The following is a 72,089-nucleotide window of genomic DNA, read 5'->3' as shown; positions in this document are numbered from 1 at the left end:
TCACCAATATGGGTTTTAGGGTTCAAAATGCCTCAAAAGGGTAGATCTAGGATGAACAAGCAACATGGGTCTATAAAGCTAACAGATCTGAGCTCCTGGAGCTCAATCTTGTCCAGATCTAGAGACCAAACAACTTATTACGAACCCTTAAGCATACACAATCTTGGAAATGGCCCAAAAAGGGCTCTAATGGAGCTATAAGGGACAATAAGCTTAAAAACAGAGAGGAAACGAGCTATACCTTAGGGGAAACGTTGGAATGACACAGAGATGCTTGGCCTCCTTCTCCTCTTCTTGATCCCCTCTTCTTTTCCTCAAAACTTCAAGAATAACACCAAAAACACTTCAAACTCACAAGGAAACACGGCTACAACAAGTCACAGGACTCTGAGGGTGAATGGGGGCGAGGTTGGGGCGGATATGTCCTTTAAATAGGGTGCAAACCCCTGAAACTTAGGGTTTCATCCAACAGCTGTGACTCGCCGAGTCCAGGATATGGACTCGCCGAGTCGACAACTTAAACGTGTCCCGGGTCCCGCATCTACTCGGCGAGTCGGACTTGTGACTCGCCGAGTCCAAGGCTACAATAAGAGAAATACTCAAATAAGATTTACGTACCAGGAACCAGGTGCTACAAAATTTTTATTTAACTATTTAAATAAAATAAATTATAAAAAGATACAAGTTGCTAAAGCTGGAGTTACGAGCATTTGAAGCTGAAATATTCAAATGATTAAATGGGGACCACATGTGTTACTCTCCTTCTCTTTCATCTCGCCAAGAGACTAGCGAGCCAATCTTAACGAAACGGACGTGCTTAGTGCATGGTTAGGGAACGGTAGAAATGGCGAGCAACTCCCTTAGCCTTAAGATCAATTTGTTTGATATGGAAACCACACTTCATGAAGAATGTTAAAGACCTTTAAGGAGAGGCATGATTCACTTACGTGCTTGACGTACTTCCTACTTTTGTAAAATCTACATAATCAATTTATAAGGTAAAATTACTTATGAAAAAACAATTTTAAATAGTACGAAACTCACTTTAATATTATCACTACACTTACATCACGCCATTATAAAATACTCACCACTCCACATCATTATGACCTTATTTTTTTTAATTATTTAATCAAAAAATATTTTTTTTAATTAATTAAGTGTTTATAGAGAGATAAAAAGAGAAAAAAAACATGATTAGAAAAAAGGGGTGGCGTATAGACCACATTTCACAATGGATGGTACCATACGAGGATGGTGTGCACACTACCACACATCATCACTTTGCCACTTCATTGCCATGCCAAGGGCATGATAAGTATACCAAGAGGCCTTATAGAGAATAAACCTCCATGTGAACATCATCATGTGACCAATTTTGTTGATTTGTACTTGTCTTTGTGAGTTCCCGCATCATCTTTTTACCAATATATTTGCTTGGGAGATGGTAACCCAAAAATTCACTAGTTGACTTGAAGCTCTTTTTCCTAAATTGTCCAATGGATCGTAATTTCTCCTTTTATAATACTTTTTAGAAGCCAAAAAATGGTTGGTTGACCGTTGACCCTTGAATTTCACTTGTGTAGGTTGAGTGTGAATTTAAGGCTCCCCTTTATTTCAAGTGTGCATTTATGATCAGATTCAAAAGAAACCCACAGTTCTTGTTCTAAACTTTCATACCAGAATTCCAGAATGATGAAAGAGTAGTTATGGTGGCAGTGAGGAAAGGGCAATAAAATCTTCCTCTTTTATTGGGTTTTTGTATTGGTGATGATATTTTGGTCAATCAATGTTAAGAACCCCTTTTCATCATTCTGGTAATAACCCTAAGGATAAAGAAAATCTATTTTTGGCTCTCATATTGGGTCTCTATCAACAGTTCAAATTTAATTTAATTCATATGTATTTATTAATTTAATTTTGGATTAAAGTTGGTTACAATCTTAAATTTCGGTAGAGTCCATTTAGTATTGGGCCTTGGTGGGCCCAATGGGTTTTGGGGTTATTTATGGACTAGTTAGTGGACTACCTTTAGATCTAGAGAATGAGGGTTGGGACTTAGATCCTAATTTGAGATCATTGTAGATATGGCTCAGAGGTAGAGGCTGGTGCGTAACGGCGACATTTGTAGGAGCCATTCATCATTCGAGATGAGTCTTCTCACTATACGTTACCTAGAATGGTATTATATGTTGACCAGAGGGTCTTATGTGTTATGTATGAGATTATGTGCTATATGTTATATGTATGTTGTATGATGTTATAGACCGGGTCGGAGGGTCCAACGAGCTATGACCGGACCAGAGGGTCCAAAGAGCTACGGGACTGGAGGGTCCCGCTGAGACACATCGACCGTAGGGTTGTATTATAGACTCAAGTGGCATATGTGTTGTATGCGGTATTTTGGGGAACTCACTAAGCTTCGTGCTTACCGTGTTATGTGTTACTTGTTTCAGGTTCTTATCAGGATCGCGGGAAGGCGGCGGCTCGATTGTACACACCAGAGAAAAGAGTCACGAATGGGGATCCTGGATTTTGATAATGTTTTGAAAACTTTGTTGACTATTAAATGGTAGTTATTTAAAATGACATGTGTTTTATGAAATTAAAACTAAAAAATTTGTTTGAAAATTTACGGTGTTACAGTACCGGCTGGATCTGCCAGCCGAGCTTAGTCAGATCCACAGCACTTTCCACGTCTCTCAGCTGCGGAAGTGCCTAGTGGACGATACGGCGGTGGTACCCTTGGAGGACATTCAGGTTGATGGCAGCCTGAATTACATCGAGCGGCCTGTGGCGATCCCTGACCGGAAGTCGAAGGATCTGAGGAACAAGAGAGTAGAGCTCGTGAAGGTGCAGTGGCAGCACCGGAAGGGGTCAGAGTGGACTTGGGATCCGGTGAGTGAGATGATGGAGCACTACCCTGAGCTGTTTCAGGATCGAGCGGCAGACTTCGAGGACGAAGTCTAAAATAAGTAGGGGAGATTTGTAGCACCTGGTTCTTGGTATGTGTTCTGTAATTAATCTTCTTTATTTTTTTTGCACTTTTGGCCCTGGACTCGGCGAGTCAAAGGACTGACTCGCCGAGTAGAAGCGGGATGAGGCGCGAGATTTAAGTGGCGGACTCGGCGAGTCGAGTCCCGGACTCGGCGAGTAGCCGCTGTTTGGACAAAACCCTAATCCAGGGGTTTACACCCTATTTAAACGACCTAATGCAACCTCCTTTTCCCTTTATGCTCCCAAACACTCCTCATAGCAAACCCTAGCCGTTTTTGTGAAGATCTAAGGCTTTTTGAGTGATTCTTGTGAGTTTTGGTCTCAAGGAAGAAGGAAGAGCATAGAAGGATCAAGAGGGGACTGAAGGATTCGAGTTTGGTTCATCATTTACAGTCTTTGGAAGGTATAAAGTCTGAACCTAGCTCATTCTTTTGGTTAGATCCCTCTTTGGGGTGATTTAGGGCTTTTATGAGCATTTTTGGTGGCCAACCATGTTTGCAAACATGGTTGGGGGTTTGGGCTTCTGTAGTATGTCATTTTATGAGCCACAAGTCAGATCTAGGTTGCTTTTTGCACCAAGGAAGGCCCCATGCAACAAAAGAACCATTCTAGAGCCTTTTAAGCTCTAATGTCCCATGCATGCACGTAAAGTTTGTAACTTTACATGCTAGATCGAGTTTAGGGGCCTGGATCTATCACTTGGTTAAGTGTTGTACATCAGAAATCAAGGTTCTTAGTAAGGAATATGTTAGACTCAGTGAGTCCATTCCTGGACTCGGCGAGTCTAAGAGTTTTGGTCCCATATCAGTGAAGGTTGTAAGGACCAGTTGAGTGTGGATGGTTTTTAGGGAGTCCTGGGGAGTGACCCAACGTTCTGGACTAAGCCAAAGTATTATGGGAATTCATGGTACTCGACGAGTGCATGAACGGACTCGGCGAGTCCAAGGCAATCTTCAAATATTTAATATATATCCCAAGGCAATTTTTTTCTTTATAGAATCTTTCATCTCAAATTCCTTCTTCAGTCATGTATTCAACTGCTCTAGAAAGCTCTTTGGGAGTTCTAAGTGTATTCAAATAATCAAGATATATGGAAATCATAACAAAATTGGAACCAAATACTTATATAAAAATGCATGGCTAGATAGAACAACTTGTATAGCCTTACTTCAACAAATATTCACCAAGGCGATTGCACCTCATTTGACATTGTTTTGATCCATATAAAGATATTTCTCGATTTGATTAAATAGTGCTCTCGGGATTGGGTCTTACATGATACATGTTTCTATTACAGGGAGTTTCATGTAATGGTCGATTTTGGTATCAAGAGAGACGTCGTATGAGTATGTTGTATTAAGCACTATCATAGTCACATACTAAAATAGCGGACACAACGGTTTCATTTGAAATAACGGTTTCCGTGGTGCAATCGTTGAATTCTTTATATAATTAGTAGAAAATTAAATATATAGTTATAGAGAAAACTTAACATATTATATGTAAATAAGCTACAATTTTAAAGTACAATGTTATATCTGGCACTATGTAGATGGTTTCACTTTTAGACAAGGCTAAGATTTTACCCGTTAAACTGTTAGGAAATACTCCGTATCCGTCCCATATTAATAGTCCATGTTTCATTTTTCGTTAAACTACCATGAAATTAAATGCAACTACCATGAAATTAAATGCAACAAAAGGGTACGACTGTCATTTCATCTAATAAAGTTGGTGATAATTAATATTTTCTTAATCTGTTTGTTTTTTGTCTGTGAACAATATTTTTGAGACAGAGAGAGTATAATCTTATCCATTTCCAACTAGATGGTTCAAAATTGTCACATCTAAGTTCTAACACAACCGTAATGCATTTGGCACAACAACTTTGTTATTTATTGATCATTTACAAAAATATTATGAATTATCTTTGATTTCTCGAGAATATAAATGCTTGTTTGTCGAATATTGTGTCATATTAAATTCATATTTTGTAAAAAGCTTTGGCCACATACAATTGCATATGCAACGGGGAATAGACTTGGTCACAAACCACTTATTTTGGTCAAGATAAAGACAATTAGCCAATGACCACACCCAATAATACAAGTCTTTCATTGACTTCATTCATTCCAAATTCTGTCTAATTCAAGTGGATAAGATGCTTTGCCTTAACCTTGTATTTTAAGAAACAATGTTTTACATCTGAGTGTCCGATTAAAACAATAATAAAAAAATAGACCAAATGTTGTATGCAATATTAAGGTGTCAGAAAATAATGACAAAACATATACGGGAACTGTGGGGGCTACTTTGTTGACTTCAAAGTCATATGGAGGTCTACTATGAAACTAAATAGAACTCTTAATTATGTACTAACCTGTGATCAAATTGACTGGTAACCTTGAACAATAAGAAAATTTCAATGTAACGTAATTATCCTCTATCGGGCTTGATATATCAACTTTGTTAATCATTTACAAAAATATTCTAATTTGTCATTGATCTCTCGAGAATATAAATGTTTGTTTGTCAATTACTGTGTTTTATTCCGTTTATATTTTATAAGATTTGTGGCCAGATATAACCACTTTTTTGATCAAAAGAACAACAAATTAGCCATAGGACCACACACGACAATATAATTCTGTCATTGACTTCTAACTCTTGCATGGCTTTTTAAATCAACCAGTTCCTTCATTGTAGCAACTCATCACTTCATCTCTCTACTTCCAATTTAGTTTTCCAATCTCTAAATTTCTTTACGATTGCTAATGGGGAATCCGAGAGGTTTGGGGCTCCATCTCGTTTTCGTATGTGGTTTTCTGTTTGCAGGAGCCACATATACTTGCTTGGGTGATGGAAATACCAGTCTCACTGTTTGCTCTGAGAAAGAGAGACTCGCTCTTCTCAAGTTCAAAGACAGTGTTGAAGATCGTTCTAGAATGTTGTCATCATGGATTGGTAATGACTGTTGCCTGTGGGAAGGAATCCACTGTGACACTGTCACTGGAGATGTGGAAAGCCTTCATCTCATGGGAAATGATGAAGGCTACTTAGTTGGTTATGAGATGATGTCTTCTTTGGCAGAGTTGAGACATCTGAAATCCTTGGATTTGAGTGGGAATGATTTTCAAGGAAGCCGCATCCCAAAGTTCATTGGGTCCTTGAAACAGCTGACCCACCTTAATCTTTCTCAAGCTGGTTTTCAAGGTATTATTCCTCCTCACATTGGAAACCTTTCTAATCTAAAGGTTCTTGATCTCCATTCAGACAGTTATGAGCCGATGGTAGACGACATGACATGGATTTCTGGCCTTTTGTCACTTGAGCATCTTGACTTGAGTCTGGTATATCTTGGCGAAGCACAAAATAGGGACATGCTGTTTTACATGATTCCTTCCTTAAAAGTGTTAAATTTGTGGGGATGTAGACTTTTCGATGTTGATCTTGGTCCTTTTCTTAATTTGAGTAGAATACTTCCCAACATCAAACACCTGGATCTTGGCTTCAATTCTTTCAACGGGCCACTCCCTGGATTTCTTCAAAACATGTCATCAACCTTAACATTCCTGGATCTTTCTAACTTTAATCTTAGTCGGACATGGAACTTTGCTAACTTGCTAAGCAAGATTCCTTCTTTATTAGAGTTGCATTTGTCATCTTGTGGGCTTGATAAAACGCATTTATCTTCCCCTCGTTATAATTTCAGCACACTTTCTAACATCCGACATCTGGTTCTCAGCCAAAATTCGATAGAAGGCCCATTTCCATCTGTTTTCACAAATATGAGTTCCCTAAGAGTCCTTGTCCTCTCAGGAAACATGTTGAATTCATCAGTTCCTATTATACCTAACCTTATAGATCTTGATCTTTCCTTTAACCAGTTAACCGGTCCCATTCCTGCATACCTTGGAAATCTCTCCAAACTTGACCTTTCTTCCAATCAATTGAATGGTTCAATTCCAGAATCCATTGGAAATCTAGCAACTTTAACATATTTGGATCTAAGTTCCAATTGGTTAACTGGTCCCATCCCAACATCTCTAGGAAGACATATATCTTTACAATTCATTGGCATGTCTTCAAATTTGTTAAATGGGACTATTCCAATTTCAATTGGGCAACTTGCCAAACTTCAATATCTTGATTTCTCTAACAACTCTTTAGAAGGAGTAGTTTCTGAAGCCCATTTTGCCAACCTTTCAATATTGAACTACTTGGATACTTCTTCTAACACCAAGTTGAGATACAATATTTCCCGTGACTGGATACCTCCATTCCAATTGGTATCTCTTCTACTTCGTTCTTGCAATATCACAAATAGATTTCCGCATTGGCTTCGAAATCAGAGGAACCTTCATGTGTTGGATTTGTCTAATACTACAATTTCAGGACATCTGCCAACATGGTTGCGGAAGATGCCCATCATTGGTTACTTAGATCTCTCCCACAACAAACTCAACGGACCTTTGATAAACCTTCCTAATGGAGAAACTTATGGTCGGAACTATAAATTTCCGATATTATTTCTGGAAAATAACTTTTTCAACGAGTCAATTCCAAGGTCATTGTGCAGAAGGACGGATCTCGAGTATCTCGATCTTTCCAGAAATAGGTTAATCGGTCAGGTTCCCAAGTGTCTTGAGAATCTGCAACATTTGCGTACCATGATACTTAGCTCAAATCAGCTGTCAGGTGTAATTCCAAGTTTTATGGCTCCTAATTCTTTAGAGCGGTTAAAACTGAATGATAACTAATTATTGGTGAACTTCCTCGAGAATTGGGTAATCTACGAGGTTTAAGTATCTTAGATCTGGGTAATAATAAATTGTCTGGAAACATACCAGAATGGTTCGGAGCAACACTTTCATATATGAGAGTTTTGAGGTTACACAAGAACAACTTCACCGGAAGAATTCCCGAGTATTTGTGTAAAGGTTCAAATCTTCAAATTTTGGATGTTGCACACAACAACTTAAAGGGACATATTCCTCGTTGTCTAGGAGAGTTGAATGCCATGGTTAATGATGGCGGATATAGGTACTCTGCTCCTCCCTCTTTCGACTCTGATGAGAATGTTGATCAGGTCATGAAAGGTGTTGATCTTGAATATACAAAAACTTGGGATATGGTTTTTAACATGGACCTTTCGAGCAATCAACTTGTTGGAGAAATACCTGTCGAGCTAACTGCACTTTCCCTGTTGGTGGGTCTCAATTTGTCAAATAATCATCTCAGTGGGGGTATTCCAGACAACATCGGAAATATGACAGAGTTAAATTCTCTTGATTTATCTGGAAACAAGTTGACTGGTGTGATCCCTCCGAGCATGGCAGATTTGACTTTTTTGAGCCATTTGAATTTGTCACACAACAACTTGTCAGGACAAATTCCAACAGGAAGGCAACTGCAGACCCTGATTGATCCATCGATATATGAAGGGAACAAAAATCTCTGTGGACCTCCACTGCCTAATAATTGCTCAAATCCAGGAGAACACCCAACAACAATCAAAAAGAAAAACAAAGCAGCTGAGGAGCAGATCAATGTATGGTTGTTATATGCGGACATAATTTGTGGTTTTGCAACAGGGTTTTGGGGGGTTATTGGAGTTCTGTTGTTGAAGAAACAGTGGTCAAAGAAACTTTTCAAGTTTGCTGAGGATATGATGGAAAATATATACGTTGTAGTCATGGTAAGAGTTGCCAAGATCAAGAGAGGAAGAGATGCCGCATAGATCCTTGGGAATCAATGGTTGTTTTGGTTTCTAATATTGATATTTTGCTTTTTATACTAGTATTTGGATTTTGTGTTTGTAATATGGATGTTGTTTAAAGGTGTCAGTTTTGAAAATATTTGTTGGATTTGTTATTTTATACAAGATCAAGTAGCCAGTTTTATTTGATTACTATTGAAATGAATTTCAAAACCTATGAGTGGCTGGATTTTGACATGAAATGCACTGCTATGTAACTCTCGACCTGCTTCTGCTCTCACAAATACCTGCTGCTGCATTTGTCTCTTTTAATTAACATGGCTCCAAGTAGGATTTAGGTAATGGCTTATTATTATTTTTTTTTAATCTATCTTGGTTTAACCTTGTGTTGTTTTGCTGCTGTATTTGTTGCTTTTCATCTATCAAATATAGTTTTTTTGGAGCTTAAATTCATAGTACATTTCAATGCCATAATTATAAGGAAGATCAATGAAGTGATCAAAATCAGAGGTGTTTGGACACCAACTGACCATCTTGTACACGTTTATTAAAAAATGACCACATATTTTGCAAAACAAGTGATTGTCAAATGACGTTTACGAAAATATTCTGCACAATAACTTTTTTTGTGATTTTTTTAAAATATTTTATAAATATGCAAATTTTTTTGCAAAAATAGATTGCAAATTTTTAGTCCGGCTATTCATAGGACTGTTGTGCAAATCCGTTTTTGCGATATAAATGTGTAACTTTTTTTTTTTTAATATTTTAGTGATTAGCATAATTCGAAGCATATTAATCTAGTATTCCACTATTTAAAATTTTCTTATTTTAGTATTCAAAATTTCCCAAACATTTAGACACCTTTAATGTGGTTATCTTAACAATTATTGAGGTTTAATAAGATGACACAAGCAACGATCATATATATTAGAGGACGTGATTCAAACAAAGTACTTAAGATCTCAAATATTTGAGACACAGCCGTGTGGCTAAAATCTCAAATATTTCAGCTCTTCTCTACCAATATATGCCCTTGATGCAACCATTTATTACGAAAAACCCAAAAACCCCCAAAATTCGGACCCCAGAGAGCCAATGACACCCAAGAGATCCAGGTTTGAAAATAAGACTTCTGAAATGTCAAAACATCAACCCCAAGCATAGTCAAAGGTCAAGCAGCTCACCTGCGACAGAGGGTTCAAGACGAAGATCGAGATAAAAGAAGAGGAAGAAAAACTCTGATGGTTGAAAAAAGTAGTTAAATTTGCAGCTTCTATTCTTTGTAGACTTGTAAATGCTAGAAAGATGGCTTTGATTCATTGATGCACATAGTGATCAAACAAAAGTTGAAACTAGACAGGTGTAGCATTGTGTCTTAAATATTTGTATGCTTTGTGTTGAACGTGGAAACAAGTACTACATTGCTTTGGTGCCATTGTTAAAGTTTTGCGAAAAGAGGCCCACACCCCGGCCAAATAGAACCAGGGTGATTTCTAGAGGCTTACATTGGTTTGGAACTATGACGTTGTACTGCGTCCAACGTGTATGAGAATGGGTCTGAGTCTCTGAGATTGATGCTAATAAAACCATATTGTTAGTTTTTGTCCCATGGAAAAGTATGGAATAAAGGTGGGACAAAGACTCGTTCTTGAACTCGGGTAACTGTAGGTCAACAAACCAACAAGAAATGTTATCAAAATAGTAGCAAACTTCCCCATGAGACTCCCTTTAACAATAGGAAAAATACGATTTCCCGGGGATTATCAAACAAACAAATAGAGGATAAATTTCATACTAATGTAAACAGAAGCGAGGAAACATAGATATGAAAAATTACTATCTCATGATCCATTAAAACTATATCAATGTTGTTTAATTACAACATATTTACGTATGTATGCTGGTATCATAACCGAACAAAACGTCCCTTGAACCTCCATTCATCCGTATATGTGTTAACCTGACTCAACAAATGATATTGCAAACTCATATCAATTACAACAATGGAGATTTAGTAAGACACCTCATTTATACACAACACCCACCAGTTACATAGCGAATTAATGACACAAATAAATAACCAAAAACTCCAACCATAACCCCTTACAGTACATGAAGATCAAAAGTTGCCATTACAACTATACATATTATTCGATATTCACCATCACATCCAAAGCTAAACCATAACTGCAACCAACCAAAGAGTCACATATAATTGAATGATACGTTGCAAAACCAAGACAACCTATACCCGATTATTCCTAGATCAAGCTCATTCATGCACTCAACATGACATAGAAGCTCTCTCTCACTACAAGAAATATACTATTTAGCGGCAACACTATTACCGGCGACAAGGGGCTTTACCGGCGACTTTAGATATTGTCGCCGCTAAAAACCAATGTCGCCGGTAATAGTGTCGCCGCTAAAGGGTTGCCACCCGAATCCGCGCTTTCCCCCTCTGTTATATCTGAACCGTTCAATGAGATATCCAATCCAACGGGTGGGGTGTCTTATCTTGTCTAACCTAATACCGGCGACATATATGTCGCAGCTAAAGGTTAAAAAAAGTCGCCGCTAATAGTTCACTAAAAATGGCGCGGTACCCTTCCCTCCAGTTTATCGCCGCTATTAGTGATTGTCGCCGGTAAAGGATTCCCTGTCGCCGCTATTGCCTCTCGCAGATAAAAAAAAACGCACACAGAAACCCTCCATTCTTCTTCTTTCTGTTTGCTCCCGGTTTCCTTTCGCCATTTGACATTATTCGCCGTTTTTCTCTTCAATTTGCTTGTTCCAAGCAAATTTCTCCTCACATTGTTCCAAGCAAATTTCTCTAGGTGTGGTTAAAGCTTTGGGACCAATTTCTAACTCCATTTCTTGAAGAAAGGTAAGTTGATTTGGTAATTTCATTTTTAATTTGTATGCTAATTTCGATTTGTAGCTTCATTTAGTGATTGAATGGTAATAAATTGTTCATATTCTTGTTTTTGGTGGTAATGTTTTGGATTAGAAGTAAGTTGTTCAATTTCTTGTTTGTGGTGATTGAATGGCAATTAGTTGTATAACTTCAACTTGTAGTTTACCCTTTAGGGACATTTGATGATTATTAAAAGCTGAATTTGATGAGTAAATTGCAATAAATTGTTCAATTTCAGTGATTTTGGTGGTGTTGTTCAGTTTTTCCGGTGAGGGTACTTTCGGGTGAAGACTAGTTTTTTCTGGCTACATATCCGTTGATTTCCGCCACTACAGGTTCTATTATTTCATTTTTTTGTGAATTTTGTATTTATATGTGAAATTATGTGAAAATTAGATTCTATATTTCGTATTTGTTTGAATATATATGAATTTGGTGTATATATGCCAATGTATGTGTGTTTGATGTATATGTGGTATATTAGTATTTGGTAGAAATTATATGTATTTGTTATAAGTAGGATGTTATTGTGTGTATATGAATGTATGTATGTTTGTTGTAAATGTGGTATATGATTGTGAAACTTTTGTATTTGGTATAAATAGGATCTAATTATGTATATATGTGAAATTATGCATATTTGGTTTAAGTAGGATGTTATTTTGTGTGTATGTGTATGTATTTGTATTTGGTGTATATGTGGTATATGTATGTAAAAGTATGTGAATTTCATCCTCTTATGTATTATGTAAAACTATGTGGTTTTGGTATAAGTAGGATGCTATAATTAAAAAAAAATTATTGTTATAATTTGAAAAAAACACAAAAAAGAAATTATAAAATTATTTAAAAACTTATATACAAAAACTAGAAAGTTTCTAGTTTTTACCCAAGCTAACTCCAAATTAATTAACCAATAAGTTATATAGTTAACTTATAATCTTCAAATTAATTTATAAGGTTATATTTCTATAACCAAAATAATAATCGGTTACCATAAAAATAGGTTAAAGGATGCTATAATTGAAAAAAAATAAAAATAAATTATTGTTACAATTGGAAAAAAAGCATAAAAAAAATTATAAAATTGTTTAAAAACTTATATACAAATAGTAGAAAGTTTCTAGTTTTTAAATGTTTTATTTGCAACATATTTATATAATGTTATAAATTATATATATATATATATATATATATATATATATATATATATATATATATATATATATATATATATATATATATATATTAATCTCGACGGTAAAAAAGAACAACACAACAACATAATATGTATGTAAAAGTATGTGAATTTCATGTTCTTATGTATTATGTAAATTATGTAGTTTTCTTATAAGTAGAATGCTATAATTGAAAAGAAAATAAAAATTAATTATTGTTATAATTGGAAAAAAAAACACAAAAAAAATGTTATATAGTTTCTACCCAAGCTAAACTCAAATTAACCAATAAGTTATATAGTTAACTACAATAGTAATAAATGTTTTTTTTTTTTATGGATTTTGACCCTTTTATTTAATATTTACAACTTTTTCATATATAAATTACAAGTAATTGTAATTAAAATTAATTAATAAAACAAAAAAATAAAAAATTTTAATTTAATTTGTTTAATTTTTTAATTTTTTAATTTTTTATATTTTTATTATTTTAACTGTAAAAAAAATGTGGATTGGAAGAAAAAAAAACAATGCTAATTCTGTACACTAAACTCTAAACCCAAAATTATGTTTCAGCAACATCATGTCTATTGATAAAAGCTGGACTACTAATCCATATCGAAACCATCCCGAGTTCCAAGCAGGACTCAAAGCTTTTATCGAGAAGTCGAAGTCGCACCTTGATAGTTTTTGTTTATGTTCGACAATCTAACTTATAAGTTTATATATATATATATATATATATATATATATATATATATATATATATATATATATATATATATATATATATATATATATATATATATATATATATATATAGGGATGAGCTTTATTCGTTTTTTCAATCCCACAATAATCAAGGAAACGATGGGAACGAAGATGGTGGTATGTAAGGATGCGCTTTATTTGCATATGGTGTCATGCTTTACTACTTGGTAGATTGTAAAAATTTGGTTGTTTTGCCACTCGGATATTATGACTTTTAATATTTAATTGTAATCGGATGTTTGTTTGTAATTTGCATTGACACTATTATGTTTGATATTTAATGGGATGTTTGTTAATATTTAATTTGTAATTAGCGTCGTCACTATTATTTTTGATATTTAATCGAATATTGTTATTATCGGCGACACTTTTATCGACTACATTATCATCGCCAACCAAAATCATTTATTAAAAAAAAAATGAAAACTATTATTACCGGCGACATGCTTATTAGCGGCGATACAACTCAATAGCGGCGACATAGTCAATAGCGGCGGCGTTTCTCATTAGCGGAGACATAGTGACCAATAGCGTCGAAGCAGTAGCGACGACTCAATACCGGCGACGCGTCGCCACTATTAGTATTACCGACAACTTTTGAAACTTTTACCGGTGACTTTTGTCGCTAGTAATGGCCTTTTTCATCGTAGTGTTTGTGCGAAAGCTCAACAAAAAATATAATTGTTTTATATAAGATAAAAAATTTTCTATTTATTTATGTCTTAAAAGGTTTTTAGATTGTTTTATATAAGATATAAATTTATTATTGTTTTTTATAAGATATAATTTATCGTGGTTTGACATCACTAATAAGCACTTTTATATGGTTGTATAAAAAAGATTAAAACCATTTATTAACTTGAATGATATGTTTTGATAGGTTGAATCATCTTTCTTTATTTGAAATTGTTTATCTTTTACATTTCTACGCTTAATCATCATCTCTTATCATTAATGCTCCTCGTTATTGGCTTATGTTAATCCCACATACTATTAGATACTATGATGAATTATTGATTCAAATCTATAATTTGTGTTGAAATTTCACGTGATAGGATTTTTTTTTCATCATCTCAATTTGTTAGCAAAGAACATGTTAAAATAATTTGTTAGCAAAGAATCTATTAGCACATATTAAACAAGGAACCTGATAGAAATAACAAGAAGATATTGAATTAATTTGTAGTTGATTGTGAAGGCAATATGAATTATTGAGGTTTGGGTTCTTTTGCCCTTCTAAACCACTTAAAGCATTTAGAATTAAGTGTCTACCATTATCTTTTTCTCTTAGCATATGATGAAAAAATAGGTAAATCCTAGCGCGTTGCGCGAGAATAGAATTATATAGTTATAATAATAATTTTTACCAAATTATTATTTAATATTTCTACTTTGAAACAAAATGTTAGTAGTAAAGCAAACATTTAGTTAACATATTGGTTTTATTAAACATTATAATTTAATTTTTAAGTTATTGTGATATATACAATTATTTGATAATTTTATAAACCATTTAAAATATTGTAAATTATATATCAAATTAATGATAAAATAACGGCTAACAAAACTCATGAACAAAAATATGAACTGCAACTTTTAGTAACATAAAAATAGAAAAACATCTATTATAACATTTGTATTAAAAAAGATATATATATATATATATATATATATATATATATATATATATATATATATATATATATATATACACAACAAATAATAAAAAAATATTAAAAATAAATACTTTAACTTTTAATAACATAAAAACACTAAAACATCTATTATAACTCTTCATATTTAAATCACAAATATTTTCAAATACATTAATGTTTTTAATGAGCAAAACTTTACAACCTTATAAAAGAAAAGGAAATAAAAAGTTATTAGTGATTACTAATTAATAATAATAAGTTAAAAACTCTTGAGTTGTAACTAATAAATATACATAAATTAGAAAACTCTTGAGTTGTAGTGAGAGTTTTAAATGAATATGGTACTTGGAAATGTGTATTTATTATTATTATTATTATTATTATTATTATTATTATTATTATTATTATTATTATTATTATTATTATATTCGTCTAAATAATTGGTTTTGATGTATCATTTTAATCCCTTCAATTATTAACATAAAGATATTTAATTATAAATTTATAACATACATAGGTGCATATACATGTTAAACAAATCACACACACAAACACACACACACACATACACAGACACACACACACACACACATATATATATATATATATATATATATATATATATATATATCCGTAAATGTCATATGTAATTCTTGTCGTAGTAATATGGATAAATTACTTTCATATGAAGAACATATCATTATAAGTCTATCATAATTACATATCAAATGTTAAAAATTATGTTATGTTTTAAATATTGTCTTTTAAATATGTTGTGTAGGATAACCGAATAAAAAAAATAATAGAAAATAAACATAATCAAAATAGAAAAACTACAATCAAATAAATAAGAACATTGGGTGGTTGAATATATAAATAAAGATGTTACATAAACATACATTTAAATCAAAAGAAAAAACTAACATTCGTCAACTTTACTTAAACAAAAAAAACCTATATCCGTTTTATGAATTTTCCCATTCAACCATAGAAACTTCATGATAATTCTTCACTAACCTGCAATCAAAATATTTTTCTTGAAAAAGAAGAATCATAAAGATATTCCAAGCAAGACATTGATGTTTGAAGAGTCACAATCAAGAATGTGTAATACACACAAATCACATATAAAGATTAAATGAGAAACTGAATATAAAGAAAGAACATAAAAGCTTCATTTGTTTTGGTTGAAAGAAAAAATAATATCACAATTACCATCGATGCGACATAACCCATTTTTTCAAATCATCATATTTGGATCGTGAATGCTTCAACTATATGAAAACTTTTGAATCACAATATCTTCAACCAAATGACGACTTTTTGTAAGAAAAATGTAGTAATATAACTACATATATAATAAGAGAATACAAAAAAATTAATGAAAATTTATAAATCCTATAAATGGTTTTATTTAACGAATATAAAAAGTTATGTAGGTTTCAAATCAATATGGCTTTAGAAAACAAAATATCTCTAAACATATGATTTTGAATGGTCTTATTTATATTACTGGAAAAAAATATAACACGATCAAATTATAAGTAAAAAATGATACATTCATCCACAATCTTGACTTGTAGAGCTCTTTTAGGGGATTTCATCACTGTAAATACGTTCTAAAGGAATTGTGCCTATTGAAAAAAAATTTCTTTTCATTTTCTTATGACATCCTTCTTACATGTAAGATTTTATATAACACAAAAGAAACAAAAGATTGCATTTTTATAATAAACTTTTCACTAAATGCTAATTAACCATAATATAAGTTATAAAACTTTTGAGTATTAAATCATAATTAAGAAAACTTTTAAGTTGCATTAGTTAAAAAAAGAGAGTTTCAAATGAATGTGGTTTGAAAAAGTTAAAAAAAATGAGGTTTCAAATGCATGAGATTCAAGAAAAAATGCTAGCTTTATAAGTATGTATGATTTTCCATTACTATTATAAAGTATATACCAATTTGAGTTATTAAAAAAATATATACATATATTTTTCATGCTATCGTATAAATGCTAAAAATATTATTATAAATAATGATAAATAAACTATTATGCATATAAAGCCGAAGGATTGTCAATTTTTTTTTTATCAAATTAAATCTATAAACTAGTTTGTTAAATATTTAGACACCGCATATATATAAATAAACATTAAAAAAATATAAAAACTAAATATTATATTATTGTTGTTCCTTTTTGGCGATTCTAATAAACCAAAACAAATTGAAGAAAAAAGACGAATAAAAGAAACGAGACAAACAGAAAGACCCAACGACAGTGAAGTCTGTGAAGTATTGAAGGTTTTCTTCATGGGTCGTCGGTCGAAGTTCAGATATTGATTAGGAGTGAGAGAAGTCTATGACGACAGGCCTATCAGATCAAAACTCAATACGCAGACGACGACGACGACTAGGTTACAGACGACGACGACGACGACGACTAGGTGAGAGTGGAAGGGCAATTAGGTCAAAACCCACGCACCATACCCCGCCTCGGACGATAAACTCCACTAAAACACTATTCAAATTCCAAAATGCGGTCAATTTTGTTAATAGTAGCGGCACAGGGAATCGCTATTTTCTTCACGTCGCTATTAACTGCACGTACAACCGCAAACATTCCAATGTATGTTTCAACAGAAGAAAAGCTCTCGAAGACTTGTTTACAAGGAACGACTTTCTGTGTTAAGCTGCAGTTTTACATTAGTAAGTTATCTCCTTATGAGAATGTATTATAAAAAATAAAGTCATGAGCTTTCTAGACCTTTTTCAGTAGGCAGCGAATCTTGTCTAAGGAGCTGTATCTAGACAGTAATATATGGTGTTTGATTTATTTTTATAATGACTTAATGGCTTAAGCAAAAAAAACCTAGCGTAATGCATGTTTAAAGGCACCAATCAGATACCTATTTGCCTGGATTCTTTTTTACTCCCAACTCCGCTCATGCTAATATACTTGATACACATACATTAGATGTAGATAGATGTGGTACTCTAAGAACAGCAATTTTACAAAGAATAATATATCAAGTTGTGTATGATCAGCGAGATACATTAATGGTCCAACAACACTTAATTAATTCTGGTACATATACATTGATACACATACAAATACATATGATATTTCCCATCATAGCATCTTTTGCATATAACCTTCATGGTGCTCAATGATTCCATTCTTTAAATATTCAATTTATAACAAAGACAAAGTTTCCTCCTTCCAGAATCTTTCATCTTAAATTCCTTCAGGTATTCAACAGCCTTAGAAAGCTCTTTACAGATACCAAGTATATTCAAATCATCAAGATATACGCGAATCATAACAAATTCAGATACATGCATGTCTACTCATAAAAATGCATGGCCAGATCATATAAGAACTTTTATAGCCTTCCTTCAACAAATATTTACCAAATCAATTGTGCCCCACGTGCTGTATTTATTTTCATGAAGTAACTTAATTTACTCAGTTCATATTTTGTTAAAACTTGTGATAAAATACACTTACATCTACCATGGGGAATAGACTTGACCAAAAGCCATTTAATCAAGTGAAAACGAAAAATAGTTTAGAAGCAGAAAGAATACTAGTTGGTGGATACAAAGTCTCCATTAATTTCCAAGTCTTCCATGACAATAGTGATTCCATTATAACTATGAGTCTAAGCCTAAAGTATTTCATGATATCAAGTATCGTTTTTGACAAAAGAATACAATTTATATTTTCAAGTAATTAAATTTCCATAATTATCAACACAGATGTAGCCTCTTATACACATTGAATGACAACCTTACAGACATGAGCTCCAGCATGCAACAATAGCTTTATTTGAATTTCATAAATGTAAATATGATTTAAAATACCTTTGAGCATTCTTTTTGTTAAAAATCATTGATAAGTCACATATATTTTAGATGAATCAAGAAATTTATTCTGTCTACTGTATTAGGTGTGAATGTTGGTAAAAGCTAGCTCCCAAATATGAACAGCTTGAAACCAGCTTGAACTAGGCAAAAAAATCATTTTAATTGGAAACGTGCTTTCTTGAAAATTTGCAAGATATATTAAATCAGCTAATTAGTGGGATTTGATAAATTCTTCGTTTTGTTTAATATTTGACTTGATTGTTGGTAATGCACAAATCTAACTAGCTATCTGGTATCCAAAGTATAATATAAGTTTGTCGATATTAATCTTTTATTGACTTCCAAGTCTTCCAATATTTTTGATTTCTATTCGTACTTTTAATAAGTTTCTTGATGTCTTGATCACCACTTAATTTCTTCAAACCAAACAACACATTATGTGCATGGAAGAACGGATTCACAATAATCAAACAAAGTAATTCAATTTCATGACCACAAGTTAAAAAAAAAAAGTTGAACGCATATTGATTCATTATTTCAAGGCTTCTTTTAATTTTCAGGTGTAACAACTAACAAGACTGTAATGCATTTCACAGACTATTTTTTCTAAAAAGATAATACCAAATATTGAATTTAAAGTTACAGAAATTATTGTCTATATATCCGGCTTGACACATACAGTAAATAATAAATTATCTTCTTTTTCTAAAAAAGGTGAATGCTTGTATGTTGAATACTGTGTTTTAGTTTATAAAAGAGTTGATCAAATACAATTGGGTATGTAATGGAGAGAAACCTTGTGCATAAACCACTTATTTTGATCAAGAGAGAACGAAAATAGTCATTCATTGAATAATTGACTTCGAAGTCTTCCATGGTATAATGAGTTTCTGTTTATTTATGTGGCTCTATAAAACAACTAGTTTCTTCCTCATAGCACCCCATCGCTTCATCTTAACAATCCATCTTCTTACTTGATTTTTTCCCAATATCTAACTAGACCACCATACGGTTGATAATGGGGAATCAGAGGGGTTTGGGGCTCGGTTTCATTTTTGTATTAGCTTTTTTGTTTTCCACCACATTTACCTGTTTGGGTGATGGAAATGCCAGTGTGATTTGCTCTGAGAAAGAGAGACTTGCTCTTCTCAAGTTCAAAGAAAGTGTTGAAGATCCTTGTGGAATGTTGTCATCATGGGTTGGCAATGACTGTTGTCTGTGGGAAGGAATCCACTGTGATAGAACTGTTGAGGGCCTTGATCTCAGAGGATATAGTGGCTGCTTCTTAGATAGTAATGAGGTGAACCCGTCTTTGGCAGAGTTGAGCCATCTTAAACACTTGGACTTGAGTGCGAATAATTTTCATAAAAGCCGCATTCCAAAATTCATTGGGTCCTTGAAACAGCTGAGCTACCTCAATCTTTCATATGCTGATTTTCAAGGTATTATTCCTCCCCACATTGGTAATCTTTCTAATTTAAAGGTTCTTGATATCAGTTCATACGAAGATGGACTGATGGTAGATGATATGGCATGGACTTCTGGCCTTTCGTCACTTGGGCATCTTGAATTGAATTCAGTACATCTTGGTGGAGCACAAAAAACGGACACGTTGTTTTACATGATTCCTTCGTTAAAAGTGTTAAGTTTGTCATGGTGTAGTCTTTCCAATGCTGATTTTGGTCCTCTTCTTAATTCAAGTAGAATACTACCCCACATCATACGCCTGGATCTTGGCTTCAATTATTTTGAAGGTCCGCTCCCTGTTTTTTTCCAAAACATGTCATCCCTATCATTTCTAGATCTTTCATCTTCTAATCTTAGTTTGGCATGGAACTTAGCAAACCTGCTAAGCATGATACCTTCTTTATCAGAGCTACATTTGTCAGGTTGTGGGCTTGATAACATTCATCTATCTTCCCCTCATCTTAATTTCAGCAGACTTTCTAACATCCAGCACCTGGTTCTTAGTGAAAATTCAATTGAAGGTGCATTTCCATCTGTTCTCATAAACATGAGTTCCCTAAGAGTACTTGACCTCTCGCAAAACATGTTGAGTTCATTGGCTCCTCTTATGCCTAACCTTCTTGATCTTGATCTTTCCTATAACCAGTTAATCGGTCCCATTCCTACATTCCACATGAATCTTTCCAAACTCGACCTTTCTTTTAATCAACTGAAGGGTTCATTTCCAGAATCCATTGGAAATCTCACAGCTTTAACATATTTGAATCTAGATTCTAATCGGTTAACGGGCCCCATCCCAGCATCTCTAGGAAGACTGGTTTCATTACAATCAGTCCGTGTGTCGTCAAATTTGTTAAATGGGAGTATTCCTGTTTCAATTGGGCGACTTTCGAAACTCCAATATCTCGATTTCTCTAACAATTCTCTAGAAGGAGTAGTTTCTGAAGCCCATTTTGCTAACCTTTCAATGTTGAAGTACTTGGATGCTTCTTCTAACACCAAGTTGACATTCAATGTATCATGTGACTGGATGCCTCCATTCCAGCTGGTAGTTCTTGACCTCAGTTCTTGCAATATTGTAAATGGTTTTCCTCAATGGCTTCGAAATCAAAGGAAACTTGGGTGGGTAGCATTGTCCAAAGCTTCAATTTCTGGACAGCTGCCCACATGGTTGCGGAAGATGCCCATCATTCCTCGCATAGATCTCTCTCACAACAAACTCAATGGGACTTTGATGAACCTCCCTAATGGGGAAACTTATGGTCGGTATATAATTTTGCCGGTATTACTTTTGGAAAATAACCTTTTCAGTGGGATGATTCCAAGGTCATTATGCAGAAGGACAGATTTGGAATATCTTGACCTTTCCAGAAATAGGTTAACAGGTGGAATTCCCAATTGTCTTGAGAACTTGCAAAAGTTGTATACAATGATACTTAGCTCAAATCGGTTGTCTGGTGTCATTCCAAGTAGCATAGCTCTTAATTCGTTATATTGGTTAAAACTGAATGACAATTACTTTGTTGGTGAGCTTCCTCGAGAATTGGGGAATCTACACAATCTAAGTATCTTAGATGTGGGTGACAATAAGTTGTCTGGAAATATACCGGAGTGGATAGGAGTGAAACTTACATCTTTGGTAGTTTTGAGGTTGCATAAAAACAACTTCACTGGAAGAATTCCGAAGTCTTTGTGCAAAGCTGCAAATCTTCAAACTTTGGATGTTGCACACAACAACTTAAAGGGACCCATCCCTCCTTGTCTCGGAGAGTTGAGTGCCATGATTAATAATAGTGGATCTGGGGAAGTTGGTTATTATCTCGGTAATGATGGGATTATTGAAGAGGTCATGAAAGGTGTTGATCTTAAATATACAACAACCTGGCATATGGTTTTTAACATGGACCTTTCCAGTAATCAACTTGTTGGAGAAATACCGGTAGAGCTAACTGCACTTTCCATGTTAGTGGCTCTTAATTTGTCAAATAATCATCTCATAGGGAATATTCCACACACCATAGGAGACATGGCGAAGTTATTTTCTCTCGATTTATCTGGAAACGAGTTGATTGGGGGGATCCCTCCAAGCATATCAGCTTTGACTTTTTTGAGCCATTTGAATTTGTCACACAACCACCTGTCAGGACGAATTCCAACGGGAAATCAATTGCAGACCCTGATTGATCCATCAGTATATGAAGGGAACAAAGATCTATGTGGACCTCCATTGCCTAAGACTTGCCCAAATCACAAAGATCCAACACCAACAACAACAATCAAGAAGAAACATGAAGCAGTTGTTGAGCAGATTAAGGTATGGTTGTTTTATGTGGATGTAATTTGTGGTTTTGCAACAGGGTTTTGGGGTGTTATTGGGGTTCTGTTGTTCAAGAAACAGTGGAGACAAAAGCTTTTCATGTTTGCTGAGGAAACCATGGACAAGATATATGTTGCTGTCGTTGTAAGAGTTGTGAAGATTACGAGAGGAAGAGAAGTTGCATAGATACTCTGGAATTAATGATTGTGTTGCTTTCTAATATCTACTGTACTTTTTTATACTATTATTTGGATTTTCTATTTGTAATATGAATGTTGTTTAAAGGTGTCACTTTTAAAATTCTTGTTAGATTTGGTATTTAAACAAGATCTCAAGTAGTTAGATAAGATTGTTTGAATGAATTCAAAAATATCCATGAGTAGTTCTTGGTTTTCAACATTATTTGATTAGATGTTCTTTTATTAGATATACATAACTATTGTGAGATGGTTTAGGACTGCAGATCTAACTGTGGATCTCCTTGAACTAGAAGTCTATTTATGAATACTGTGGTGCTGATTTTTCTGTTAATCAGATGCTTTTAAGTAGGGGAATCGGGGAGAATACCAATGTACTTTACATATAATAACAATGTACTTTATTTTTTACCTATGTACTTGCATTTTGTTATCACTATGGATAGGTTATTGTACTTTATTTGTTACATATTGTCATTATTGGTAAAGAAAAGTAAATATGATGCTATTATGAGTAAACAATTGTTTCTACGCCGCTATTATGTGTAAAACAAATGTAAGCTCAAGTGTGTTGCTGTTATGAGTTACATATTGCAATTATCGGTAAAGAATATCTCTAAGTGCCTGCTATTATGGGTAAAGAAATGTAAATTATTTCTATTAATTTATGAGTAGAGGATAAAGTACGTTGCCTATATTCGTACAAAGAGTAAAGTATGTTGCTACTTCATACAATTTGCCTCTCAACTAATATGATTTCATGTTCCATTTTAGGGGAATATAATGCAATTATCATATGCCTAGGTGCGAGATCCACTTATTAGCCGATCATATCTTAGGATGATATTTATATATCTTGTAATTATCTATTATATAATTTCCTATTTTATACCCCCCATATGAGGGTATATCTGATTGTATCTTATTTCCTATTTATAGGGCTTTATTCATTAGCAAAGGACATCAATTCAATATCCATAATCGTTGTTATGGTATCAGAGCCTATAAACCCTAACAGCCGAATTTTTTTTCTAAGAACAAAGCCACGGTTTTATCTTCATCTCTTCCATGACAAAAGATGCTTCTGGTTCAGGTGAGGTGAAGGCCATGGCCTTGCGCCCTGCCTACACTGTCACATCACAAACATCCAGACAAAGATCCGAACATTGGATGGCTCAAAAGTCGCGTACTCGTCCTGGACAAAATTGTTTCGTGTTCATGCCAAGGCTAACAAGGTTCTCGATCACATTGATGACACTCCTGCACCGGTTGAAACCGATCTCGGGTACCTCCAATCGGCTGAAATCGACGCGCTTGTCCTTCAATGGATATACAACACCTTGTCTGATGAATTGATGGTCTGCATCTTAGAGACTGATACCACTGCCCAAGCCGCTTGGAATAAACTCAAATCAACTTTTCTCAACAACAAAGGGTCACGTGCAACAGCCCTTGAAAATGAATTCACCGGTCTTACTTTGGGAGCATGTTCATCAATGGAATCTTATTGACAAAAACTTAAAGATCTTGCTGATCAGCTTGGAGATGTTGAGAACCCAGTCACTGAGTCTAGACTGGTCTTACAAATGGTTCGTGGGTTGCCACCAGAGTTTCATGTTGTTGGAGCCTACATCAATCAAAGCTCTCCGTCATTTGAAACAGCTCGCAACATGTTACAACTTGAACAACACAGACAAAAAGCTAGACAAAATCAAACCCACACGGTTCTCGTTGCTCCCACTTCTGTAGGTCACCACAAAACGAAGTAGCTGGTCAACGCAATCAAGGTCAACCCTATAGCAACTACTCGGGCAGAGGTACAGGCACTCGCGGGCGAGGCTTTACTGGTCGAGGACGTGGCAGAAGCTTTCGGGGGACGTGGAGGTCGTGGCCACCAAAACTGGAACCAAGAAAATCAATGGCAGCAAGGATGGAATGGATTGCAAGCATGGTATCCACCGCCATCACCATACCCGTCTCATGGACCGAATCAATCTACAAATCACCGGGCTAATCACACCTATAGGCCCGGACAATATTTTGGACCCACGCCACAACAGGGGCCAAATGGACCTACGATTCAACCATTAGGTCCGACGCCTACTCCCACTCCTCAATTTGTTGGTTATTCCGACTATAGTCCATCAGATTTAGCACAGACAATGCAACAAGTTCATCTTAATTCCAATGATCCGGCATGGTATATGGATTCCGGTGCCTCGACACATCTTACATCTGATCAGGGTAAGATCTCAAGTTCCAAAACTACTTCACCTATAACATCGATTTTTGTTGGAAATGGCTCTAGTCTACCAATTCATGGGTCTGGTCATGCTTCTTACACTACCCCCTCCCATTCATATACTCTAAAAAATATCTTATTTACTCCATCCGTTATTAAAAATCTTTTATCTGTTCGTAAGTTTACTATCGATAATCAAGCATCTGTTGAATTTGACCCATCTGGTTTTTCTATAAAGGACCTCAAGACTAGAGCTCTTCTTTCTCGTCATGATAGCACGGAGATCTTTACCCATTCACCGCACCTTCCAGTTCTACTGCTCTGCTTGCCACTTCTCACGATCGTTGGCATGCTTGTTTGGGTCACCCGGGTGCTCCTGTATTAGATTTACTTTGTTCAAAATTTTCAATTTCTTGTAATAAACCTACAACTTCTTTGTGCAATGCTTGCCAACTATCTTAACATACTCGCTTACCTTTTTATGATTCACAATATGTTACTTATGCACCATTTGGCATTATACATTGTGATCTTTGGACATCCCCAGTCTTAAGCAAATCTGGTTACAAATACTATATGGTCCTTATTGATAATTTCACTCATTATGTATGGGTATACCCCCTCAAATATAAATCTGACACATTTCTCACTTTTACAAAATTTCACAAGCTTATCCAAACGCAATTTAACCGAACCATTAAGTCATTCCAATGCAATCTTGGGGGAGAATTCGACAATAATGACTTTAAATCCTTTGCCCAAACTCACGGTCTCGTCTTCCGTTTCTCTTGCCCTCAAACTTCCCAACAAAACGGACGAGCCGAACGGATGATTTGCCGCATTAATGACATTATCCGTACCCTTCTCACTCATGCCTCTCTTCCCCACTCATTTTGGGTCGAAGCTCTTCACACCGCCACCTATGTTCATAATATCTTTCCTACTAAATGCCTAAATTTTTCCACACCTGCCTTCTCTCTCTATGGTCGCCAACCATCATATGACCATCTCCGCACCTTCGGGTGCACTTGCTATCCCAATATCTCATCTACTCAATCTCATAAACTCCAACCAAGATTCATCAAATGTGTTTTCCTTGGTTATCCGGAAAACTTTCGAGGATATCGATGCTTTGATCCATCTACCGGAAAAGTCTATCTGTCTCGTCATGTTACATTTGATGAAACCTCGTTTCCTTTTGCCAATACCCCTCCCCCTCTACATCTTTTGACTTTCTTCATGACCCCCCTCCCCCTTGATGTTTTTCCCTACTCCACATCCACCAACCCTACTCCACCTTCAACACCAACTCATTCCACCACCCTTACCCAATCTTCACCACCACCTCACTCCACATCCTTATCTCCTTACCCTCCTATCTTGACCTATTCTCGTCAATCAAAAGTCCCATCCACCACCACCGACCCTTTATCAACGCCCATACCTCCCTTCTATACTCCAACTTTACCTACAACAACCCATCCTCAATCCACTCCACCTCAAACTCCCCCTCAACCCCCCTTCCTACTCATCCCATGACCACACGTGCACGGGCAGGAGTAACCAAACCTGTTACCCGTCTAAACCTCCATACCACCTTTACTCCACCTATCTCTCCAATTCCTACATCCATCTCTGCCGCCATGTCTGACCCTAATTGGCTAAGAGCCATGGAAGATGAATTTCGAGCTTTACAGGTGAACAAAACATGGGAACTCGTTCCCCCGACCGACTGACAGCCCAGTTATTCAGTGTATGTGGTTGTTTCGTCACAAACTTAAAGCTGATGGAACACTTGACCGCTATAAAGCACGAATGTTGGTCAATGGGAAATCACAAATTGTAGGTGTTGACTGTTTAGAAACATTCAGTCCTGTCGTGAAGCCAACTACTATACACACAGTTCTTAGTCTCGCAGTCTCATAGGGTTGGCTGATACATCAGTTAGACGTCAAGAACGCATTTCTCCATGGCGATCTCCACGAGATGATTTTTATGCACCAGCCCCCTGGCTTCATTGATAGTTAGTTTGCATTTCAGGTTTGTCGTCTCCGTAAATCTTTGTATGGGCTTAAACAGGCTCCGCGTGCTTGGTACACTCCTTTTGCCTCATTTATTACTTCTCGGGGTTTCAAGAGTAGCATTTGTGATTCTTCGTTATTTGTTTATCAGCACGGTTGTCATCGTGCTTATTTATCACTGTATGTTGATGACATGATCTTGACAGCTTTTGACCCTGATGTTCTCCACAACATTATTACTTCTTTGTCTCAAGAATTTGCTATGACTGATCTCGGGGCGCTTCACCATTTTTTGGGTATCGCGGCTACTCGTGATAAGCATGGTTTATTTTTGTTGCAGGCTTCTTACACTCGTGATATCCTTCAACGAGCTAATATGGCCTCGTGTAAGCCATGTGCTACACCAGTGGATACGTCCACCAAACTCAGTGCCACTGACGGTGCACTACTCGCTGATGGCACTCTCTATCGTACTCTTGCCGGCACTCTCGTACTCTTGTCGGCGCTCTCCAATACCTGACTTTTAAACGCCCCGATATTGCCTATGTTGTTCAAAAAGTTTGTTTATTCATGCATGCTTCGCGCGAACCCCATTTTCAGTTCATGAAGAAGATTTTTCGGTATCTACAGGGTACCACAGACAATGGTCTTCAGCTGGTTGCATCATCCCCTAACACACTTACTGCCTACTCTGATGCTGACTGGGGCGGTTGTCCGACTCGCACCGATCCACTTTGGGATATTGTGTTTTTCTTTGCACCAACCTTGTGTCTTGGTCCTCAAAGCGCCAACCAACGATTTTGCGCTCGAGTGTAGAGGCTGAATACCGTGGTGTTGCTAATGCTGTTTCTGCGACTACCTGGCTGCGTAATCTTTTACTTGAGCTTCATGTTCCACTAAGCAAAGCAACGATTGTTTACTGTGAAAATGTATTTGCAGTTTATCTGTCACAAAACCCAGTTCAACACCAACGCACCAAACATGTGGAAATTGATATCCACTTTGTGTGGGAAAAAGTTCGTCTTGGTCATGTTCGAGTTCTTCACATTCCCGCTTCTATGCAATATGCAGACATCTTCACAAAAGGCTTACCTCGCTATTTATATCAACAATTTCGATCCAGTTTGAGCGTCCGTCCTTCCCCAGCTCAAACTGCGGGGGACTATTAGCCGATCATATCTTAGGAAGATATTTATATATCTTGTAATTATCTATTATATAATTTCCTATTTTATACCTCCCATATGAGGGTATATCCGATTGTATCTTATTCCCTGTTTATAGGGCTTTATTCATTAACAAAGGACATCAATTCAATATCCATAATCGTTGTTACCACTTTCCTCCCAGGCAAGCTTCCATAAGGATTTGTAGAGGTGTCACTGCCCACTTCCATCCACCTGAAAATATTAGGTATCTGATAAAACAATTTAGCACAAATATGCAACACTAAATTAGATCAAGTTTATAGTAAAAATGGAAGGTGTACTTGTCCTCCAGAATACAAGATACTTATTTACACATCGGAGTTGAAATCTTGCAACTACTAACAAAAAAGTGTCAGTGGATGAAAGCTTCAAAAGCTTTGGTAGATCTTTTACCAAGTATATCCTGGTGTAAGAGAATGGAAAACTTATAATGGAGACCAAAATTAATCATGAAATGACCGTAGTTTCTCTTTTCAGTTTAATGTTCAACATTGAGTTTAACCATTTTATAGAACACTAAGTTTATATAAACTTCGAAAAGCAAGCTTAGATACAGAATTACAATGCTCTTTGGTTATGCATTACCCACTTGTACTTTGATCTTAGTCACTAACTGCTAGGTCATATGATCAACGTATATGTTTATTACAATCTGTCTTTTGTGTATATTAAAGTTCTTAAGGTTGTATTTCTTATGCAAAATCTTGAAATCTACATGCTAGCATCTTCTTTAATCTATCCATCTGGACATCTGTGATGAGTAGAAATATGTTCACATGATGCCTTTATTTGTTATATTTGTATATAATTAGTTATTTGTATTATTATTATTATATAAAGTACACAATATTTTCAATAATTGTTAGGTTTGAATAGTATTTTGGATTAAAGTTTAAATAAAACATATTTGTTAATAAGAAGTTTAGAAACTATCCTATGTAGGTTCACGTTTTGGAATTTACTGTATCACATTAATTTAAAGAAGACAAGTGTATTTTCATATGAAAGTTTCAGGCAAGATTATATATGTGAGACTTATTAGTATTTAACAAAAATGTAAAATGAGCTTGGTGGATGGGTTGATTTTATGGTTGTTAGATACTTTACCCTTGTCTCTTGATGGGCGTGGATTTTCGTAAAGTGCAAGTTATTTTGTGAGCTAACTGCAAGAAACAACCACATACTTCCATTTTGTTATGTATTATAGCACCCTACCTTCATTTCTTTATATTACAAAATTATGCTTTCAATCTCTTTTTTTATTAAGAAATTGTACTTTGAAATATCTATCAAATTATAACATTGTACTTTCAATTTGCTTCTTATTAAGAGCATTGCACTCCAAAAAGTCTGCTTGTACAATGGGTTGAAACGGTTTTGATAGTTATGTAGATAAAAACATACGTTACTAGATATGATTTTCTAAATAAAAAAACATGTGAATAGAAACAAATGTAACATCATTTTTACAAGACTATCTAACTACAAGAAAAAAAAAGAACATATTTGACTCTAAACATTCAAGTTATTGCCGATCGTTTTCAATATATTTTGTAAAAATAAGTTTTAAAGATAATTTATATATAAATGACGAATTGCATAAAAGACACTTTGTTTTTATTCTTTTAGATATTGACACTATTTTTTTGTTCTAAACTGAATACTACATTTTCTAATTTTGTTCAACATTGACCAATTCACCAGGATCCTTTTGGGTATCTGGTTACTAAGGCGACACTGAAAAATGCATTGTTCGATTTACGACAAAAAAATTAAATATAAAAATCAAAAAAGATAAAAACTTTTGTGCCAAATGTAGAAAATACAGTATTAAAATCGAAATGTCTTGTTCCAAATTCGGGTAATATATATTATGATTAGTTAAAAAAATGTTACGTAGTGTAAAAAAAATTAAGAAACATAATATCTTTTACTTTGCTATATAAAGTAAAAAAGTAAAAACTAAAGTAATTGTTGATTGCCAAATTACGGTTGTTAATCATGTTATATATTTGGATGGATTAATTGGTCATGACATCTAGTGGTGTAATTGAGTCGAGTCGAGTATTGCCAAGCTCGAAACTCGAGTCGACTAAATAACTCGAGCTCGAGCTCGACTCAAGCCTTAATTTAAAACTTGAATTCGAGCTTGATAATGTAATCGACACTTTCGAGCTCGACTCAACTCAATTAACTACTAAGAAAACAAAATTACATTAATTTACAACATGTATCTGATTAAGCTCGTAAGCTCCACTGGACTTGGCTCTATAATATGTAATTACGAATAAAACAAAGAGTAAATGTGTAAATATTGTTGGAATAGTGTCTAAGGCTGCAACTATATTAGCCAAGTATCTGACCTGATTGTGTATGGTCCTTTTGGGTTGTCTTCACCATAGCAACTTGATAGGATGATTTATTATGAAAGAATAAATATTATTAATATATTATGAGAATAATATAAGGAATAATAATATTGTTATTTGATTAATATAAGTCATAAATTAATTAGTATTAATTTGGTGACTTAAAGAGATTAATTAAATAAGAGGGTATAAACTGTCAATTGTTTGATAGTTACACTTTAGACTGTAAATCCTTATTGGATGAAAGGTGGACGGATTCTAGGGCTAGGGATAGCCTCAAATCGTCCAATGCTTATCTAAGGAAAGGATTTGGATTGCTTTAAGGAAAGATTATCCAACTAGGGTTTAAGGTGAAACCCTTAAGGAGTCTACAAGTATAAATAGACCCCATGACCAAGGGAAATCGACATCTCATCTAAAGTAGAGAACCCCTGGCCGATTTCCTCCTAACCTCTCTCTCAAATCATCCTCTTTGCTATTTGGTGTTTGTAAGCCATTAGAGGAGTGACAATTGTGACTCTAGAGCTCCAAGACAACAAGATCAAAACAAGAGATTCAAAGGTAAACTTCTAGATCTGATTTTGTATTGTTCTTATACATAATTAGTCATTAGAAGTCTTGGAATCAAAGCATGTTTAATTAGAGAAACCTAGATCCAAGCATTAGGGTTTTGCATGCGCACATAGGAAAGTTCTTATGGCTAAAACCCATCAAATATAATAATGCTCGATTAAGCTCATGTGCTTCACCAACCGAGTATACCCTCAAGATCGGCTCAATAGTGTACTCAAGTAGCTCAAGCTCGACTTGACATGAACTGATTCGATTTCGAGTATTTTTCAAGTTGGCCTCATTTGTATTTTATAACAAACACTCTTTTTCTCCAGGAATACAGAATTTTCAGATTTTTGGCAACATTGTTGATCCTAGACGACAGTCAGTTTACTTTTGGTAAGTCGAATATATGTTTTATTTCTTTAATATTTATTAATTTAACTGATTTGATTATGAGCATGGACAACCATAAGCCAATGAGACGCAAGAAAAGAGAGAAGTCAACTGAAAAAGCAAATGACGTGCATCCATATGAAGTTATGCCTGTAACTCTTAGTAACCACCTCGAAGGCAAGATATGAATCTTTTTGTTTATCACAACTGTTATTTCGCTATTTTTTTATGATACTTCTTGGTGTGGGAGATGGTTGTAATTTAGAAACTCTTGAAAGGATCATTGATTCATGCACACCCAAAAGAATGGATATTGCTGTTGGATGTCGAATGTTGGGAGAGTATGTTTATCCACAGAAGATTCTGATGAATCATCACCCAAAACTCATAGTTTTTCTTGTTGATGCTCTGAAGAGATACATGTATGTGTCCATGGAGTTGATGTTCCTTATGTGATGGGTGAAGTTGCAAGGCATAACACTTCCATGGAGACTATCAAAAAAGAACTTACTCACGAGTTCTTTTAATGTTGTGTTTTGTTTTTTTATAATACATAGTATTGGAATGATTATTTGTATTTGACATATGATATTTTTTTTGAAATGAATTATCGTTCTTATGTATGGTATTTTATTTTGTATTATGATAATTTCAATTTGTTGTTTAATTTGAAAATTATTAATTCTATAAAAAATATATACTTTTTAGAACATTTAAAATTATGACACACAATGCGTGTCATCTTCCTTTATGACAGGAATTTAATGATACGCAATGCGTGTCATAAACACGCGTTGTAAGTTTACGACACACAAATGTGTGTCATCTTCCTTTATGGCAGGGCCTTCCTTGACACACAATGCGTGTCGTAAATGTGTGTCGTAATTGCGCGTCGTAAATAGACGACGCGCAAAAGCGTGTCGTCTCTCGTATGACAGGGCCTTCCTTGACACACAATGCGTGTCGTAAATGTGTGTCGTAATTGCGCGTCGTAAATAGACGACGCGCAAAAGCGTGTCGTCTCTCGTATGACAGGGCCTTCCTTGACACGCATTTGCGCGTCGTCTGAGTGTTTTACGACACATATTGCGCGTTGTAAAAGGTTGTTTTTCTAGTAGTGACAATTACGTCAAAGGGAATTAGGTCAGGCCTTAGGCTAGCCTAATTAACGCCTAGCTAGCCAGGAGTTGGACGAGGCCGCCGGGAGGTGCCATGCGAGGCTGGCAAGCGCATATGAGGCAGGGCTGGGGGGCGCACACTTGAAAATGATGGCAAGGGACCGCCAGGTCGGGCCAACATGAAAGTCCCCAGCAAGGCTGGCAAGGGAGTCCCCAACAAGACTAACAAGGAAGCACCAGGCAAGGCTGGCGCGTCAATGCTATCTAGGCCATGCTAATAGACCATATATCATTAATTCCCCCCAGTACGAAGTTATTAGTACACGACTAATGATATTGGACTGGACTCAGTTATATAAACCATGTGTCATCAGGCTGGCAAGGGAGCGCAAGGTCGGGTCAGCAAGAGTGTCCTCGGCAAAGCTGGCAGGGGAGTCCCCAACGAGGCTGGAAAGGGAGCGTCATGCGTGGCTGGCATGCCAGGGCTCTCTAGACCATGCTAATGGACCATATATCAGCAAGTCCCCCCCAGTCCGATGTCATTGGTACGCGGCCAATGACATTGGACTGGACTCAATCATATAAACCATATTTCATCAAGTCCCCGAAGTCCAGTGTGATTGGGTTGCTAACATTCGGATCAAACTAGACAAAGCACCAATATATCAAAGAATGAAAAGAAACGGCTGAACCTTGCTCACGAGAGTCGTGGTGGTGCAATGAGTCAAAGATTGCTTAGACAGCTTAGCTGACTTGATAGTCCTTCAATGAGAGGAGTGCGATCCGGCCGGTGATGTCGATAAAACGTCGTGTCGAGGTAGCTAAGAAGTGTAACCTCACCAAGCAGTCTCTGAGACTGTTATTCGGCGTAGATGTTGTGTCGAGCTTCGAAGTCTGTAAATAGATGCAACGTACTTGGTCCGTGATTCTCACGTTCCAGCCACAATTAAAAGTTTTTAATAGAAATAAACGCTCTGAGCGTCGTGCGAACGCCCTGGTGAAAGGGGACGAGACCCACAGTCAACACCAGGTGGGGAGTAATATTTCTATGCCTACTAAATGGGAACTTTGAGTGGCTGGTTAACGGTAGGGGTGCAAACCAGCCGAGCCGATCCCGATCCTGGCCAGGCTCGACTTGGGCTCGTTTAAGTTATATGAGGCTCGAGCTCGAGCTCGGCTCGATTCGAGCTTTCTTTTACTGACCTCGGCTCGAGCTCGTAAAGAATTATATAAGCTCGGCTTGGGCTCAGGCTCGGCTCATTTTCCGTTTGATGTGCCTAAATAAGCTTAAGCTCGGCTCAAGCTCGTTAAGAAGCTCGTTTACTAATACCCAAAATCCATAATTTCCCAAATATTTTTTTATTTTAATATATGAAAATAATAAGAAATTATATTATATAAAGGCTCGTTTAGGCTCGCGAGCCTAATCGAGCTTAGTGACATAGGCTCAAGCTCGAGCTCGTTTAATAAACAAGCTTAATATTAAGCTCGAGCTCGGCTCGGGCTCGTTTAAAACTGGTTTCGTATCAAGCTTTTAACGAGCCGATCCCGAGTAGCTTGGCTCATTTACACCCTAGTCAGCGGTGCACACTTTGCAAGTCCCCCGCAAATGCTTTATAGACCGAGCTTTGCTCCGCGAGTTTGCTGTTGGCGAACTCTACATGTCGCGGCGCTTGAGCGATTATCTTGAAAAGACAACTCGATCAAATAGTTAGTTTTTTTCTTTAAATCATAAACTAACTAATTTTTTGGGTTCTTTTGAAATGCTTCACGAGTAGCAGTAGTAGCGTACTACTCTTCTCCCTCCTTTATTTTTTGAAAATGTTGCATGGACAGGACCGCATAAGCGAATCTTGAAATTTTTTTGATGGGATTGCAGTATGCGTGGCGCTGGCCGACTGAGTGTTAAATAAAATTAGCTTGTTTTATTGTTGTTGATGCAACCCAATAAAATGAGAAGCCCGCTTTGAAGGGCCTAAAATAAACTAGTATAGGCCTATTTATCATCGGAGCCAAGGATAGATCTTGGCAGCTCATTCCCAATTTGATGAATTTTTCTCAACTATTAGGCCAAACTCATTTTATTTATTTATTTTTCTTTTGAAAATGTTGAGTAGGACCGGGTCACTGTGACTTCTTCTGAAACTGAATTTTGTTGGATAAAATCATGGCCTTCTAGTATAGAGCCACTATTTTATTTTGCATAGCCGACTTGTTTTATTTGTTGATGTGACCCAATAATCTGAAAACTTTAAAAGAAGCCCAACATGTCCTAGTAGCATCCCAAGACGCCAATGTTGCATCCTAATAATTAATAGGATCCCAAACTTTTTATTGGAGAGTCCCAAGTAGGGGTGTCAAAAAAACCCGAACCCGATCAACCCGACTCAACTCGAACCCGAATAAGGTAATTAGGGTCGGGTTTAATAGGGTTAAAACTCTTAATCGGGTTATTTGGGTTAACCCGACTAACCCGAATTATTATTAGGGTCGGGTTTAGGGTTGATTTTTTCAAAACAATTCGGGTTTCGGGTCAACCCGACTAACCCAAATTATTATTAGCGTCGGGTTTAGGGTTGATTTTTTCAAAATAATTCGGGTTTCGGGTCAACTCGAATAACCCGATTAAGAATTTATTACCAATTTTTTTTTACTGCGTTGAATGACATGAATTCAAGATCCTATGAGATTTTACAACTAATACATATTTCTTATTTAAACAAACCAGATAGTAAAATTACTATGTATCGAGATGTATAAAATGACATAACTTTCCTATCTTCTTAATGTAGTACGGTTGTGTTGTAACAGTTTTACGAATTTTATTTACTGTTTACATTACTAATATGGTAAAAGAAACTCCAAAAATTCATATCGTATACCAACTTTACAATTTAAGTCCCTATACATGTGGATTATGTATTAAAATAGCACAACATAAATTCATTTTACATTTCAACCTCAACCTGACTAACCCGATTAACCCGACCCTACAAACCCGAAACCTGATTAACCCGAACCCGACTAACCCGTACCTTATTAGGGTCGGATTTCGGGTGAATATTTTCTCTAAAAAAACCCGACTAACCCGACTCGTTTAACCCGAAACCCGATCGGGTTAACCCGATTAACAGCCCTAGTCCCCTAGTCCCAAGCTTGTTACATTAAGTGCATTCGGGTATAGGGTTACATTTATGGCCCAATATATCTTTTCCTTTTGTTCAGAATTGGGGAAAAGGAAATCCGTATATTGGTAACTGACTTCAAACAAACATATGTGTTCTTTACTGGAATCGCATCAAATGTGATCGGGTGGCCCTGGTGGTTCGCTGGTATTGTGACTCCAGCTGGTGGCAGTCGTTCAGCGACCGGAGAATACTCTCCATTTTCGTTATTGGAGATCGTGGCCCGTAGAAGGATATTGGGGCTTTTGGCATGGTTGTACAGGTTTGTTATTCCCTCGCTTGAAGATGGCTTGCGGGGATTGTGCTGACGACCCTTCTCCCCCTTGATGATGGCGATGCTTGATTGTGCTGAAATTGATCGGTGATATGTTAGCTACTGTCGCACGGGGTTACGAGTGGTTTGGAGGTCACTGCTGGTTGGATGGGGCATTCGACCGATTAGGTTGTAGCTTCAGGTACCGGCAACACCGGTATTCGGCTGATGGTGACGCTTCAGTTGCTGTTGTTGGGTGTTGATTTGGATCAAGAAAGTTGGAAAATAACCGACAGCAAGGGTGAAGGTCGCTGACCTCCACAATTTGGAGCAACCAGTTGTGGGTTTTATTTCTGAGATTGTTGTTGGTCCATTGGAAGGGACGATCTGGGTTATTGGCGTATTTCCCAGGAGTGTTGACCAAATGGGCTATGGTTTTGCTTTTGACTTTTGTGTATACATCTATACTCCCCTCTCTTTTCTTTTTTTTCTTTTTTTTTTTTTACAACTAATGTGAATACAAATGACCATTCTTCCAACTGTGACATATTTATGAGATTTTTTTTACCAACTAACAGTAAACAAGGATAAGTTTTTGGTGATGTTTTTTAACTGATGGGTTTTGATAGACGAGATAAACCTTTTTGTGGGTGTGGGAAGTGTATAAGAAATGTAGCTGGGTTTACAAACATATGTTGCAAGGAGTGAAGCTGTTTTTAGAAAGTCTTAACTAAAAGTGATTTTCTGGTATTATATGGACTGAAAATGAGGAACAAACTCATAAAAATTTCTTTTCTACTAAACTTTCTAAACAAACCACAAAACTATAAACAAAAATCGGATCTGACAGGGTTTTTGTAAGCTTGAAAGATGTTTGAAAAAAAAAACAAGAGCAAATATACAGATCTGAGGAGATTTTTGCAAACTTTAAAAATGTTTGAATGATGATCAATCGTTTAGATCTGAACTAAAACGAGGTGGATCTATAGATATGAGTTGAAAATAGAAATCAAAATCCATAGATCTGAACAAAAACACTAAGTAGATAAAGAGACCTGACAGATAGAACACATTAGATCGAGAGATCCGAGGGGTGGCTAATTAGATCTAAGCAGATCTTGGAAACAGCCAACGGATCTAAACAAATGGTGCTAAATATGAACAGATCTTAGAAAACCTGAGCTGAAACGCAACAGATCTGAACAGATTTCCGCAAGAAAGAGATTATCGCTTCTCGTTTAAGTCCAGAAATGCGCCAAATGATGCCACTTCGGCTCCGACCACCTGCTCTGAGAAAGTGCTCCTGCGCCAGAGATAAATCTGCGAGGTTACAACAAACAAGGCCGTTAGAGCCACCCCAAGGACTGTGCCCTGGGAGCGGGCTCCGACGGTTAAGTTAAATCATCTGATATATCTGAGATGGTTCTCTTTATCTAGAGAGAACCATCTTGGTGCCAGTGTTGGGGGTAGTGTGTGGTGGCTGACAATTGAGGGTGGCGATTGAGCCACCCGACCGGAGTCTAGGGCGGCAACTAAGCCGCTGGGGAAGTGATCCTTCTCCATGGAGAAGATATTGTTCATTATATATGGTATAATTGGGTCAAAGGGAATTAGGTGAAGCCTTGGGCCAACCAAATTAAGGCCCAACTAACAAGGAGCTGGGCGAGGCCACCCTGAGGCGCCGGGCGAGGCTGACGAGAGTGCACTATGCTAGGCTGGCAGGTACGCACTAGGAAAGGCCGGCAAGGGAGCGTCAGGTCGGGCCAGCAGGAGAGACCCCAACAAGGCTGGTAAGGGAGTCCCCAGGCCGGGCCAGCAGAAGAGTCCCAGCAAGGCTGGCAAGGGAGTCCCCGACAAGGATGACAAGGGAGCGCCAAGCGAGGCTGGCGCACCAGCAAGGGAGCGTCAGGTCGGGCCAGCAGGAGAGACCCCAACAAGGCTGGTAAGGGAGTCCCCAGGCCGGGCCAGCAGAAGAGTCCCAGCAAGGCTGGCAAGGGAGTCCCCGGCAAGGATGACAAGGGAGCGCCAAGCGAGGCTGGCGCACCAGAGCTATCTAGGCCATGCTAATAGACCATATATCATCAATTCCCACCAGTCTGATGTTATTGGTACGCGGCCAATGACATTAAACTAGACCTCAGTCATATAAACCATGTGTCATCAGGCTGGCAAAGGAGCGCTAGGCGAGGCTGACGTGCCAAAGCTGTCTAGGCCATGCTAATGGACCATATATCATCAATATTCTCAATATAACACACACACACACACACACACACACACATATATATATATATATATATATATATATCACGTGCTCAACCGTATCATATTCTCAATATAACATCTCCATATATATATATATATATATATATATATATATATATATATATATATATATATATATATATATATGTGTGTGTGTGTGTGTGTGTGTGTTATATTGAGAATATGATAAGATTGAGCACGCGAGAATGATCGTGGAGCAATCGTTAGTTTAGGACATCATAGACAATTTACAATATTATTCAATATGAACACTTTATCTGTTAGTGGTTTGCCTCGACCTTCGAGTTTAGTATAGTCCAGATAACCTGCTTGATCGAGCTATTCGATTTTCTTTGTGAATTGAAATGGCTAAGTGACATCCATCTATTTGAGTCTAGTAAACAGGTTCAAACAATTTTTACTAGTTCTATCACAACGGCTTTTCCTGGTTTTAAGAAAAATTATATGGTTTGATATGGTCTAGAAATTGGCAGAAAATTCGTCGATGTTGAACCGCTCTCGTACACATTACTAATTCGACCAACCGATTCAATCTCAATTTGAAAAACATTGCTTACATACATTAACCATAAATGACTCAATAACCTAAATTAATCGATAATAATACTTATGCTATTTCTGGAAAATGAGCAGATAGGTAAAAGGCTAGTTTTTAACTAATGGGCTAATTATTTGCTGATAAAAAAAATAAAGTTTGGTAAAATGTATTTGGTAAACTATCTGAAATACATAAAATAACTTAAAATTGGCATGTAGAAGAGTGATATTTTTATAATTAATAAATGGTATATTGTTAGAACATATTTGAAAATTTCAAAAAGTTGCTTTAAATGCTAATCAGAGTAACTTTTTAGTAAACTAATTTATAAAAATATGATCATTGTTTTAGTTAAAAATCAACCAAATCGTATGAGAGGCTGTAGTGTTATGGTTGATGTGATTAACGAAATTAGAATAATGTTACCCAAATGGGTTACAAGGAAAGCCCTTGATACTTAATTGGATCTCCGACGTAAAACCTTGTAAGGTGATAATAATCACCTGCCTTGTTTTATTTTATTGATTTGGATGAAAATTACAGAAAATTGATGAAGATACGAATACAAGTGTTTCAGTAGCTTAAGTTGTCTAAGGTGTATGAAGATTGTGCCTATTGTGTGTGTTTAACTAGTGTATATATAGTCTAGGTTAAGTAATTAAAAGTCTGATATTTTAGGGATCTTGTTGAGTTTGTATTTACAACGTGCTTTGACTTGGTATTCCCAAGTTTTAAGCTCGGTTGAAATGTTTCTTCATTGTGAATGAGTCTTATGTTGACCACTTTTGCACATGCGAGAAATAAACAAGAAATATATCCATTAAACTTGTTAGGAAAAAATAATCGCTATGTTCAGGATCCTGATGTGTGTTCGGGATCCTAAGACTCCTTTATGATCCGGGAGACTAGATAGATTTAACGATCGTTAGATATATTTGAGACCTGGGATGCTGGATAGGATTGAGGATTTTAGCCCTAACAATATCCCCCAAATTATACCTACAAAATATTTGAATTAATTTCATGTATTTAAAGTGTATAATTTAGTTAATTGGTAATAAAGGATTTGAAATTCAAACTATAATGGATAGAATCGTAACCATTCAAAAGGTATGATTATGTTGTCAAATCTCTTTTCTTTCCTCTAAGATCTGCGTAAATAGGGTTTAATAGTTATCGATCTTCTGTTACTTTTTCACCTATCTTTCAAGCATTATCAATTATCTTGAAGGTAAATTTCTTATTCCTTTCCTCTCATTTTTCTTTTTTGATGATCATAGGTAAAACGACACCCTGTTCTCACTTGATCATCCTTACTCTTCCTGACATGGACTTCCTCAATCAAAAGATTATGTCTTATGAGGGGACTTTCTCTTTTGATTATAACGACACCGATTCCTTGAAATCGATAGGACCTTTTCATGTCGACGTCAGTTTTAAGCCTTTTGATGCTAAGGCCAAACATAACTTTGCCTCTTCTACTTGGGTTTGTTTTCTTGAATTTCCTTCTCCTTGGACTTGACATACCCTAGTTTTGGCATCATCTATGAGTTCTTTGAAGTTACAAAAATTTCTTATTTTCAAACTATTCCTATGATCTGGAGGAACCTTTTTTAGATCAATTGGATGAACTAGTCTACAAACATTGACATGGTGTTACCTAAATTGGCCGATGTTTATTATCCTCTAACTTTTGGATCTTCTCATTTCCTGCTCAAACTCAAAACAAACAAATCACATTTAACTTTGAAAACAAAAAGACGGTGCCTGGAAAGAAATTTTTTTCTTTGTGAAACAGAACTCTATGCAACGATGATCTCCAGCCAATAAAATAGGTTAAAAATGATAGGATTTTATTTAATTATGATAAGGATCCTAAAATTCAAACTTATTTTGTTTGTTTTGACACAACTTTCAAGTTCTAGGATGTTGTTCAAGATGCTGAAGATACTAAGGACAAGATTGAAAGCATTCTTGCTTTTCCTGAGCCTGAAAGATCATGAATGTTTAAGCATTCTAGCTTCCAATAAGGTTCTTCCACAACTACTCTAATGCCTACTGGTAAGGATCCTTCTATTTAATTTTTTCATTTCTGGGATCTCGAACCCGTGAGGGTTCTTTGCAATTTTCAGGATCTAAGGCTACACATTTAAGTGCTGGCTTCTACCTCTCAAAACTTGATGAGGCCATTTCTAGTGGCCAGCTCTTGGCAAGAAGGAGAATACATCCTCCTGGAGCACGCCTTAGATATCAAGGAGGTGATTGTTGAGGTTAAGAGTAGCGCCGATGAAGCCATTAGGGAAATGAAGATTAAGTTAGCGAAGGATGTGGCGAACATAGGATCTTGGAATTTAACTCATTGGCATGAAGTTCTGTCCAAGTTAACTGGAAGGCACATTAATGTCATTCATGATCCTGCAGAGAAGAAGAAAAGAAGGGAGTAGGAGAAGAAGGAAACAGAGATACCTCGATTGGGGGTGATCAAAGCTTCAATTAGGTTTGATTAATTTTTAAAACAGTTTTAATTTTGTGATATATAGAACAATGCTTTCTTTTGTTGGGTTGGAGGGCAACCCCTTAAAATTTGATGCTTTGGTTTTTCTTTTTTCTTGCATGGTTGCTTTGGTTGTAGAAATAGGATAATAAATTTTTCAAAAGATTTCTAGATAATTAAGTGCCTAATAAGTTTAGAGTTTATACAAACTATTAGGATCTTAATAATCTGAAATAAATAACCATCTGATTGGGATCCTGTAATATCCAGGATCTTTAAAATTTATTTAAAGAATATTGAAAGTTTTTGCATAAATTTTTGAAAGAAAAAGAAATGTAAATGACAATCTTAGGTGTAAGGATAGATAGAACCTAATGTCAGCCTAAACTCCAATTGATCTTTTGGTCATCTCTCTGAACATTACTTTGGATAGGTTTTATCATCTTGAAGAGAGTTCTTCCAATTATGTTTTTGGGAGATGATCCCAACCTTAGAATTTACTAGGAACAGTCCGAACTCAAGTAATACTGGGAAATATCCCATATAGTAATTCACTAGGGAACATCTCAACTTAGAGTTTTACTGGGAAAAATACCAACTTAAGAAATGTTGGGGAAAATGGCTTCTTTAGATAATAACTTGTGACACTCGGTTTCATATTTGCTTCCATGTAAAGGGTTGTGGCCCAATTATCAATTGCCATGACGCTTAGGGCCTTATGGAGAGAGAATTTGGCCATTTTCGAATGTGGGTATTATGGTTTAAGTGATCCAAGTGCTCGATGGTCTCTTTTGTGACATCCCCATTTTCACAGCCAGAAAAGACCGATTTTGTTTAGGCTTTATAAAAATCAGAGTACCTCTTTTAATAAAAATGTTGCAGAATTTGTTCCCAGTAAAACATGATAAATACGTTATCAAAACACTTCCGAAGAAAAGTATTTTTATTCATTTTTAAACATTTGGGATGTCATCGTCAATACAGAAACATAAGCATAAATAGAGCTTATATTCATTATCACTAGTGATTTATATCTCCTTAATCTCTCAGTGTAATGTGACTTCATATCAACACCTATGATATAAATAAACTGAGTGGGTCAGGTTGGGAAACCTGGTGAGTACATAGGGATTTCAATCCCACAATGTTATACCATATATATAGTTTAAAACTCACAAAATATACAATTTCACCATATATATAAACAACTCTTATCCCACCTCGTCGATCCTCACAACGAGACTATCCATACTCTCCGACCTAAGATTAACCGTTTTACCTAATCCATACTCTCGGATCAGAAATGAACGACTTTACCTAATCCATACTCTCGGACTAGGGACGAATGACTAATCCATACTCTCGGATTAATGATGAATGATTATGCCTAATCCATACTCTCGGACTAGGGACAATGACTATGTCTAATCCGTGCTCCCGGATCAATGACATATACTAAGGTTTTATTCTCTGAGTATAATTCACTCGTACTCGTAAGAAAACACTACCCAATATTCCTCATAATTAATTTAGGTTTACTCTTTATCCTAAATCAGCATATATAATCAGGTATGTTCTTTAACAAGTATCTCAGGCAACATCAAATAATTCGCACATAAACATATATTTAGTACTTCAATCGATATTAGTATTAAAATCATGTTCATGAGAGGGACTATGCACTCACACATAAACTCTTCAACAAATATTTAACTCTTTAACATATATTTAATACTTTAATTAATACTTGTATTAAAATCATGTTCATGAAAGGGACTATGCACTCACACATAAACTCTTCAACAAATATTTAACTCTTTAACATATATTTAATACTTTAATTAATACTTGTATTAAAATCATGTTCATGAAAGGGACTATGCACTCACACATAAACTCTTTAACAAATATTTAACTCTTTAACATATATTTAATACTTTAATTAATACTTGTATTAAAATCATGTTCATGAAGGGGACTATGCACTCACACATAAACTCTTTAACATATATTTAACACTTTAATTAATACTTGTATTAAAATCATGTTCATGAAAGGGACTATGCACTCACACATAAACTCTTTAACATATATTTAACACTTTAATTAATACTTGTATTAAAATCATGTTCATGAAAGGGACTATGCACTCACACATAAACTCTTCAACAAATATTTAACTCTTTAACATATATTTAATACTTTAATTAATACTTGTATTAAAATCATGTTCATGAAAGGGACTATGCACTCACACATAAACTCTTCAACAAATATTTAACTCTTTAACATCTATTTAATACTTTAATTAATACTTGTATTAAAATCATGTTCATGAAAGGGACTATGCACTCACACATAAACTCTTCAACAAATATTTAACTCTTTAACATCTATTTAATACTTTAATTAATACTTGTATTAAAATCATGTTCATGAAAGGGACTATGCGCTCACTTGATAAAGTGGTGATTCCGAACTCAGACAGCGCTTCACTTCTAAAAAAATAATTTCCTTTGACGAAACCTAGTATTATTACGACTAGAGTTTAGCCTATTATTCGCCGAGACTAATTAATAGTCTAGCTATTATTACTATTATATAAGCGTTAAACAATACTTATATAACCCATAATAACATACCAATTACTTATTATAAGTTCTTAATAAAGTTACTATAATTAAATAAAAGATATATTAAAAATAGCGTAGACATAGCTCACTTACAGCGGGTTTATAGAAAACCGGGCTTTGCTTGGAGCAGCGTTCCCGAGCCGAAAAGCTCTTCTTCTCGGAGCCGTCGAGCACTCCGGGGCTTTCGCCTCGTGCTAGGGAGGTTCCCTAGGCTTTTCGAGGGGTTTCGGGGCTAGAGAGAGGTTCTAGAGAGAGAGAGAGAGAGAGAGTAAAGAGAAGAAATAATGGGAAAGGTGTGAAGAAAATGAGGGTGGGAGAGGTTCTATTTATAGGGTGAAAATGGCTAAACTTGGTGCCACATGTCACCATCTAGTGGCAAGACTTGGGGAGAAAGCAATGGCCAGATTGTGCCACATCACCCATTTTTGCACAGCACACTTCCGACTTCTAAAATCCGTAACTTTCACATATGACCTCCGTTTTGGACGTTCTTTATATCCACACGTAGGTAAAAATAAGATCTACAACTTTCATTTTGACTCCGTCGGCTAATTATCGACCGATCTTAAATTTAACAGTACGAGAAGATTATACTGTTAAATGTCCGCGTAAAATTCACAACTTTTACATACAGACTATGTTTTCGTCTGTCTTTTTACCGTTGAGTTCCTATTAATGAGATCTTCAATTCTCATTTAGGTCACGTAGGCCAAAAACCGCTCGAACTAAAATTCGAGTTTCGGGCCATGCACTGCTATGCCAAATTTTAGAAAATTCATAACTTCCTCATACGAAGTCAAATTTGGGTGTTCTTTTTTTTGTATGTTCTCGGTTTAACATATACTACAACTTTTATTTGGATCGATAAGGCTAAAAATTCCTTTACCAAAAATTCACTATTTACGTCTCCCGGTGTCCTGTCGGTTTTGCCGTAAAACTTCGACGGGCCATAACTTCTTCGTTATAACTCAGATTTCGGCGTTCTTTATATATACGGAACCCTTGAGATGTATTATACAACTTGGTTAAGATTATTATTCTAAATAATATTTTGTCAAAAAGTCGTTTCCGACCCCTATTATCTCTAAATTGACTAGCCTGGATCTACGGACGTAACATCTTTGGAGGCCCAAGGTATAATCATACTTTGATAACTCGGTCCTTTATGGATTTTAGGTTTTGTTCAGGAGATTTTAAGGCTTGGGTGTGTTATTAGAAGTTTAGGGCTTCTCACCACATTTCCTTCGATATAAGGTTTGTTGGAAACAGACCTAAGATAAGGAAGTTAAGATATCTTGAAGATGTTGGTAGGAATGGCCCTTATTAAAAAAGGCTTGTGTTTTAGTCCAATGCGTGCTTGTCACAAGGCACGTACCTGGGTGAGTACGCCCAATGTAATGATCAGATTTCCAAACCCTAATTCTAGGTTTGAGCACTATTTAAATATCTTTATGAGATCAAGGCTCTTTCGTTTCTCAGCCTCCATTGCCTTCTAGTCTCATTCAGGAAACCGTAATCTCATTTTGAGTGTTTGAGAGATCTAAGTGTGCTTTTTGGTGTGTTCTTGCTCTTTTTCAAGAAAAAGGTGCTTGGTACTAGCTTGTGGTTCAAAGGCAGACGTTTAGATCCAGACTTTTTGCTTTATTTCCAGCTCATTCAAGGTATAAAGTTCTCATATTGACTTCTTATTATGAAAGTTTGAGTTTAGGGTAAGATTAAGGGTTTTATGGTGTATTTTAGTTCTCCTTGTGAGTTTGAGCCATTCCAGGAACTTGGAGTGATAGATCTTGCCTCTTCTAATGTTGTTAGTCCATAAAAATGCTTGTTTAATGTTTAGAAATGGTCCATGCATGTTTTAGATGGATTATGTTGTGTCTTAATGGATTAAGTTGGTTGTTGGGATCCAATTGAGTCATGTAAATGCATAAAGGTGCCTACTTTATGCATTAAGAGCTTAGTTGGAAGGTCTTATGAGTTCTGAGGTTTTTATGCAAGGACATAATGGATTAAGTCGTAGTTTGAATTTTGGAAAAGTTTTGGTTATGCCATGCGTAACTAATTGTACGCCCAACGTACAAAGCTATGGTCGCGATCTGGATTCCTTGAGTACACCCAATGGCTGATCATACGCCCCACGCTCGGCGTAGAGTTGGGCTTAGTGTGATTTTGGGCTTCGCACCTTTGGGCCACTTTATTGGACTTGTTGTTTTGGGCCTTTAGGCCATTTGAGATTTATTATTGCACTAAGATAAGTTTTGGGCTTGAAGATAAGGCCTACATGGAGTTGGGCCTAATTTTGCAAATTAGGCCATCAGTGGGCCTATATGGATCTTGTAGGTTTGAGCCTTTTTGGTTTTGGGCTTGGGCCTCAGTTTTGGTTCTTGTTGGGTAAAGGGTAAGATGGTCATTTAACCCCATGTATGGATTATGGATAATAGTTTGGAACCCAATTGCTAATTGGTTGTTATTTTGGTATTGATAGCTCGAGAAGTCGTCAGGGCAATAGCTAGGGATTTCTTTCAATGAACTTATGCATTTGAGCTAAGTCTCCTCACTATTATATGGGACGAAGGCACCAATGTCGGCTTATTTAGTTGAAGTATTATAGGAATACCTAGGGGTAACCCTTGGCAGTTTGTATGAAAAACCATGAGGCGGCTCCTGGAAAACTGTATGCAAGACCAAAATCTGAACTCTTGCAGTTAATTGGTTAAGTAGTGTAGATTGTATGCTAGTTGTATTGTTGATTCTTACATGAAAGACCTGGAGGTGGCTCCTAGGACTTGTTTGTAAGACCTAGGGTTTTAGCCCCCGGCCTGGCAAGGAAGACCACGAGGCGGCTCGCAGCATAACGACAAGACTATGGTTGGCATATAGAACTTATATTGATTTTTTTGAATATGTTGGACATGTATGATTCATATAATATGTATGGTATGTGGTACTTAGGGAAACACGCTAAGCTTTGTGCTTACAGTTGCTGGTTCATGGTTTCAGGTACTTCTGGTTCGAAATGGGAGGGCCTGACTTAATCACAGAGCACACACATATGTTTTTCCGCAACTTATGATTTTGGGAGTTACTCTGAGAATTTTTTAAATTTGGAATACCTTAATATTTGGATAAATGTAACTGGATGTTTTAATTCATATATTGAAAATGAATTTTTTACTGTTGATTTTTAGGATGTTACAAGTTAGTATCAGAGCCTTGGTTTGAGGGATTCAGGTATACTATCGGGTGTGCCTAGACTCAAACTGAGGGTTTGGTGAATTTTTTTATAAAATAAACATTTAAATAAAAATAAATTTCTAATCAAAGAAAGGGGTGTGATATGTGCAATCGGTCGAGCTCAAGTAAGTGGTTCCTAGAATACCAATACATGTTTATTATCATATATGCTATGACTATGATAATTACATGCTAGATTAGGGCTAAGGATCCGCTCAGTATTATATGATAGGAGAGTTTCCTTTTTATGCCCGATTGTATGAGCTTTAGAATTCCATTCTAATATGGATTCCAGATGAGTGGATAAAATTCTTGGTTAGTGTATGTTGGTTAGATTTTTTTTCTGTTGTCTAAATCTTTCTTGCTTAGTGCTTTGTGGGACTCTTAGTGATGTGAATTGACTGCTAAGTGAATATGCTAAGTCACATGTAGCACAAGGTTAAATAATCTTAGAGGGATTGATTTCATCCTATTGCACAACTCTTTCTTGAGTACAACCATTCTAGGGTTGAGTCTTTTACTCCAAGGATTATCTTATCTCTATTGCATGTGACTATATGTAACGCCCGTAGATCAGGGCTAGTCAATTTAGAGACGATAGGCGTCAAAAATGAATTTTTGATATAAGATTATTTAGAATGAATAATCTTAACTAAGTTATAGTATATGTTACAAGGATCCCGTACATATAAAGAATGTTGAAATCCGAGTTATGACGAAGAAGTTATGACCTGTCGAAGTTTCGCGACAAAACTGGCACAACGTTGTGTGACATAAAAAGTGAATTTATGATAAAGTGCTTTTTAGCCTTAGTAATCTAAACAAAAGTTGAAGAGTTCGTTAAACCGAGAGTGTGCATAAAAAGAACGTCTAAATCTGACTTCGTATGAGGAAGTTATGAATTTTTCGAAATTTAGGCTTAGCAGTGTACAACCCGAAGTTCGAATACGAGATCGAGCGATATTTAGCCGAAACAATCTAAACGAAAACTAAAGATCTCATCGTTAGTAGTCCAACGGTAAAAAGACAGACGAAAACGGACGTCATATGAAGAAGTTATGATTTTATAACGAAGTTTTCCTGTCCCGGCCTACTAAAAATAATATAATAAAAATAAAGTCAAAATTAGCCAACGGAGTCTAAATGAAAGTTGTAGAGCATAGTCTCACCTACGCGTGGATATAAAGAATGTCGAAAACGGAGCTCATATGCGAAAGTTATGAAATTTTGAAGATTGTGGCACACATACCAAAGCTTATCCGAAGCGTATGCCCAGCGTAGCGCTTAGTACGCCCAACGTACTCCGAAATTACGCCCAGCGTAATCCCAGTTTCAGCACCCTATAAATAGATGTCGAGGGCTGCTGATTTCTTTTGTTCAAACTCTTCTTTCTCTCTCATTTTTGCATCTTTTTGCGTGCAAGAAATATCCCGAAGCCTCGGTATCATTCCCGAGCCTCGAAGCAAGTCCCAAAGCCTCGAAGATCCCTAGGAGTAAAGTTTCTGAGCCGAAGCTCTGCCCGCGAGAAGCCGATTTTTGTGAAGATCTTCCAGATCTACCGAAGAATACTACTTCTACAAGTCGTAACGTTGTCCGATCATCTTTTGATCAAGTGAGTGTATAGTCACTTTCTTCTTACACATAAATATTAAGTATTTGCTATGAAATACGTGTTATGTGTGTATATATTTGTTGTTTATTTGAGATAATTTTGGAATGGATAAATTATATAGGTTTTAATGAGTTAAACTGTATACGTATTTTGTATCTACGAATATGTTGGGTAGAGCATGGGTAGATGAGATTGTTGATATGGGATAAAAGATGATTTGGATCATAAGATAAAAGGATAAAGAGATAAACTTGTTATAGATTCGAGAGTATGGATTAGATCAAGAGGTTAGTATTAGATTCAGGAATATCGATTAGGTAATGAGGTAAATTTTAGATCTGGGAGTACGGATTATGTATTTTTGAACTAAGTGTTCATCCGATACGGTATCGTGTGCATAGTCCCTTTCATGGACATAATTTTAATACAAATATTGATTAAAGTATTAATTATATATGTATGTGAAGTATTTGTTATTGCCCGAAATATGTGTTATATATGTAATTGATGATATACAACGTACGAACCAGTTATGGTCCAATATGTGCTAAGATGTGTATATATGATATTATTACTATAAACTTTGTGTTAAGTATACTCATACTTAGCGTTTCCAAATGGAGATAGTACCGAAAATTGATTATAAGCATCGTAGGCTTGCCTGGTGATGGGTTAATACTTAAACAGGGATGTTTAGTTCCATTAAGTTTGGACATTGGGTAGTCTCTTATTAAGAGTACGTGTGTTGCGAGATTGATGATCGGTGGAGTACGTCCTACGTACAGAAGTACATTTTATGTACAAAGTCCTTTTCAAAGCTCTGTGTCTCGGGTGCTGCTTGTACCAGGGTAATATTATGTTCTCGGGTACGAGTCTTTTGCATACCAGAGTACTATAATGTGCCATAAGTACTATCATGTACAAAGTCTTTTTGACAATTTTGTGTGTCGGTTACGGGAGCGTACGGGAATACTCTATTAGTATTTCCCCATACTTTTATTTAGAGAGAGCTTTGGAGTCAGCGTTTCTTTTATGAAGTGATCGACCGAACATCATATGTCAGCGTTTTCTTTCACGAAGTAATTATGGGAACTTCGTAGACTGCCTAATAAAGTGCGTCGGTAATAGACCACTGCTAGGTATGTCTGGTGTTATATTGTTGGATAGGGTGCGTCTGGGGGTGAAATACCTCATGTATTCAGACCACAGCCTAGGCATTAGTCGGTGTTTCCATTTCCGATGCCGGATAGGGTGAGTCTGGGGGTTTAGACCACAACCTAGGCATTAGTCAGCGTTTACATTGCCGGATAGGGTGCGTCTGGGGGTTATATACCTCACGATATTTAGATCACAACCTAGGCAAAGTTCGATGCTGGATAGGGTGCGTTTGGGGGCTACATACCTCACGATATTCAGACCATAACCTAGGCATTGATAACTACCCCTGACTTAACTGTCTTGTGGTTCTTTCTTTTACGAACGAAGGTTCGTGGTGAAACTTATTCCATTCCCCTCAATTGATGTCTTTATTGATCCTCGTTTGTTGCCAGGGAATTTTCGAAGTAGCTTCGTCAGTTTTTGGTTCATATCGATATCTTAGGCTAGATCTCGTAAGATCATTGTTTAGGGTTAGTATGTGGGGATCAACGGGATGGGATATATTGTTTTTGAAATATAACTTTAATGTGTTTATAATATTAGTGGTTTTGCAGGATCGAGATATACTTTATCATCATGTTGTTTGAACTAAGAGCTTTCATACTCTGTGTTCCTTAGGTGATTGGGTTCACCAGGGATATTCGGACTAAGTGTTCATTAGATATTAGAACTTAGTGTTCATTAGGGATATTTGAACTAAATGTTCATTTAGTGTTTATGAACTAGGTGTTCATTGGGAAATATTGGAACTAAGTGTTCATTAGGTGTTTTTGAACTAGCTGTTCATTAATTATTGTGAATTGTATGTTCACCAAAGGTAATCTAAGAACCTTGGCAGCACTAGACTTTGTGCCAGTTCCTTAGGGCAACCCTTAGGAATGAATGGGAGAAGGGTAATCGGTTCTTAGGATAAATCTTTAAGAAATAAATGGAGATAATGGGGGTGGGTATTTGAATTGATTGTTTGATAATTGAATATAATAATTATATTATTGTGGGTTGAAAACCCTATATGCTCACCAGGCTCCCAAGCCTGACCCACTCATTTTTCTTTGCATTACAGGTAATGGCACATGAGTATAAGTTGGTGGACTTGACGAGAAATTTTGGATTATAGGCCAGTAGTTATGAATAACTGTTATAAGGTCTATTTTGTTCTGTTTATTGTAACATCCCGGAACATCAAGTGTGAAGTTGAAGGGCTAAAAGAGTAAATTGGAAAGGGCAACTCGGCGAGTCCACGAGTGGACTCGGCGAGTAGGGTCGCGATTTTGGTCGCGTGTTAAGTGGCCGACTCGGCGAGTCGACGGCTGGACTCGACGAGTAGGCGCTGAGTGGAGAAAACCCTAATTGCGGAGGATGAGCCCTATATAAAGGACATTATACCCTCTCCCCAGCCTCCTTACCTTCCCTTAAGTCCAGAAAACCCTAGAAACGCGATTGTGAAGGATTGGAGTGTAATTGAACCTTGGAAAAGAGATTTGGAGGAAGATCTTGGAGAGTTAGGAGGCTTGGAGCAAGGGGCTTTGCTTAGATTCAGATTTCATTGCTGTTGGGGCTTCCTTTTGAGGTATAATCTCGTTCTTGGGCTGTTATTCTTCTAGTTTCATGATTCTTGGAATGTATGGGAGGCTTAGCTTGTGGTATCTTGAGTTTGAAGAGTAGATCTAAGGTTGCTACCTCAGATCTGGAGTGGAGGAGGTCTAAAGTGCATTAAAGTCCCTGTTCTTGAGTGATTAGTGAAGCCATCATGTCCCAAACCCTAGCCCTAAAGTGCAAAATGCCTAGATCTCTTTGGATTCACGTAAAGTTTGCCACTTTACGTGATGGATGGGTTGTAGGAGGCTAGATCTACGTTTTGGATCAATTGCATGGCCTGGAAGGTTCTGTTTGGGATGATATCTAGAGGCACTCGGTGAGTTACAAAGGTGTACTCGGCGAGTTGCTTGAAGATGGTCTGGAACTCGGCGAGTTGGAAGAACAACTCGGCGAGTAGGTTGAAGATAGCCTTAGACTCGGCGAGTCTGTTCTTGGACTCGGCGAGTCTGGTCGTGAGGTCCAAGTTTCTTCTGGTTGAGCTGTGACTCGGTGAGTCAAGGGATGACTCGGTGAGTCGATTGAGGAAGGACTCGGAGTTGTTGGACTCAGCGAGTCTTGGGGTGACTCGGCGAGTTAAGTCGCAGATGGGGGAGATTCTGTGTATGTGGACTCGGCGAGTCATTGGGATGAATCGGCGAGTAGAGTCAGTCAGGGGTTGGCTTTGGCCAAGGGTTGACCAGTTATTTTCCAGGGGCATTTTGGTAATTGTTAGCTTTTGTTTTGAGTTCAGAGTCTTGGTGTTGGCCAGTGTTGGAGATCGTATCAGTGGTTGGAGCAGCTTGGGTTATCTGTTCAGTCGGCAATTTCGAGGTGAGTTCTTCTGACTATATCAATAGGGTCTAAGGCACCAAGGCCGACTCTTTATCGGATTAAGATCCGGGTATTTGTTGTTATGTTATTGCTTTGATATGTTTGCATACTGGTAGCTAGGATGGTATATGTTAGAGACCTGGTTGAGGTCGGTATCCTGATATGTAGGGCGATGCTATGCTAGTGACCGGTTAGGTCGGTATCCTGGTTAGGATGATGATATGTTATGTGATATGTTTGATCGGTTTGTTGACTGTGAATTGTTATATGACTGTATGTTTATGTGCACATGGTTGTTTGGACTGGAGTTGGGTTGAGGCGGGTCCTGCTTTGTGTTGTAGGCCAAGATACCCAGGGCGGACCGGTTGTCCCGAAGGCCCAGTGAGCGGTCCGGATAGGCTGCAGGCCCCAAGAGGGCGGACCAGACGTGCCGAGGCTTGGAGAGTGGACCAGACCGACTGAAGGCCCGATGCGGGCGGACCAGTCATACTATAGACTTAGAGAGTGGACCAGGTGAATTGAAGCCTCGGTGCGGGCGGACCAATCACACTACAGACTCGATGTATATGGCTAGACTCGGAGGGTGGACCAGGTGGACTGTTGGCCGGTGCGGCGGACCAGTCACACAGTAGACCCGAAGTGCATGGCTGTTCTGTGATCGGATATGATATGGCATGTTATGCGTGTATGGTATATGTGGTTGGTATTTTGCGGATATCTCACTAAGCTTTCGGGCTTACAGTTGTGGTTTAATGTTTTTCAGGTTCTTCAGGAGACCGTGGCAAGGCGAAGGCATGATCGTACCGCTCCTCATGTTTATGTTGTGATTCTGGGAATACTTTAATTTAATTGTATTGAAAACCTTTTTGTAATGATTTAATGAAATCAGGTTGTTTTTGAAAAGTTTAAATTGGTTGGAATTTTTCGGGCGTTACATTTATGCTTTTTGTCTGTATTGAACATGACATCCCAAGATTTTGTTATATAATGAAAATACATTTCTTTAAAGAAATTCTTTGATAATTTTTATCATACTTTGTTTCGGGAACAAATTCTGCAACTGTTTTCTTTAAAAGATTACTCTGATTTTAAAAACAAAGCATAAACAAATCGGTCTTTTTGACCGTGAAATTGTGGATGTCACACTATATTCATGAGGAAGCTAGTTGACATTGGTGGGACTCCTTCAGCAGCTAAGTGTTGGGTGAGGACGGGCACCTAGGAGAGCCTAGGATATGCTTCATTGAGTTTAATGGTGCGATCTTGTGAGTTTTGGTGCATTGGTTTGAGGAAGTGACTTAGAGGATTCGAGGGGATTGTTGAGGACTGTATGGATAGGTGTGGAAGGTAATATTGGGCCCGTACTACTAAAAGTACAGGATACATACTCGAATCGGTGATCGTCTTGGAAGATTATGGGAGGATTATTCTTAGGCAAGTTTTGAACTTTGGCATGGTGTAGTTCAGTTTGGAGATGAGCACTCAGGGAGGTGATTCTAGTTCTGGTTCGGGTTCCTGCTTAGGTGCAGGTGCTGAGTCGATCAGCAAGCAGATGTGGGAGTGCATCTCATCGGAGATTTCTCGTAGTATTTTGGAGATCTTGGGTGAGTGCTTGGGCATGTTCCGTGTTGAGATTACGGAAATCGTTGGAGCTCGCACTCTTTATTTCCGGCAGTTTCATGCTTGTGGAGCTCCTGTGTTCCATGGTAAGAGGGACCCCATTGTCAGTAGGAGGTGGTTAGCAGATATGGCTAACGCGTTCAGTGTCACACCCCCGAACCAAACGGCGGAAACATTCGGGGGCATGTGTGTGACTTCATCTTGTAATATCATCACAATGTATATAATTGAAACAAGACAACACCATCATCATACATATCAAAATACAACCAGCATTGTTTACATCAAATATAATTTCATAAGTTACATGCCAAAAAGAAAGTTCAATGTATGATAATAACAAAAATACAATAAATTCCACATTCCCTGCTGACCTTTCCGCTTAACTATTCCCTGAGAATACAAATTATTTTGAAAACGTCAACATATCTAATGTTGGTGAGTTCATAAGCATGTTTAAATGAAAGACTTTGTATTATTCACAAAACAACAGAAAATTAGATATTTTCTGTTTAAAAAATTAGTTTGAAACTGATTTATCAAATCAAGTATTAATGCATGTGTGTTTTCCGTTTTGGGAATGTATATGAAATGCAGCCCATAAAATTCTGTATTTTCTGCCCTAAGTAAAAGTAATGTATAAATGTATTCATCCCTGAAAATCCGATATTTTATGCTTTTAAGAGTATTGTAGTTGTGAATTCCCAAAACCGAGTGTCGATGAATGTATGCTTTTAGTTTCGTCAAGATTTGTATCAGTATACTGAAATCATTGTTAGAGTTAATCTCTAAGTGAGTCGTTACAACCATGCTTGATAATGACTAGTTCGTCTGTCTTGGCGTTTTGAGACGACGGTTTGATTATGGTAAGGTTTGTCGCCCTAGACTGGGCTACTCTAGCTGTAGCGAACAACTAAGGTGTAGAGGTGTCACCACCGTATAGATCTATACACAAACTATCGCTCTCCTTCTAGGAGACTCTGGTTATAACTATAGGCTATGATCATACACTCAAAGGTATCAACCAACAAGTCTCAGTAGATCCTTAACTTGTTTACGAGAACTGTATCTCACCATGTACAAGGTTTACGTATATGTTTTAAGTTTTCAAATCCAAAGTATGTAAGTGACTGTATGAAGTCCATCAGATATGTAAGGGGCAATTTAAGGCCCACTAAACATATGATTTTTAATCCAAGCCCAATTAGACCACGAAGGCCCAATAAACATGTAAAAGGGTAATTCAGGCCCAATAGGCATGTAAATGAACCACTATGGCCCAATAAACATGTGATCCATAACTCAGGCCCAAGTTAACATATAAATGGACCACAAATGCCCAATAAACATGTCATGGAAATATTAGGCCCAATATACACTTAAATGGACCCCTAAGGCTCATTTACCATGTAACGAGAGTATTAGGCCCAATAACATGTTATCGGTGTATTCCGTCCATTTGTCGTTATTTCGTTTTTCTTTTTGCACACAAAAAGGTCTAATTTATGTAATAGAGACATTTTTGGCCCATTAGACTGAAATTATACAATTTTAGTCACCTTTATGGAAAATTTGACACTCTAAATCCCTTAAGACTTAAAATCTTTCATTTTATGGGCTTAATTCTTAATAAAATATCATTTGAGGCCCATTTTGATTAGAAACTTCATTTTCGGCCCATATATATAAATTGACATTTTTGGCCCAAATATGAATATATTGATATTTTTGGCCCATTATTATAAGAAATTACATTTTTAGCCCATTTTTGATAAGTATGACAATTTCGGCCCAATATTTATAAAAATAACATTTTTAACCCATTTTTTAAAAGAATGGCATTTTTGGCCCATAAATCCAAAGATTTACATTTGTAGCTCAAAATTTGTATTAAGTGACAATTTACTCCAAAAAAATCAAGGTTTTTACAATTTAAGCCCAAGAAACCGTAATGGCCCATAATATGGCCCATTATGTGAAAATTTCACTTTTAGCCCTTTTGAAATCATGAATATCATTAAGACCCATTTTGAAATAAAATGACTATTTTAGTCCTTCTAAAAACGAAAAATAACTTACAAACCTAAACTTTTTGTTTATTTGTCACAAATGGTCCTTTTTTCAAGATTTTGTTTAGTTTCTTATGAATCCTCACATGAATAATGCATTTATCTATATAGTAAGTTGTATGAGGTGTTTTAGTTTGTAAATAACGCTACCCTTGGTTACAAATTTTCAAGATCTTTAGAGTTTTAACACATAATCACATCTTAACTCAAAAAATACACACATAACATGCATAACACTTGGAACTATCACATAGCAACTTGTATTCGCCCCCAAAATTATATAAAACCGAAACTAAAGTGGGGGGGGGGGGTTATGAACTCACTTGAGGTTTGGATTCTTTTTTGATGAAGATTTGAGAGGAGATGAGGTGGTTTTCGGCCTTGAGAGCTTCCTAGGAAGAAGTTTTCGAACTTAGTTTATTCTAGGAAGTTAGAACATGAAATGAAGCTATAGTAAGAAGGAGTTCTTAGCATTAAAATCGAAGGTAACAACTTGTATGAGATGATGACTTACCAAGAGGTTGAAACGTTGATGAAAACTCTTGAAATCACCCACCAAGCCATGAAATTTTGAGGAGAAGAGGGGATTTCTTGAGAGGATTTTTGGAGAGTTTGAAAGTGGAAATATGTGTGTGTGTGTGTGTGTTTTTCAGCCGAGATTAGAGAGAAAAGAGAGGTAGATATGAAAATTGGTTAATGCATGGAAGATTAAGGTGTAAGTGTTTAGATAAATGGGAGGTAATTAGCATGGAGATCCTATGGGTAAAGATGAGGTGTCACCTCCTATTTCCATGAAATTTTCTCTTTTTTGTTGTTGTTGTTGTTGGGCCAAGAGAGAGGGAAAAGAGAAGAAAAAGGGAAATAGTTTGGGCCTTTCATGCTTGATTTCGATATAATGAGGCCTAAATGGATGGTTCTCAGCCCATTGGGCCCTTATAAGGGTTCACGGTCCAGTGAAATAAAAGGAATGGAGTTTATGGCTCATTAGGGCTAATTAATTCATTTAAGGCCCATCATGGCCCATTAGAGGTAAAAATGATTCATTCTAGGCCTAAATGGCCCAAAATGCTATAGTTTCATGAATGTGCGTCCAAATAGGGTTCCTAGGCCCAAAGCAGTTAAATTGGAAGTTTATTGGTCCATTAGGCCCTATAGGAGAATCCTAGTCTGTAATGATCTTGAACCAGGATTTTTAGGGTTTTCAACCCATAGTTGAACATATGAGAGGTATTGTATTAGGTTTTGACCTTCATTCAAGAGTTTGGATTAAAATGGATGATTTCATGTTTAGCATATAACATGATATTCACTTAGAGTACAAGTTTTACAATAGATGATGTTTACATGATAATAGAATTTCCTAGCAAAAATGCTAGTTGTGAGATTCAGGACGAGTTTCTGCCTCGAGGAGGCGAAGGTCAGATATGCTTCTTGCCTATTGAAGGACATGGCACATGATTGTTGGGAAGAGGTTGGTAGTGAGTTGGGTGATATTGATGTTGATTGTAACATCCCGAGTTCAGGAGTGCAAGTTCAGGGTTCAAAGTGTAAATGTGGAAGGGCAACTCGGCGAGTCCATGGGTGGACTCGGCGAGTAGGGTCGCGACTTGGGTCGCGTGTTAAGTGGACAACTCGGCGAGTCGGAGGTTGGACTCGGCGAGTAGGTGCTGAATGGAGAAAACCCTAATTTCGGAGGATGAGCCCTATGTAAAGGACATTATACCCTCTCCCCAGCCTTTTTACCCTCTCTTGAAGTCCAGAAAACCCTAAGGCGCGTTTGTGAGGGATTTGAGTGCGTTTGAACCTTGGAGAAGAGATTTTGGAGGAGATCTTGGAGAATTAAGAGGCTTGGAGCAAGGGGCTTTGCTAAGATTCATATTTCTCTTCAGTTGGAGCTTCCTTTTGAGGTATTATTTCGTTGTATGGGCTGTTATTCATCATTTTGGAGTATTTGGAAAGATTAGCTTGTGGTATCTTGAGTTTGGAGGTTAGATCTGAGGTTGCTACCTCAGATCTGGAATGGAGAAGGTCTAGAATGCATTAAGGTCCCTGTTCTTGGGTGTTTGGTGAAGCCATCTTGTCCCAAACCCTATCCCTAGAGTGTAAAATGCCTAGATCTCTTTGGATTCACGTAAAGTTTGCCACTTTACGTGATGGATGGGTTGTAGAAGGGTAGATCCATGGTTTGGATCAACTGCATGGCCTGAAAGGCTTCTGTATGGGTTAAGATCTAGAGGCACTCGGCGAGTCACAAAGGTGTACTTGACAAGTTGCTTGAAGATGGTCAGGAACTCGGCGAGTTGGAAGAACAACTCGGCGAGTAGGTTGAAGAACAACTCGGCGAGTCACAAAGGTGTACTTGACTTTTACCATGGGTTGACCAGTTGACTTCCAGGGGAATTTTGGTAATTGTTGGCTTTTGTTTGAGTTCAGTGTTTGTGTCGGCTAGTGGTGGAGATCGTGTCAGTGGTCGGAGCATCTTGGTCTTAACTTTTCAGTCGGCAGTTGCGAGGTGAGTTATCCTCACTATATCAACAGGGTCTAAGGCACCAAGGCCGGCCCTTTATCGGATTGTGATCCGGGTATCGTTGTTATGTTATTGCTTTGATATGTTAGCATCCTGGTAGTTAGGATGGTATATGTTTGAGACCTAGTTTAGGTCGGTATCCTGGCATATAGGACGATGCTATGCTAGTGACCGGTTAGGTCGGTATCCTGGTTAGGATGATGATATGTTATGTGATCTGCTAGATCGGCTTGATTGAATGTGAATTGTTATATGATTGAATGTTTATGTGCACATGGTTGTTGGACTGAGGTTGGGTTGAGGCGGGTCCTCCTTTGTGCTGTAAACCAACATACCCAGGGCGGACCGGTTATCCCGAAGGTCCAGCGAGCGGTGCGGATAGGCTGCAGGCCCCAAGAGGGCAGACCAGACGTGCCGAGGCTCGGAGAGTGGACCAGACCGACTGAAGGCCCGGTGCGGGTGGACCAGTCATACTGTAGACTCAGAGAGTGGACCAGGTGGATTGAAGGCCCGGTGCAGGCGAACCAATCACACTGTAGACTCGATATATATATGGCTAGACTCGGAGGGTGGACCAGGTGGACTGTTGGCCGGTGCGTCGGACCAGTCTCACAGTAGACCCGAAGTGCATGGCTGTTCTGTGTTCTGTTATGATATGTATGCTATTATGTTATGGGCCGGAAGGCACTATGATTTGGACCGGAAGGTCGTGGCCTGGAAGGGCATATGTGTGGTTGGTATTTTGGGGGTATCTCACTAAGCTTTTGGGCTTACAGTTGTGGTTTAATGTTTTTCTGGTTCTTTAGGAGACTGTGGCAAGGCAAAGGTGTGATCGTACCGCTCCTCATGATTATGTTTTATGTTGTGGTTCTGGGAAGACTCTGATAACGATTGTATTGAAAACCTTTTCGTAATAACTTTATGAAACCGAGTTGTTTTTGAATAGTTTAAATTGGTTGAAATTTTAGAGCATTACAAGTTGGTATCAGAGCCTTGGTTTGAGTGAATTGGAGGAACATTCGTGTGAATCCAGTCTCAAATCAAGGAGAGTTTTCAAAAGCGAATTTAAAATGGTTTTCAAAATGAGTAAAGGAGGACGCGGAGGTACGATCAGCCGGAGCCAGTAAGTAACCTCAAAATACCATACATGATAATTGTTTTTGTGATTTGATAGAACAGCATGCTAGTACTAGGCTAGGGATCTTCAGGATTTCATGTTAATGTTGCTTGATTTATGATGCCTGTTAGCCTAGGGTTTCTTTTGTGGGAGATTTCCAGTGTTCCTCTAGGAGTGAGGATTGAGTGCTTGTTATGTACGTTTTTCGCTAGGGTGTTGTGGTAATACTTGATACAAATATGGGTGGGTGTGGAAGGTAGTATGGGCTCGTACTACTGAAAGCACAGGACCCATACGCGTATCAAAGAAACCATGACCTCTAGGGTTGGGTTGGGGGTTGGTTCCCGGGATAGTGGGAAGAATCTGTAATCTTGCGATGTTTTTTAGTATGGTGGTTTCGAGGAATGCTGGGAGCGGATCCAGGTCGGGATCGGGAGCTGGAGGGGGCGGTCAGGGTGGGTCAGTACCGCCCGAGGTTATTGGTCAGATGAGCATAGGCGAGTTGGACGCTAGGATTCGTGAGATCCTGCATGATGAGGTTGCTGCGTTGTTCCGGGCCGAGTTGCCGAAACTATTTGGGTCGATCAAGACCGCCATGATTGAGTATTTTGATGAGCGCTATGCGGCTCTCGCAGAGACAGCTACCGCGGCGGCTACAGCGGCTATAGCGGCGACAGGGGGAGGAGCTGGTAAAGGTTTCCAGTATCGGGACTTCGATAATACGAAGCCCCTACCTTTGATGGAGTTCAGGACCCGATTGTTGCTATGAGGTGGTTGTCAGATATGGAGGAGTGTTTCTTCACATGTTCATGTCCTGTTGATCAGAGGGTGAGGTGTGCTCTGAACCTGTTGAGGCTTGGGGCGAAGGATTGGTGGAGATTGACCACGGGGTTATATTCGGATGCGCAGAGGGCTCCGGTTTCATGGATCAGTTCCGGGAGATGTTCAGCACTCGTTACGTTCCGCGGGTTGAGAGGGAGAGATTGGATCAGGAGTTCCTTGAGCTGAAGCAGGATTCGGAGTCGGTGACGGAGATCACCAGGATGTTCACTGAGAGGGCGATGTTTTGCCCTGAGTTCGCTTCGGAGCAGGCTCAGATGTCCCGATATCTGAGTATGCTCAAGAGGGATATCAGGCAGTTTGAGTCTGCGCAGAGGTGCGAGACCTTGTTGGAGTTGCAAGAGGCCACTAGGCGGCGTGAGTTGGAGATTGAGTTGCAGATGCGAGAGCTAAGGCAGGCTCCTGTGCAGTCGCAGCCGGTGCCAAAACGGTCCAAGACCGTTGATTCTAGATTGGGAGATCAGAGTAACCACACTTGTGGGAAGTGTGGGAAGGGTCACCGGAGTTTGTAGGTCCGGTGGTGCATGCCTCAAGTGCGGAAAGGAGGGGCACTATGCGAGGGATTGTCGGCAGATAGCCCCGGTTCGGGATTTGAGGATTTGTTATCATTGCCATCAGGTTGGACACTTGAGGGTCAACTGTCCACAGCTTGCTGCAGGACCGGTGCAGGCTCCAGCACCGGCCACTTTGAGGATTACGGGTGGAGGTCAGGGTGGAGCGGAGCCCCCAAGGGCTCATGGTCGTTCTTTTCAGCTTACAGCGGAGGAGGTCAGGGCAGTGCTGGATGCAGCTGCGGGTATGTTTCTTTCTTGATGTCTTGTTATTTGGTGATTTTTGTGGTGTATTGTTTATCTGCAGTCTGAGGAGTGGCTAGCTGAAGATCGGGTTTCTTTCTAGCTGGGTTGATCAGTGTTATTATGAATTTGGGAGGATTGCTCGTTCTGGTAGGAATCAGTTCGTGTGTAAGGGTTTGTGTTGAGTAAGGTTGTCGAGGGAGGTCGGTGATGGCGACCGGTGGTTGATAGTCAGTGCTCTAAGTGGGGGAGAATTGGAGAATTCTCCGGAAGATCGATAAGCATGAGAGGTTGTTTAGCTGTTGAGATTCAGCAGCGGTTCTGACAGCCGAGCGTAGGCTGGAATGAGCAAGTGTCAGACAGGCGGGGCGGGATGCAGATCAAGGGTGATTGTTGGTGGAAGGCCTAGGATCAGGCCAGGTTTGAGCATGTAGGGTGGAGATAGAGTTTGGAACCCCTAGAGGACTAGAACGGTATGCATGGGAGAGTTTTCCTGGAGGGATAATTCGGGATGTTGGATGTTAGTTGAGCGGTCCGGATAGACTGAAGGCCGGTAGGCGTACCAGTCAGGCCGAAGGCTCGGAGAACGGTCCAAATAGGCTGAAGGCCTGGATGGCGGTCCAGACTTGTTGAAGGTTCTGAGAGTGGTCCAGATGGGCTGAAGGCCTGGTAAGGCGGTCCAATCATGCTGAAGACTCTGCATGTGTTGTTAGATTTGTATGAGGATATGGAATGAGTATGTCGTGATGTGTTAGCATCAGTGGGTCTGGCCACGGGTATTACTCCTCGATTAGTGGAAGGTTGTGCATGGACTCAAGAGTCCTTGCGATCAGATTCAGAGTATGTGTGGTGCATGGGATAACGGTTATGCTATAAGAAATGGTGTAATATTGGGTGAGCACCGTGGCACTTGTGATAGTGTCAAGGCAGCCAAGTGGATTTCCTTGGTAAGGAAAGGGAAAGGAATGTAGCTCCGAGAGGGAGTGTAAGTTCACGGAAGTGAAAGCAGTAGTGCGGAGTTATGATTGGAATGTTCCAATTATGGTCATTGAGCAGCGTGTTTGCGGCAGTGGTATGGAATCACATCCGGATTGGATGTCTGCTGAGGTCACGGAAGGAATTCCGAGGGTGTAGAGCCAAGAGGCTCAGAAGGAATGCAGGGATGGAATCTTGGATTCCCAGTTTGATTTTGATCAAGGAATTGTGTATGTAGTGGAAATTCATCATGGGGGATGTTTGGAGGTGTTGTCAGTGCATCGGGTTTTCCCAACCCGAGGATGTTAGAACCAGTCTGGCATGGGTATGAGATTGCGGGGGAGAGCTCATGGGAGTTGCTCTGAGACTAAAGGATGTGTCCTTCTATCAACCTAGAGTGAACAAAGCTGGACTCCAATCGGGATTCCGGTAGTTCAGGGTTATTTCTAGCTCGAATGAGCCAAGCGATTGGCGTGATTTGGAGTGAGTGAAGTATCATGGAATGGTACTTGGCTGTTAAGTGGAGTTATCTGAGGAGTAGGCCTGTGGCCGGATTGAGGCGGTGGTCAGAATGCCGCAGGAGAAGAGTTGGGTTTCGGGGGTGTGTTTTGAGGAATCTGGTCTGGTTAATGCCAGGAGGCGCATTGCGAGAGTAATTCTAGAGTTGTGTTGCCACAGGCTTCGAGGACGAAGCCTAATTTAAGTGGGGGAGAATTGTAACACCCGAAGTTCAGGAGTGCAAGTTCAGGGTTCAAAGTGTAAATGTCGAAGGGAACTCGGCGAGTCCATGGGTGGACTCAGCGAGTAGGGTCGCGTGTTAAGTGGCCAACTCAGCGAGTCGGAGGCTGGACTCGACGAGTAGGTGCTGAATGGAGAAAACCCTAATTTCGGAGGATGGGCCCTATATAAAGGACATTATACCCTCTCCCCAGCCTCTTTACCCTCTCTTGAAGTCCAGAAAACCTTAAGGCACGTTTGTGAGGGATTTGAGTGCATTTGAACCTTGGAGAAGAGATTTTGGAGGAGATCTTGGAGAATTAAGAGGCTTGGAGCAAGGGGCTTTGCTAAGATTCGGATTTCTCTTCAGTTGGAGCTTCCTTTTGAGGTATTATTTCGTTGTTTGGGCTGTTATTCATCATTTTGGAGTATTTGGAAAGATTAGCTTGTGGTATCTTGAGTTTGGAGGTTAGATCTGAGGTTGCTACCTCAGATCTGGAATGGAGAAGGTCTAGAGTGCATTAAATTCCCTGTTCTTGGGTGTTTGGTGAAGCCATCTTGTCCCAAACCCTAGACCTAGAGTGTAAAATGCCTAGATCTCTTTGGATTCACGTAAAGTTTGCCACTTTACTTGATGGATGGGCTGTAGAATGGTAGATCCGTGGTTTGGATCAACTGCATGGCCTGAAAGGCTTCTGTATGGGTTAAGATCTAGAGGCACTCGGCGAGTCACAGAGGTGTACTCGGCGAGTTGCTTGAAGATGGTCAGGAACTCGGTGAGTTGGAAGAACAACTCGGCGAGTAGGTTGAAGATAGCCTTGGACTCGGCGAGTCTGGTCGTGAGGTTCTAACTTCTTCTGGTTGAGCCATGAATCAGTGAGTCAAGGGACGACTCAGTGAGTTGAGTGCGAGGGGACTCAGAGTCGTGGGACTCGGCGAGTCTCAGGGTGACTCGGCGAGTTGAGTCGCGGAATGGGGAAGTTCTGAGCATGGGGACTCGGCGAGTCATCGAGTTGACTCGGTGAGTAGAGTCAGTCAAGAGGTTGACTTTGACTTTGACTTTGACCAAGGGTTGACCAGTTGACTTCCAGGGGCATTTTGGTAATTGTTGGCTTTTGTTTGAGTTCAGTGATGGTGTCGGCTAGTGGTGGAGATTGTGTCAGTGGTCGGAGCATCTTGGTCTTATCTTTTCAGTCGGCAGTTGTGAGGTGAGTTATCCTCACTATATCAACAGGGTCTAAGGCACCAAGGCCGGCCCTTTATCGGATTGTGATCCGGGTATTGTTGTTATGTTATTGCTTTGATATGTTTGCATCCTGGTAGTTAGGATGGTATATGTTAGAGACCCGGTTTAGGTCGGTATCCTGGCATGTAGGACGGTGCTATGCTAGTGACCGGTTAGGTCGGTATCCTGGTTAGGATGATGATATGTTATGTGATCATCTAGATTGGCTTGATTGAATGTGAATTGTTATATGATTGAATGTTTATGTGCACATGGTTGTTGGACTGAGGTTGGGTTGAGGCGGGTCCTCCTTTGTGCTGTAAACCAACATACCCAGGGCGGACCGGTTATCCCGAAGGCCCAGCGAGCGGTGCGGATAGGCTGCAGGCCCCAAGAGGGCGGATCAGACGTGCCGAGGCTCGGAGAGTGGACCAGACCGACTGAAGGCCCGGTGCAGGCGGACCAGTCATACTGTAGACTCAGAGAGTGGACCAGGTGGATTGAAGGCCCGGTGCAGGCGTACCAATCACACTGTAGACTCGATATACATGGCTAGACTCGGAGGGTGGACCAGGTGGACTGTTGGCCGGTGCGGCGGACCAGTCTCACAGTAGACCCGAAGTGCATGGCTGTTATGTGTTCTGTAATGATATGTATGCTATTATGTTATGGGCCAGAAGGCACTTTGGACCGGAAGGTCGTGGCCTGGAAAGGCGTATGTGTGGTTGGTATTTTGGGGGTATCTCACTAAGCTTTCGGGCTTACAGTTGTGGTTTAATGTTTTTCAGGTTCTTCAGGAGACCGTGGCAAGGCAAAGGCGTGATCGTACCGCTCCTCATGATTATGTTTTATGTTGTGGTTCTGGGAAGACTCTGATAACGATTGTATTGAAAACCTTTTTGTAATAACTTTATGAAACCGAGTTGTTTTTGAAAAGTTTAAATTGGTTGAAATTTTTAGAGCGTTACATTGATGCTATGTCATGGGAAGACTTCTCTACCAGGTTCCAAGCTGAGTTTGCACCGTCGACTGAGGTGCAACAGTTGGCGTGAGAGTTTCTAGATCTCCGCCAAAGTACTGGGATCACTGCCAAGGTTTTTTTTTTTTTTTTTTTTTTTGGTGGGGGGGGGGGATTTATTGGTACCACAGTATGAAACATATGAGGAAATGAAGAAGGTGAGGTATCATGATATGCTTCGAGACGATATCATTGAGTTTATGAGTATTTCAGGGTGCGAGACCCTGAATGAAATGATTTCTAGAGCCCGAGAGCGGGAGTTCGATTTGGAGCACCTCGGGAAGTGGGGACCAGATCAGGTGCATATAGTGGAGGGTCCCGAGAAGAGACCTAAGACTGTTGATCGTCATTTAGGAGGCCCGCAAGGTCGGGGTCAGTGCAGCACGTATGGGAAACTACACGATGGAGGATGTCATTCCAGGGTTTGGGCTACTATAATTATGGTAGGGTTGGTCATCTTAGAAGGGATTGTCCTCAGGGGGCAAGCCCGTTATGTTTTCACTGTGATCAAGTGGGCCACAAGAGGGCCTACTACCCGATGTTGAGGGGAGAAGCAATGAGTGTGCCTGCTCTGACTACTTTGAGGATCAACATGGACGAGTGGGTAAGGTAGGATCCCCAATGAAGACGATTCGGGCTTTGCAGTGTCAGACATGGGAGGTCAGGACTGCAAGAGGTGATGTTGCAGGTATGTATCTTTTGTTTCTTTTCGGTTTTATCTATATGTTGTTGTTTGGAATCTTGCATGTGTTTGGGTAAGCATATCTATGGTTTATTTCCCTGCTTAAGTTTGGGTTATATCTTAAAGAAATGTTATATTTCATTTGCATGCCAGGAATCATTAGTGTTTTAGTGAAGGGTTGTTTCTCTTATAGCAAGTTTGAAGTGTTCGGTGTTATATTGGTTTGTAGTCGAGATCCGTTCAGGGGCATTGTTTGGAAGGTTTCTGGTCAGGATTCAGTGGGTTAGTTATCCAGTATCGCCAGGATTCAATGGTTTTAGCAGTTATGCTTGGATTGGATTTTGGGGGTGCCGAGGGCAGTGGTTTGTTGCTGAGGTTTTGGTTGGAACATCCGTCCTTTGGACTTTAAGATTTGAGTGTGATATCATTTTAAGCATCTGGGGTAATCAGTGTTGTTGGGATTCTGGAAGTGTTCAGCCGATCCTCATGTGAAGAAACAACTTTTAATATCAACACTGGTGCTCTATGATCACCACATTCATACTCCCCTGTCCACCCATGTGGCCAGTTTCCCTAATCTCAATACATGCAGTCGGTGCTTCCGAACATGTTGGAAAAACCATATCTGTGTTCATGTGTCGCATATACTTATTGAACATCAGTCAACGAAGGTTTCCACAAATAAATATCACTAAATAATTCAACAACACATTTTTCCAATCTATACAAACATTTCCTTGCATCAACCAAATTGATGCAGTACATTTCTGTAATGGAGTGAATCCCAGCCTACCTTTGACATCATATTTTAATTGAAAGAAACAATGCCTAAAGATATATTTAATAGGTATATATATATATATATATATATATATATATATATCAAGGTTGCAAATAACGCTCGACGTTAGCTAGTCGGTGGACTGGGGTCCAGGGATTAATCGGCTAGGCGGAGATTAATCGGGGGATTAATCGGGTACCATTAATTGCTAATTTGTTGAATTTTAAAAAATTAAATATGACTAATATCATATCAAAATTCGTAAATAACACTAATATGATAACAAAATAGGTTAATATGATTAATACAACACTAATCATGCCTCAAATAGTTTTCATTGAGATAAAGCTTCTTCAAAATGTTAACATTTCATCGTTTTGTAATGTTTTACTCATTATGTATGCAGGGATTAATCGCTAGGCGCCCTCTAATCGGTCGAGTAGCGCCTTGGGATTAATCGAAGATTAATCGGGACCTAGTCAGGATTTTTACAACAGTGATATATATATATATATATATATATATATATATATATATATATATATATATATATATATATATAGTCAAGATCAAATAAGAAGGAAATTTTTGGTAGGAAGGTAAGAAGTTTTTTTTCTACATATTTTTTTTCGCGAACAAACAAAATGAATCATTAGATGATTCATTTGTAAGATGATTCACAAAAAAAAATTCTCAAAAAAACATCTCGATGATTCATTTATACAATGATTTTGTTGTTATTCACTAAAATTGTCACAAAAGTGAATTTTTTTCTTAATTTACTTAAAAATGAATTATAAAGATGTTTTTTGGGGAATTTTTTCTTGTGAATCATCTAGTGATTCATTTCTTTTGTTCGTCAAAAAAAATATGTAGAAAAAAAATTTCTTACCTTTCTACCAAAAAAAATTTCTTACCGGATATATATATATATATATATATATATATATATATATATATATATATATATATATATATATATATACAAAATAAATACATATTTATACCTATTAAAGACACACACACACACATATATATATATATATATATATATATATATATATATATATATATATATATATATATATATATATATATATATATATATATATATATATATATATATATATATATATATATATATATATAATAGGTCTAAATATGAAAGAAATGATACATGTTCTCCAAGGCATTACTGATAGTAGAAACAAGTTCCTGCTCAAATGAAATATTCGTTTGAAAGCATATGAGTTGTATATAAATATACATGCTTATGTACAACCGCACGATTTTTGTTTTTATCTGCACAATTCATGTTCATAGAGCGGTTTTATTTTCTTCTGTAATTCATTAATATAATACTCGTACATCATGCATATCATCATCTTGCAAGATGATTCAAAAATAATCATAGGTTAATAAAAATATGTTGGAAATTTGTTTAATATATAGCTAATTGTATAAAGATAGAAAAATGATAGCAGTGTGTAAAAAATGAATAGAGTTTTAGTTATAAAGAGGAAAACGGAGGTTTTTTTTTTTTTTTTTTTTTTTTTTTTTTTTAATATAAGCATTCAGCAGTCATTTCCACTGTTTCCTTCCCTCCCTTCGGCATTGCTCAGCGTTCCAATCTCGACGAATACAACAAGCCATGGCTCTATGACGATGTTCCTGTGAGGAGCACGGCGTGGAGGGAGGCCACCTCAGCCTCCTCCACGTCGTTTAAATATTGGACGATCAACTAAAAATATTGGATCGCCGTTTGTTGTTGCAAGTAGTCATAGATGAAGTCATCTTCTATCATACGCAGTTTTTGGATTATTGCAATTTGCAAGGCCAGTAGTTTAAAACTTTATTTAAGAATACAAGTACCAAAGTTTTCAAATAAAATACCATATTGCATTTGAAACTTTTATTCAAGAATACAAGTATAATGACATAAAAATGCTCTCACCGTTTCACAGGGATGGCCATGAGTGGTATAGTTTTTTGCAAAGTGATCCCAAACTTTTCCCCCATATCAATATCTTGTGGTCTTGTGTACCCTACAACCTTCCAATCAAACTTGTGAATCAAAGATGACAACAATACATGTAACATTCTATTCGCAAGATTTAATCCCGGACAAATCCTCCTCCCCGCACCAAATGGAATGAGCTCGAAATTATGGCCTTTATAGTCGATCTCGACGTCCAAAAACCTCTCTGGCCTGAACACTTGTGGGTCTAACCAGATGTTTGGGTCTTGACCGATTGCCCAAATGTTACACAAGATTTGTGCATTTTTAGGCACGATATAACCTTTGACTTCAATATCGTTTATGGCTTGGTGAGGGATAAGAAAGGGCCCCGGTGGATGCAATCTAAGAGTTTCTTTTATCACAGCTTGTAGGTAAGTGAGTTGAGAGATGTCAGATTCTTGTATGCTTCTTTTGTTGTTTTGCATGAGTTTCATGACCTCAAATCGTGCTATTTCCATTTTCTCTGGGTTACGAATGAGCTCGGTCATTACCCATTCCAGTGTGATGGATGTCGTGTCAGTTCCCGCGATAAACAATGCCTATAATATCATTTATGAAACAGTTATATATAGGAGACAATTTCCGGGAGTTTTTAGTATGCATGATCGAATCAGGACAATCTTTAGGGACAACTTTTTGTCCAGAAGACCTACATGGACGAATTTTGTCGTCTCTAAAAATCAGTTTTCTTGTAGTAATGATGGATTCATGGAATGGATTTTCATTCTAGTGGAATGGAAAAAAAAATCATTTCTTATATCTAATAGATGGAGTGGATCATTCTTTTTCATTCCACCACGGAATTAATTACTCATTACCTTCCTTATTCCATCACATTGTCCATTTCATTAATTCATCATTTAAGGAATTACTTACTAGAAATAGATGTCTGATATCATTTAGACTAAATTCTGATTCATCGTTCTGGTTCAGGTTGAGGAGTAAGTCTAAAACATCGTTCTTTGTGGTTGAATCGCCATTATGTGAAGATGAAGTTCGTCTACTTTGCAACCTTTCATTGATGACCTTATCAAAAATACTCAGTAACTTGTTAGCATAAACAGTTCCCTCTCGTCTTAACCCTTGTAGATCCAATGATTTAAGTATCGGAAAAAAGTCAGGTAGATTCAGCTTTCCCCCAAGTTCCATCAAACCGCATACCGCGTCCTTGAATCCTTGTGATGACATGGAATCGTATTGAGCAAAATCTCTAGAAAACATGAAGTTGGAGAGAATGTTAAGAGTCGTGGTAAATGCAGCTGCACCTATATTCACAGCCTCTTCATTTGTACAACATCGATTGACATGGTTGAGAAATTCCTGAACCTAGAATATATAAGCCGAGGTTAAATGGAGATGATACATTTATTTCGGATATGCATCACATTAGTTTCTCTTCTTAATAATAATAAGCAACTTTCATAACAAATTAACAGCAATAATATAAATACTAAAACCTAAATATAGTCTAGCAATTATCAATATAGAGTTAATCACTTCAAATAAAGTCGACCTAGCTAGGTTTAAATCTTAAATGCTTCAACATACGGTGTCCTATATATTGTTCCTTGAAAAATATATGTACTAATATTACTACTTCTATTCTATAACACTAAAAAAATGAATTTATATTATAGTCTAACTGATTTCTTGTTACAAAATAAAAAATTATCTCTATATCTGTAAAGAATTCTTGAGAATGAGACATCTTTGTCTCTTTCACAACTGCTAATGACATAGCTCTTTTGCAGTTTGCAACAATTACGTTGGATAAGTAATACTTGATCACATCATTCAAGCTATGACCGTAGCTCTTATATCATTTGTTAGGATCACTACTAGCTCAAACCATGCTCAACGTAGAAGAACAATGAAGTTTCATTTTCTAAAACAAATTGGCAGTAAAAGCGATTACTCGTTGTCTTATATGCTAGCATTTTTTTTTGTCGATTTGGGATTGAGTTTGCACCCCAATACTTAATAAAGTCTTCATATATACTATGATTATATGTGCATTTGAATATGTTATATATAAACCATGAATAGTATTAATTTGAAGTTTTAACAAAACAAAAATACTACATACATTCAAAAGACATCGTGCTCTCATACCTTCTCCTGCCTGAGGAGTTCACTTGCATCTAGCTGTTGCACAGAGAACATATATTCCTTAGTTATTTTTCTTAACTTTCTCCATTGATCTCCGGCTGGCAGCCACACCATTGAAAATTTATGGTGGTCAGCTGCTCGAACAGTGTCTGGAACCGATCGGCTAGAGAATGAGATATCATGTGTGTGAAAGAATTCTTTGGCGATATCAGGTGACGAAAGGACTATGGTGGTCTTGCTTCCAAGCTTAAGTGACATCAAAGGACCATATTGTTTAGAGAGTATGGCCAGGGAGCGGTGGGGGTTGTTGCCGACTTTTAAGAGGTTTCCAATGATTGGAAAAGGATATGGTCCCGGTGGAAGCCGTGAGTGGCGTCGGTGGGAAATGGTGAAGGTATATATGAATGCGAAAAGACAAGATAGCAAGAGAAAGAGAAAGAAGGTTTGATCCTCCATTGGTTTGTGTGCGAGTCTGGTTCTGTTTGCTTTTGTCGAATTCAGTTAATCTTAACTTTTTTTAGATTCGTGTAGCTTAGTAGCTACCTCGTTGATGTATCTATATAACAAATACAATATTACCTAGTCAAGAGGTGCCATGCATGATCTGTTCATTAGCTATTAAAAAAATAAGAAAATTCAAAAAGAATTAAGTTTCTTTTAGTGACTATTTGCACGATGCCTAAGCCGTGTCGAAGTATTTGTACCAGTCACATCCTACATGAGATTTTGTTTGCGGCAAATACCGCCCTGTATTGGCGGCAAAGGTGGGGGGCAAAAATGGCGAAATCTTGTTGGCAAAGG

The 72,089-nt window shown here is 37.7% G+C and overlaps 4 protein-coding genes across 4 annotated transcripts; 3 read left to right on the top strand and 1 right to left on the bottom strand.

Annotated features, from left to right (window-relative positions):
- Positions 1-5,771: 5,771 nt before the first annotated feature.
- On the top strand, positions 5,772-7,757 carry LOC111919834 (receptor-like protein EIX2). Its single transcript, XM_023915405.1, has one exon. It carries the CDS (start codon positions 5,772-5,774, stop codon positions 7,755-7,757), a length of 1,986 nt encoding a protein of 661 aa, XP_023771173.1.
- Positions 7,758-7,873: 116 nt separating this feature from the next.
- Positions 7,874-8,737, top strand: LOC111919823 (receptor-like protein EIX2). The gene has a single exon (XM_023915395.2). It carries the CDS (start codon positions 7,874-7,876, stop codon positions 8,735-8,737), a length of 864 nt encoding a protein of 287 aa, XP_023771163.1.
- An 11,389-nt stretch (positions 8,738-20,126) lies between these two features.
- On the top strand, positions 20,127-23,078 carry LOC111919833 (receptor-like protein EIX2). Its single transcript, XM_052766773.1, has one exon. It carries the CDS (start codon positions 20,127-20,129, stop codon positions 23,076-23,078), a length of 2,952 nt encoding a protein of 983 aa, XP_052622733.1.
- A 45,921-nt stretch (positions 23,079-68,999) lies between these two features.
- On the bottom strand, positions 69,000-71,892 carry LOC111919817 (cytochrome P450 76T24). Its single transcript, XM_023915392.3, has 3 exons — positions 71,292-71,892; positions 70,056-70,505; positions 69,000-69,718 (listed from the first exon to the last, which is right to left on the bottom strand). The coding sequence occupies exons 1-3, from the start codon at positions 71,742-71,744 to the stop codon at positions 69,110-69,112; spliced, it is 1,512 nt and encodes a 503-aa protein (XP_023771160.1). The 5' UTR covers positions 71,745-71,892; the 3' UTR covers positions 69,000-69,109.
- Between the last annotated feature and the right edge of the window lie 197 nt (positions 71,893-72,089).

The sequence above is a fragment of the Lactuca sativa genome, chromosome 8, assembly GCF_002870075.4.
Source record: "Lactuca sativa cultivar Salinas chromosome 8, Lsat_Salinas_v11, whole genome shotgun sequence".
Classification (NCBI taxonomy): domain Eukaryota; kingdom Viridiplantae; phylum Streptophyta; class Magnoliopsida; order Asterales; family Asteraceae; genus Lactuca; species Lactuca sativa.
The sequence above is the reverse complement of the archived record's forward strand: the minus strand, read 5'-3'. Positions and strand labels throughout refer to the sequence as shown.

Bases quoted from the DNA above. Each gene is read 5' to 3' on its own strand.
- LOC111919834 (XM_023915405.1), top strand. From the start codon at position 5,772: ATGGGGAATCCGAGAGGTTTGGGGCTCCATCTCGTTTTCGTATGTGGT.
- LOC111919823 (XM_023915395.2), top strand. From the start codon at position 7,874: ATGAGAGTTTTGAGGTTACACAAGAACAACTTCACCGGAAGAATTCCC.
- LOC111919833 (XM_052766773.1), top strand. From the start codon at position 20,127: ATGGGGAATCAGAGGGGTTTGGGGCTCGGTTTCATTTTTGTATTAGCT.
- LOC111919817 (XM_023915392.3), bottom strand. From the start codon at position 71,744: ATGGAGGATCAAACCTTCTTTCTCTTTCTCTTGCTATCTTGTCTTTTC. The intron at 70,506-71,291 runs GTATGAGAGCAC...TATATATTCTAG, and splicing joins AACTCCTCAGGCAGGAGAAG to GTTCAGGAATTTCTCAACCA. The intron at 69,719-70,055 runs GTAAGTAATTCC...ATGATATTATAG, and splicing joins ATATCAGACATCTATTTCTA to GCATTGTTTATCGCGGGAAC.